Source organism: Lepus europaeus, chromosome 17 (assembly GCF_033115175.1).
Source record: "Lepus europaeus isolate LE1 chromosome 17, mLepTim1.pri, whole genome shotgun sequence".
NCBI classification, from domain to species: Eukaryota; Metazoa; Chordata; class Mammalia; order Lagomorpha; family Leporidae; genus Lepus; species Lepus europaeus.
This window is the reverse complement of record NC_084843.1, coordinates 68685769-68755471: the sequence shown is the minus strand read 5'-3', so window position 1 is coordinate 68755471 and position 69703 is coordinate 68685769. Positions and strand designations below refer to the sequence as shown.

At 52.9% G+C, this 69703-nt stretch overlaps 1 protein-coding gene across 1 annotated transcript; it reads right to left on the bottom strand.

Moving 5' to 3' along the window:
- Window positions 1–9086: 9086 nt before the first annotated feature.
- TSPAN14 (tetraspanin 14) lies at window positions 9087–67145 on the bottom strand. The gene is made up of 9 exons (XM_062214693.1): window positions 67064–67145; window positions 37433–37530; window positions 20374–20424; window positions 18730–18876; window positions 17218–17388; window positions 15392–15517; window positions 14321–14365; window positions 12385–12504; window positions 9087–10915 (listed from the first exon to the last, which is right to left on the bottom strand). The coding sequence occupies exons 2-9, from the start codon at window positions 37511–37513 to the stop codon at window positions 10844–10846; spliced, it is 813 nt and encodes a 270-aa protein (XP_062070677.1). The 5' UTR covers window positions 37514–37530; window positions 67064–67145; the 3' UTR covers window positions 9087–10843.
- Window positions 67146–69703: the final 2558 nt, after the last annotated feature.

The window sequence follows — 69703 nt, the reverse complement described above, 5'->3', positions numbered from 1 at the left end:
TCACCCACTTCCTTGTCGGATGCAGGTTCCGTTAGATACACAGGGTCCTAGCTCTCCCTCCTATGCCCCGCTCAGGGAAGGCAGTGACACAGAGAGGGGCCAGGCAGTTTCTAAGGGAAATGTTGAGTCCTTTGCACCTGCACCCAGCCAGTGCAGCAGGAAGCTCTGGGTTCTCAGGACAGCTGTGGGGCGCAGACAGGTGGCCAGCACTTGCCTGCACCCCTGCCCTGCATACATTCCCTGGAACCCCAGCCCTGCTAATCACACACCACTCTACTCCATCTGCTCACCCCTGAAACAAGACCGCTCAGCCCAAGTATAGCAGACGGACCAAAGCTCAGCCCAGGACTGAAGCTTATTAATTCAAAGGGCAGGCGAGCTCTGTGAGACCCCGCAGGACACAGGCTGAAGCTGTGGATGGCCTCCTACAAAGCCCTCCCAGCTCCCCTGGCCCCTGCTAAATACCGTGCAGTCTGCCATCTCTCTCAACTACAGAGCAGTCACATTCAATCCACAGGCCCGCTGCACCAAGCCCCAGGATCATCCTGATGAACAGTGTGAAGTTGTACCCCTGTCCCACAAGGGCCTGGGCTCTCAAGTGAACCCCACTGCCCCCAAGCCAGGTTCCCAGGCACCAGGAGAGCCCAGCAGCCGCCATCCCCATGACCTCTGGGTGGCAGAGCAGCCAGGGAAGAACAGCTTTTTTACATAGCCACAGTACGACAGCAGGAACTAGGCCAGGGGCTTTCTCTTTATATTTCATTGAATCCTCAGAACAAAATTATGAAGGAGGCAATTCTATTATCCCAAGGCTGAAGGTCAGGCTGCTTCTAATGGTGGATGAGGACTCATTGGAATCCAGGCCTTGCTGCTACAGCCAAGCCCATCGGCAAGCGCCACGTGGAGCACGCAGATCATGCCCATCTCTGACCCTGTGCAGTCTGTGCCCGCCCTGCATAAGGAAGAGCCCACCACCTGCAGGCTGCTCTGCGGAGCCGGAGACCCCCTGAGCAGAGGTTGTGAGACAAACCAGCTCATCACAGTCTGGGCCCTAAGTTGCCTGCAAAGAGAGACTTAGGAAGTCAGGGAATCCCAGTTCCACTCTTCACTTCCCTAACCATGGGACTTGGAGCCCAGACCACGAGTGAGTGGCCTCCAATATCTTACCTCCTGACCACACCACCAGACTTTCGTCAGCCTCGTGAAATTAAACATAGGCTTCTGAGTTCTGGCCAGGCCTCACCACTAGGATCTTCCTCCCTGGTCCTCATCCTCTTCCTAACCACCAACTGACTACACACAGCTCCAAGGTACTTGCTCTATCTAGCAGCTCGGGTCCCTGAAAGACTGTGTGGAGCAGAGCATTCCCTACCCCAGCCCCAGCAACCAGCAGGATAAACACACATTTTGCAAAGTCAAGGGGCTGTCTGTTGTGGTAGTGCCTCTACCCTCCCAAGGCCAGCTCTCCAACTTGGGCATGCATAAGAGTCCCCCAAGGGCTGGTCAAACAGCTTGCTGGGCCCCCTGCCGGCATCTTGGATTCCTCAGCCAGTCAGATGGGGAAGAAGACATGGGTAGATTCTGCATCTTTAACAGGTCTGGGGCTATATTTGCAGAACCAGTGTTGCGACTGCACTGGGGAAAACACAACCCAGTCCCTAACTCCCTCATGTGCCCTGGGCTGCCTTCACGCTGTGCCACATTACAGCCTGTGTCCTTGCCTTCTGGCTCTGTTCTACACGTTACAGTCAACCATCTGTATCTGTGACTTCTGTGTCTGTGGATTCAAGCAAGGATTGAAAATACTGGGGGGCGGAGGGGGACTGCATGTGGATTGAACATGTCAGGACTTTGTTTCTTGTCATCATTCCCTAAACAACACAGTTTAGCAGCTATATACATAGCACTTACATTGTATTAGGTATTCTAAATCATCTGATTTAGGTACATGGGACATGTCTACATCAGTTGCAAATGCCATGCCACTCTATACGAACCTCGAGCATCTGCGGTGTATCATGGAATCAACCCATGTGGACGCTAGAAGATGGCCACAGTGTCATCAGAGGGAGGGCAAATGGTCCTTGGAGTGGAAATCCTAGGCTATAACCTGCTCTGCCTCTTCCCAGCTGTGTGGCACCAGGCGAGTTCCTTAGACCGAGTCTGTTTCCTTTCACATAAAAGGGAGAAAATAGGGCGAGTTCTCTCCCTCGCCCCTCATCAGCCCAGAGTGTGTTCTCCAGAAGGGAAGGAAGGACAATGCACAGAACACCCGCCTGTGTCTGCGGGCCCGGGGCTGATGTGGATCCTGGTACAGCCTTGGAGCAGAAGGGAAGGTTGTAAGGGGGGAAAAAAAAGGACCACAGATGCAAAATCTTTTTTTTTTTTTTCTTGACAGGCAGAGTGGATAGTGAGAGAGAGAGACAGAGAGAAAGGTCTTCCTTTTTGCCGTTGGTTTACCCTCCAATGGCCGCTGCGGCCGGCGCATCTCGCTGATCCGAAGCCAGGAGCCAGGTGCTTCTCCTGGTCTCCCATGGGGTGCAGGGCCCAAGGACTTGCGCCATCCTCCACTGCCTTCCCGGGCCATAGCAGAGAGCTGGCCTGGAAGAGGGGCAACCGGGATAGAATCCGGCGCCCCGACCGGGACTAGAACCCGGTGTGCCGACGCCGCAAGGTGGAGGATTAGCCTGTTAAGCCACGGCGCCGGCCCAGATGCAAAATCTAAACACATACTCTTGCCAGCTGTAAGCAGTGTAGCAAGGAGGGGAGGCGTTCACGAGCCGGGGGCTGGGAGCCCCATGCCCTAGTTTCTTACAACACCTTTACAGGTTCTCTTTTATGCTAAGTCCTACTCCTGCAGCTTCCAGGAATCACCAAGACCCACAGATAAAGGAGGTCAATAGACCTCAAAAGCAGTCATCCCTAGAAAGAGATTTTCATGCTCATATTGTAAAGAGAGTCCCAAGACCACTCAGAAGAAAAAAACAATGATTGTGAACTCAGCCTGGATGGTTGCTCCAGCGCGTGAGCTGTTAAAGATCTCTTCCTGGTTAGGTGAGACCCAGAGCCAGTGATGCCTGCATTCCTGGACTTGGCCACCGGGTGGATGGTGGAGCCGTCTGCTAAAATGGGAAAGAGGAGCAGCAGGCTGAGGTGTGCCTGGGATTGGGGGAAATGGTGACAAGTCCAGTCATTCAGGATGTGGCAACTGAGGTGTTGGCAAGATGGATGGAGACAGGTGTCCAGCAGGTTTGTGGCCACTCGGGTGGCAGGCATGGCCCGAGCCATCCATTCACTGAGATGGAAGCCTGTGCCGCCAGCATTTTTCTGGCAGCTGCTAGCCCTTACCTGGCCAGGTGTCACTTTCACCCAGACATTGGCTCCTTTGGATTCCCTGGCTGGGTTGTATTTTTAAAGATCTCTGCCAGGTGGACAAGAAGTGGAAGGAAATTTGGCACAAGCAGAAAAGATTCTGGATGTCACAAGTGGAAAACATTGCCTGCCCTTCCAGTTATCTGCATCTGATTCTAGGCTTCTGTTACTTTGGAGTTATTTTACAGCTAAGCTGTGGGATGAATGCAAAATAACTCCTGTCCATAGATGTGCATATAACATACCCAAAGGAGGTGCAACTGGCCCCTCAATCCTGGTGGGGAAAAACTCTGACGCAACAATCCTTTATTCTATGCAGATTCATGGCACCTTGTGACTTCTCCTGGCTACTAATCTTCTCAATTAATGAGTTAAATAAGATCTCTGACATGTACCCAGGTAATATTTACATGCATCATGGCTGTTTTTTAAAAATTGTTATCTTTAACAAAAAGCATGGGAAGTTCCTCTGCTCGAAGATGGGAAAACTTGTCATGGCTACACAACCCCAAACCTACCCCTAGACCCACCCCTACCATCTCAAACAGGAAGGGTCCAGCCAGGGTTTGTCCTTGCTGAAGGACATTCCAATTTTTCTTTTTTCAAATGCTGGGACACATCTGTGCTGCACAAACACACACACACACACACACACAAAAACCCCACGATGCTCCCTCCTGCTCATAGCTGAGTGACAGCATGGGCCCCCAAGGTCATCTACACAGCCTCCAACCCTCTGTCTTTTGCAAGAGAACAGAGTGGCTGGGCACAGAAGGTAACCAGGATGTGTGTCTACGTGTGTGTAGTTTGAGCAGTCTGCATATGGCTACCAGGAGTGGGATCAGATGGGAGTCCATCAAGTGTCTGGTAGTGTTCAGAGAACATGAGCTGAGCTCCCGGAGTTGACGCTCACATCAGGCCCTGCTAGCCCTGCTAGCCCAGCTTCCAGGCCCTGCCCTTTTTCCCCCTCCAAGCTCCTCTAACCCCCTTCCTCCTGGGCCATGAGCCCCCGACTCCCTTGGCAGATGGGAGGCCACTCTGCTGCTTCTGGACAAACTAGGCAGCGTCTCCAGGTCCACACTCAGGCATGAAACAACCCCTCTTTTCACCTGCCCTCTTCTGTTGGCAGAGAGCAAACAGACCTTGAACTCCAAATGCCAGCTGAGGCTCCTGCCCACAACTCAAAGCTTGTTCCTAAAAGGACACGCCAGCATGGTTCAAAACGAGTCTACATGTAACCTAGCGGCTCAGCCCGTGGGGAATGGACAGCCACAGATAAAAATCTCCTCAACCATTAAAACTATATTAGCAAGAATGGGGGGGGGGTGGAGTAATACACTAAGTAATATGAACTTATGTTAATACTTTGCCCACCTCATCTCATTTAATCCTCAAATCACCAAGAGGCTGGTACCCCTTCTCCCATTTGACAAAAAAAAGGGGGGGGGGGCCTCAGGATAGTCTTACCCACACCAGCAATGGGCACACCTAGCTCCATGGCCCACTCATTAAAAAGTGAACACCCATCATTTTTTTTTTTTTAAGATTTATTTATTTAAAAAGCAGAGCTAGAGAAGAGAGGGGAGATGGGTCCTTCATCGGCTGGTTCATTCCCCCAAACAGCCGCAGAAGCCAGGAGCCTGGAGCTTCTTCTTGGTTTCCCACATGGGTTTAGGGGCCCAAGCACTTGGCCCATCTTCCGCTGCTTTCGCAGGTGCATTAGCAGGGAACTGGATTGGAAGTAGAGCAGCCAGGTCTCAAACCAGTGCTCATATGTGATGCTGGCTCTGCAGATGGCAGCTTAACCCACCGCACCACAGCGCCAGCCTGTGAGCTCCCTTCTTATAAACCCTCAGCATTAGTAATTCTAAATAAGGGGACACTGTGGATTTAAATAAAAGCCCCTATATGAGCAGAACACTGCCCACAACCACACTTCCACCTACAGATGTGTGCTCACCCTCCACCCTATAGCATGTGACTTACATGCAGTGAGCAAGCTGGGAGAGGGGGTGTCCTGGAGCACCCCCCCCATGGCCACACCACCGTGTGTCCCCACTGTGGCAGCGTCATCTCTCTCGTGGCCTCAGATGATGCGACACAGTGGACGCCAGCGCAGAGACAAAAGGAAACCAGATCCAGCTGAAGTCACTGAGCCACTTACTTGGACCAAACCAACACTGAAACTCACCCCGCCTCTGGATTTTCCAGTTTCAGGAGCCAAGGCCCTCCCCTCATTGTTGAGGCCAGTTTGACTGGGTTTTCTGTGATGGTAAGCCACACCCATGACTATAACAGCAAGGTCCCACCATGGCAATGCACAGAACCCCATGTAAATCGATCCTTTTGTGTGAAGATTTGAATATGCAGAGACCTTCCCTGCAAGGGTACTTCCCACTGTCCTATGTTTAGATTGCCTTAATTTAGATATATTTTTAAAAACCATCTAGCTTAAAAGTTGTTTGAGATGATAAAAATATAGTCTAAGATGATCATTTATTTCTCGTTTGTCATGACACCATGCTTTTGAAGCCCCTGCTGGAATACAAGATGCAGAACACAGGAAGAAAGCTACCGGGAACCAATTATCATCTTGGGGGGCTGGTGCTATGGCCAGGTGGGTTAAACCGCCACCTGCAACATGGCGGGCATCCCACATGGGAACTGGTTCAAGACCCAGATGCTCCACTTCTTATCCAGCTTCCTGGGAAAGCAACGGAAGATGACCCACGTACATGGGAGACCCAGATGAAATTCCCAGCTTTGGCACGGCCCAACCCAGGCAGTGGAGTGGTCATCTGGGGAGTGAGCCAGTAGATGGAAAAACTCTCATTCTCTCTCTGTAACTCTTTCAAATAAATTAAATCAAAAAGAGAAAAAGGAAGAAATAGTTATCTTGAACCTCTATAAGAACACTCTCCTGCTTCTCCAAGCTGGGGTCCCTGCTGCAGGTAGAACAGGCCCACCCCTAGAGTACCCTTCACTCTGTTTCTTCCTCCCCAAGTTGCATGGCAGCCCCAGTTCTAGACATTTTCCTGAGCACCCTGCAGACCCCAAAAGCATGCAGAGAAGGAACACACCTTCGATGCAGCCAGTGAGGATGGAGGCAGGTCTTGCTCTTTATAAAGTGCTCAAAAGGCCTTCAAGGGGAGTGGTTGTCTGGGTCTTTGGAGAGAGCATGGCAGGGGGACAGGAACCATATAGCAGAAGCCCAGGCTGTCCTGGGCCTGCCGGGCATGGCAGCACAGCGAGCACCATGACCCAGTACCCATGGAGGATGGGTTCCCACAGTCCCAGGGGCAGACCATCTGAAAACCGAGGACCTGGGCGACACATCCCATCTTATGAGTGACCCTAGACCCATGAAGTCATACAGCAGCCCCCTCCCCTAGTACAGGCAAAGACTCCCCACCAGCAGGGGACAGGGATGACACACCAGGCACCTGGGGAGGGTCCCTCCCCTGACAGCAGGATGCCTCAGGTGTGAGACCTCAGTGCTCTGTCCCTCCCCCTTTCTCGCATCTCTGTAACCCATGAGCCTCTGAGGCTGCTGGTCTAGAAGCCATCAGCATGGAAGGGGCAGCATTGTGGAGTAGCGGGCTAAGCTGCCACATGGAACACCAGCTTCTGACAGCCAGTTCGAATCCTGGCTGCTCCAATTCTGACCTAGAGCTCCCTGCTAATATGCCAGGGAAGGCAGTGGAGCGACCCAGATGCAGTTCCTGCAGTTCCTGGCTTTGGCCTGGCCCAGACCTTGCTGTTACTGGCATTTGAGGGGTAAACCAGCAGGTAGAAGATTTCTGTCAATCTTTCACACACATAAATCCTAACAAAAGCCTTGGAGGCTCTCCCTCCTCTGCAGTGAAGCCATCCAGTGTGGCAGGCAGCCCGTCACCGTCCCAGTGGCCTCTGCTACGTTTCGCCTTGAGGGAAGGCTGTGTCCAATCCCACTGCTTACCAGCAAGCTCTGCAGCTCTGGCCCTCCCCAGCAACCTTGCCGTAGGAGACAAAGCCAGGACCAGTCTGCTGTGTGCAGCTCTGGCCCAGCAATTAGGCAAGTCGGCTGCCCCAGACCATGGCCTCTGCTCCTTGCAGGCAACAGTAAGCTTCCTCACAGGTCCCTAAAACCAGACTGGGCACCCAAATCCAGGTACAGAACAGAGGCAGGGGCAGGGGACACCAGCGCCCTCCCATTTTCTCAAAATGCCTGTTGGTGGCCACTGAGCCCAGTGAGACAGGATGTCCTTCAGGCAATGGCCATGCTCAGGCGCGCCTTCTGGGCTGGTTTTGCTCAGCAGCTGACATTTAGGGTCCATTTAGATTCAGAATGTGGCTTCCACGGAGCAAAGCTTCCAGTGTGTGGACCCAGACCTTCCAAATCCCAGACAGCAACTTACCTTCCTCACAGCCTCAGGTTTTGGGTATGGGAATGGCTGGCGACTGAACGACTTTATTAACGCTTTGCTCTGAGCACTTCCTGTGTTCCCAGAAAGTGCTGCATCCGTGAAGCTGTACAGTTCACGTGGGGTGACGTGGGCCAGGCAGGTTTCCTGCCCAGACCACAGCCCCACCCGTCACACTCGTGGCTGGGGCCTGAGGACACGCGGGAGAGGGTCCGAGTCCGAGACGGGCTGAGTGTGGCCCCCGAAGCAGAGTGTTTTAAGGATGGGGTGACCCAGAGTGACAGGCACTACCGGGCCCGAGAGAGGCTGTGGGTCTGACAGCTGGGAGGTGGCTGGTGGACAGAACAGGAGGCAGGCAATGGGGCCACAGCAGTTTTTCAGGAAGAAAAAGGGAAGAGGCAATGGGGAGAGCAACACAGGGAAGTCCCGAGAGGAGGGGACAGGAAGGACAGAGGACAGGAGAGATCCTGAGACCTGAGAGTGGGCATGGACAGGGCTCTAAGGGAGGATAAGCAGAGGCCGCCTGCTGGCCTTGGTCCTGATTCCCACAGGACAGGGGCAGTGGGGACTCGGGCAGGCCAGCACTGGGCATCTGCGCTTCTGAGCAGGGGGTGCTCCGATCTGCTGGGGACTCCCACATGTGCCGCTCTCATCCTCGGTTCTCATCCTTGGTTTCTTCTCTCCTCTCGTTCAACAACTCAAGAGTCAGATGACATGGCCAAACAATGGCCATAAAGCTTTGTGAACTCACTGAAGAACAAACCCGACCCTGAAACCATCGTGGCCAGCTTTCATCCTGGGCTGGGCGGTATGACCCGGAAGAGGCTCCAGGTCCAGCTGCCGGTTCACGGGAATAGCTTGGGCAGCAGGGGCCGCCCGGAAGCTCCTGGGACCAGTGCACAGCCACCACCTCCTGCTCCAGGGCAGGTTGGGTCAGAGGCACGGGTGAGGCAGGCACTGCCACTGGTAGCCAGGCTGGCAAGTCCAGGACACTACTTGCATAGCCACAGTGCCCAGACACCAACACTTCACCTCCTCGCTGTTTTGCTGCTACCAACAGGATTGCCCAGGGCCAGATGGAGATAATCTAACATGATGTTGACACCAGGCCTGTGGAATCAAAGCACTGCCAACAGTGAGGACAGCTGGGGGAGCGAAGCCACAGCCAACCTGTTCTAGTTGGCAGCCTGCACAGGCAGGACAATCCAATGTGGTGCCATACAGACGCTTAGAAAGGAAAAAAAAAAAAAAAATCACAGGATGAAATTTATATCCAATTGTGTCGGCGGCAGCCACCCTTCCCCTTCCCCACCTAACCTCCCATAAGGTGTGGTCACGCCCGATCCTCTGGTTTCCCTGGCGGTGGAATTTACCACTGAGATGCTCAACGCCATTTTGGGAGTGACCCCAGACAAAAAAAAAACGACCCCAACAGCAGCCTTAATACAAAGATATATTCCATAAAAGAGTTTGGCAGTCAAAGAGAAGCATCACGCTTCCTAAAAACACAAGCATTCTTCTGCCCCTAGTCTACAGAGAATTGTAAAAAAAAAAAAAAAAAAAAAAATAGAATTATACCACCAGCATCCTCTGCAGACACCCCAGCGTACACCGCACAGAACGTTCGCTTCGGCAAGGACTGAAGGTAGCACACGATCCCTGAACAAGGAGGACAGAACTGGCACAAGCTACAGAGAAGCGGCAGCAAGTAGCCCGCAGGTGCACACGCGCCCTGGCTACCCCCGGGGGGAGGGGGGGGGTGTTATTTGCTGTGTAAGACAAACTTCATTCTAAGAGCAAGCCCCAGAAGAGCCCTGACAGAGTGGCAGACACAGTGACCACCAATACACCAGCGTGCAGAGTCACCACCCAAAGGAGACACAAAACGCCCAGAGCTCCCAAGCAGCCGCAGCCTGGGGGCCGGGGCTCGGCCCGGGACTGGCCATGGGACAGCCCGTCTCCCTCCGGGACGAGGGGAACAGCAGGCCGGCTGGCTAGCCTTTGACGGGTGCATGGCCATTTAGGAGCCCGGGTCAAAAAGTCTCAGGCTGGCTCCCTCTCGGGCCTGGGCTCCCTGGCCTGTCAATGGCAGGGAGAGGGTCAGGTTTCAAGTTCTGGGTGACAGTTTCAGTAGCACCAAGACCAGAAGAGAGTGAGGCTCAGCTGGGGAGTGGCAGTTCACTATGTGGTGCACAGAAGATGGGGACGTGTGTGTGGGCAGGAGGGACGGGGGTGGGGAGGCTGCCTCAGCTCTTGACACACTCAAGGGAACTGAAAGGGACACCGTGTAAGGCTGCTGAGAGGAGAAGACCGGAGAAAAGGGAGAAGAAATGAAGAAATGGTGTGAAAACATCCTTACCCCTATAAATAACCTATTTACACATCTTAAGAAAAGGAGAGCCGGCTCTCTGCAGAGGCCAGGCCCGCTGCCCCGATCCCAGCGCCACTAGGGCTTAATGCAGTTGAGGCCAGAGGCAGGTCCCAGCCCTGGGAGAGCAGCTGCAAGGCCTGGAGGGGCAGCCAACGAGGCACTCCCAGGACCTCAGGGCCAGCACAGGCTCTGGCTCACTGCGCATGGACATGGTTGAGAATTCTGCAAACAACCCCCGACATGTGCACACTCAGATCTCCCCCTCCCCAGTTACGGGCAGGCCCCTATGCTCTTCGACTTGCTGGGGAGAGAAGCCTTGGCCTCAACCTGCTGGTGCCCACCCCACGTCCCTCCTGGCCAGTGCCAGTGACCCAAAGCCTGTGGTGAGGTGGCAGGGGTAGTGCAGATGGGCTTGGTTCCTTCACAGCCAGGAGGGTCCCGCCTGTCCCTCAGAGTCACCACTCCCATGTAAAGACACAGTCTCTGTCCCTGGGTAGACCCTGGAGGGGACGCAGTCACAGGTCCCAGCAGGTGAAAAGGGTCTTCAGCACCAGGGAGCAGAAACGGGGAGGTCACGTGGCACTGATGCAGAAGACAGGGCTGGGTGTTGGCTTCTCCCCTCCGGACCGCAGGGGGCCACCAGGGACAGGCCCTGGCCTCCATCGCATGGCTCAGTTCTGCTCATCGCCTCCGCTCCTCAGAAGTGATGGCCCGCCTTCACCGCCTCGATGTCTGAGATCAGGGTCCTCGCCAGGAAGATGCCGAATATCTGAAAGCAAAGCCAACAGGGTCGGTGGCCACCAGCATCAGGGTCAAGGGCAAGGGCAGCGGGATCCCCCCCTCCAGTGCACTGTGCCCCTCGCTGCCCTGCTGAGGCTGAGGATACACAGTGATGCTGGGGCCAAGGCAGGGCACGGGAGGCCACAGATGTAAACTGAGCCTGGGGTCTGCTTCCCTGCATCCTTAGAGACTCGATGTGGCAAAACAGACGCCCTGCCCTGCCTCTACCACGGGCTGGGACATGCTCGGACCCTGGGTTAAACCAAATATAACCCAGTTACCCCGCTGGTTCCCAAAACAATACATCTTGAATGCTTTCCGTGAACCTGGATTCCATAATACTAATGCTGGCCCTGACGCTGGCCGTCCTGACGTCGGAAGCTACACACTGCATGTGACCAACAGGGGAATCGTGCAGGACACTGGTGTTTTTCTGGCTTGGACAGACGTGAACTTGGTGACCTTTGGAAATGTGCTTTTTCCCTGTCGGTTCTCGTGGTGTTGCTGACGAGCCAGCCTCTCCCAGCCTGCTTCCCTCGCCCTCGCTTCTTTTCTCCCTCACAGGCTTCCAGCCCTCAGTCTTCCTCTGCCAGCACTCCACACGCGTCCACTACATGAGGAGGAAGGTGTGGGCGGGTGGCTGCAGTCCTGGGCCCACCTGAGTCACCCTCCCTAAGGCCAGGTCAGAGCCATACGCTTCCGGAACAGGGTGCTTTCCACAGAAAAACAGATGCTCAGAGCCCGCCGGCCTCTCCCCACAGGCCTCGGGGAGTGCTGGGAAAACTCCCGGCTCACTGACATCACGAGTTCTTCACTTTGTCCACCAGTTCTCCTGGCAGACGTGCGCCAGCCCAGCCACCCTGGCCTCGCCATCCCACTCAGCCATGACTTCCTCCCATGGGTGTCGCCCAGCTCAAACAGACGGCATCTTTGGGGAAAGGAGGCCACACAGGGCAGAGGGCCATGTGGCTGGAAAGATAGGCGCGAGGGACGGGCAAAGAGTGCCAGGCAACCCCACACACTGAGCCTCAGGTCTTTGTCCAGTCCACCTCCCACTCCTGGTCTCAGGGCCTCCTGAAACCCCACCATTGCCGCCTCTGGCAGGGAGGACGCCATGGCAGGTGATGGCCCAGACAGAGTACGCCACAGCCCTCACCTGCAGACAGGAACCGCAGCCCTCTGCAGCCTGCCAAGGGGCTGCCAATGGGACCTACACGGGCCCGGCCTCCCCCCACCACCCCGTCCAGGGGGCCGTTCCAGGTGACGGACCATGGGGAGATAGGAATCACGGCCTATCCGGGCCCAGGCCCAACACACTCTTTCCCCAGCACACATATTCTCACCAATGACATCCAACCGGCTGCCTTTCTCCGGCCAGTCAAGCATTCTATGTCAAAGGCCCAACTCCCTCAAATGAAGCAAGGTCACCCGCCCGCCCTCCATGTTCCAGGAACACACCTGTAACAGGGAGATGGCGATGAATACGCCGGCCACAATGTAAATATTCCGCGGGAGCCAGCCCTCCAGCGCCTGGATGCAGCCTTTCGTGAAGATGGACTCGTCCCACTTGCTCTTCAGCTGCAGGGAGACAGCAGAGTGGCCTGTGCTGCGGCACACGCTGCGCCCCCACCCTGGTCCCCTGGAGAGCTCCAGCAGGGGCAGCACAGTGCAGAGGATGGAGGGGCCTGGGGCAGGTGCAGGGGTGGGGCGGGCAGACAGCTGTCCAGGAATGCACATCTCTCTGGTCACCTGACTGAGCAGAGGCTCCCTGCTTGGACCTGGAACCCCTTTCTGTTCAGGCCTCCATAGAGTCAGAGGTCAGCTCGCTCAGTACAGCCCCAGTCTACACTGGGGAGGAGGGACTGGAGAGCTTGCAGGAGAAAGATGTGCCTTTAAAGGAGCAGACGGGGAGGGGGCTCGGAGTCTTCTGAGTCAGAGCCAGCAGGAGAAAGGAGGGAGTGCGGCCTCTCAGGGAAGCCCGGCCCCAGGAGACACGGCCAGCGGGCACGGTCATCAGCCAGGCAGCTCCAAGGCCGGGGATCTCATTGCACCAACCCCCAACCCCCCAGCACCCTCAGCCACCCAGGTACCGCAGCCATCCCGGCCCCCTCAGCTATCGGCCTCCTCCAGGGCAACGCTGATGGAACATTAACTCATTTTAGTGGTGTTAGAAACTGGACTGTGTCTCCTATAGGTTTATGTGTTGGACTCCTGATCCCCAATGCCTCAAAATGGGACTGTGTCTGGAGACGGTCTTTAGAGACCTGACTAAACCAAAAGGAGGTTGCTAGGACAGGCCCTAAGTCAACAAGACTAGCACTCTTCTCTGAGCAGGCCATGAGGACACACACACGTACACAGGTATGTGTCAGAACGGGAGAAGACGGCTGTCTGCAGGCCAAGGAGAGAGGCCCGGAACAGAGCCTCCCTCCCAGCTCTCAGAAGCAGCCAGCCCTGCCCACGCCTTAATCTGACTTGTAGCCTCCAGAGCCGCGAGAAAACAGGGGAGCTGACATTGGCACAGATCCTTGCCTAAGTCTGGGGGCTTAATTTCTCTCTCACAGTTCTGGAGGCCAGGGGGTCGGGGATCAAAGTGCTGGCAGATTTGGTGCCTGCTGCTGACCTGCGTCCCTGCTCCCAGCTGGCATCTTCCTTCCATCCGGGCCCTCACACAGGGGAAGGGGCCAAGCAGCTCCCAAGTCCCCCGCAAGAGGGTGCTGTTCTCACGACCGATCCCCTCTCAGGTTTCGACACGAACTTGGAGGGGACCCAGTGGGTACACAGCCCTAGTGTCCGTGGCTAACATGGAGTCCCGAAATCCCTCCCTTTCAGAATGGCAGTCACTCATACCCTCAAAGGCCAACAGAGCCAGCCCTGGAGTGGATGCGAGGGAGGCTGTGTCCTGCCTGTCTTCACGTCCGAGCACGTGTTCCCTGCAGCTGAGCCCCACCCCAGGCCCATCTCTCTCCAGTTACCACCACCTCCATGTGAAGGCTGGAGCAAGCCACACACCCCTGCAGCTTCACCCTAAACCCCGTTATAGCTCACAGACCACCTTCTGACGCTGAGGGAGACTTAAAAACGCAGTCTTTATTCTCTAAAACTTCCACCCCAGATGCTTCACGCAGTGACTGCAGCTCACAGGGCTTGAAGCCCCCCACCCCCACACTGGTCCTGGGGGCCTTGCAGCCAGCTCAGGAAGCAGGTGTGCCTGGCGCCCTGGCCCTGCCCAGCTCGCCCCCAGCTCAGACTACACCTTGGTGCTTCATCTCCCCACTAGCCCACCAGCCCAGTTAGAACTTGCCCTAAACCTGAAAGTTAGACCATAGGGAATGGAACCGAAAGGACTGTTAACCTTGTGAATCCTTCAAGTTGTAGGGATTGGGGCTCTCACCTGAATCCTGACGTCATATCCACACTGCGTGTTCACAACTTTTTGCTGTAAGGAAAGCATAAAACATGAGTCACCTTGGTCCCCTCAGTAGGCAGCTCTAGGAATGTCACAATCAACAGCAGCTCTCGTCCCGCAGCCACACTGCCGGCCGACCTCCCAGGCTAGGACAGGAAGAGCTAGATGGGAAATATCTCACACACGGTCTCAGGGGCAACCTCTAGAGCACACTGGACAACACGTAAACAAATGAGCAGGGCTGAATTGCAAAACTTAGTAGTCATGGAAATTTGAATGTCACTTAACTTTCACTGTCACAAAATATAATACTTGTTTGGATCTGTTCTCAATCTCTTCCAAATAGCTGAAGGCATTCATGGCTCGTGGGTCACAGAGACACGGCAAACCACGTTTGCCCCCCAGGCCATGCATGGTCCACCAGCCCCAGCACTGGGAGGTGACAGCTACGCTTGCCGAAAGCAGTGCGGACTGAGCCAGTGTGTGTCCCAGTCACCAGCTGCGCCATGTGAGCAAGGCTAGCCGCTAGGGGGTGGCGGCCCTGCCCGCTCCCGGCCTGCCCAGTCGCAGGACATAACACGTGCATAACTGTAACGAGAGCTTGCTCAGGCAGAACTCGGGGCCCCTTCACAATTTCTGGAACCCAGGAACCTGGGCTTGAACTGGGAATGAAAGCAGGTGAAGAACAGGCAGTAACTCCCCACTGCTGAGGCTGTGTCCCCCCGAGAGCGAGGTGCACTCCCCCGGCCCCAGGGGCCGCTGAGCAGAGGGTACTTCCTCCAGAGCAAGGGTGTGGAGAGGGCACGGCGGGGCTCACTACATTCACCACATCTTGTGCAGCGGCCCTAGGGACAGCCCCCAAAGGAGGGACAATACAGTCTTCCCTGCCTTGCCCAGCACATTAGGGCACACGTGGGTCAAGCAGGACCTGTCCTGGGGCTCACAATCCCAGGGACAGGGCGTGGAGAGAGTCTACACAGAGGAGGGAGGCAGCCCTGCAGCCCAGGGCTGTGGGCAGGAGGGACAGCACTTGCTACACGTGGCACAGGGACTCACCGCTGGGTCTGGCACGCAGCAAGAGAAGGGCACCCCGCACTTCTCCCGGCTATAGCTGGCGCCGCTGCAGTTGAAGTAGACGTTGAGGTCCCAGTCTTCAGGGCCGTATGCCCCGCAGCACTGGTTCTATGGTCACAAAAGTGGGGAACTGTCAGGGACTCCAAGCCAGGCTGGGACACCCAGCCCTGAGTCTCAGGCTTGGTGATCCAGAGGTAAGAGTACCTGCTTCTAACACACAGAGAAATCGAGGCCCTCCAGCCACCTCACTTCCCATACAGCCAGAGGCTCTGTGCAAGGCCACCCAGGTAGCCCTTTAAGAAGGCACTGGCAGCCCAGGCCGGCTCCTCCATGCTGCACACAAGCCGACTCACAGCGCCCTGGCTCACCCAGGGCACCGCATGCTAGGTTCTGGTCCCTCTCGGCCTGCTAGGGGCTTCGGCCCGTTTTTCTCTTTCCTTTTCACATCAGGGTAAACCCCACCTTCATCCCCAAACTGTTCCAGTTGCTTCAATGCCGACCTAACGTTTCACCCCAAGGAAGACCCTAGTGTACCGAACCTCTGTGCACATTTTTATTTTGAAAAGGAAATGAAGGCAATGGAGAAAACAACAGCATCTTTAAGGCAATTCAGGGAGGAAGCGCCCTCACGGATACGGGCAAGCCTGAGACTATGAGACAAGGAGAAAGCTGTGGCACTGGACAGGAAAGGCACACAGAGGGGCAGCAGAAGGGGCTGCTGAGGCCAGCGTTGTGGCATGGTGGGTTAAGCCACCGCTGTCTGTGATGCTGGCATCCCATATGGGTGCCAGTTCAAGTCCCGATTGCTCCACTTCCAACCCTGCTCCCTCCTAATGTGTTTGGAAAAGCAGAGGGGGATGGCCCAAGTGCTTGGGTCCCTGCCACCCATTTGGGAGACATAGAGTTCCAGGCTCCTGGCTTTGGTCTGGCACAGCCGTGGCTGTTGTGGCCACTTGGGGAGTGAATCAGTGAATGGATGATCTCTCTCTCTCTTTTAGCAACTTTGCCTTTCAACTAAATAAATCTATCTTTAAAAAAAACGCCTGGGATTTGGTGACCTTCACATACTAGCAGAGGTCAGTATGGTAGGACCTTTAGTCACGTGGGTGGGTGTTGGAAATAACAGTAAGCAATATTATTGTAACAGTAAGCGTTATTTAGAGTGTTTCCAATTTATTTTCTTCTCCTAACCCAAGCATTCCATATGAAAGCCCTTGAGGAAGCTGGGCGCTCTGGCTGAGCACAGATCAAACAGGGGCCTTGCCCAGGCCAAGCTGGCCAGGGAGTGGGCTCCTCCCAGGCGCAGCAGCACACAAGGCAGCTAGGGGCCAGGCACAGTAAAGGCCACAGCCTGGGACTGCTAGGACAAGCCCCCAGGGACTGACTCCAGGGAGCTGACGTGGACTTCCACCCCAGGATGCTTCCTCCAGGCAGCTCTGCCCTTCTCAAACAGGAAGAGGAAAAGGTTCTGGGGAGAAAGAAGACAGGAATAGCCTCAGACAGTGAGTCACGAGCCTCGCAGCAAGCGCCCGCGGTCCCAGGGAGGTCTGTGGCTGCTGTTGTGGCTAAAGGGAAAGACTGGAGATCTGGGCCCCAACAGGGGCGGGAGGGCTGAGCCCCCGGGGATGGTGGCCACGGGTGCAATGGACCACCAGGTAACCAACCACGAGCCGGCAAGCAAGGCTGACCGAGCAGAGGTGGAGGCGGCGAGGTCGCCAGCCGCCAGCCTTGGCATGGGAGCAGCAGGGACAGAACGAAGGCAGGAGAGTGGCGGCTCTACCAGGGCGCCCACCCACAGCGGCGCTTACTGCTTTCTGGAGGGAGTCGATGAGGTTCTGCAGGTCTATGTCGTCCCGGTAGGACCTGATGTTGCTCTCGAAGAATTCCCGGAAGCGGTCTCTCACCCAGTCCTGGAACAGGAAGGCCAGCACAGCCACGGCCAGCTCCAGGAAGAAGATGAGCACGATGGCACCGCAGAACTGCATGGGGATGCAGATGGGGGCAGAGTCACCACGGCACCACCTGGCCACCCGCATCCCCATCTGACCTGGAACCACTGCCTGCGGCAAAGGACAGGGACTCTGCACCCCAGGGACAGGCCCTGGGAGCCCCACGGCCTGAGCCGAGACAACCTCACACTGACTGCACAGTGGGGCTGTATGGTACTCACTCCACCACTTCGGTAATGGTTAAATGCGTGAAAAGGCACAAGAAGGGCCCAAGCCAATGTGCCCATCATTTCTCCGCAGCTGCCCTTGTTCCCCGACAGGAAGTAGATCTTGTGGTGAGAGTGAGTTCTACTCCCGGAGGCTGTCAGCTCCTTTCAAACAGAGCCAGGGCCCAGGCACCAAATGGCCACTCCCCACACACACAAGGCCCTCACTCCACCACAGGGTTTGCCTAAGGTCACACTACTCATGCTCCCTGCAATCCAGGAGCTGACACTGTGACCGGTCAACACCCTCTCTGCGTGTTGCGTGTAGGACAGCCAGCCGCACAAGGACCTCTGCCGAAGCACGGCTGCCCTGGCCACAAACAGCAGCAGCATTCTGCAAGGCTCCACAGCCCCCTCCCACCGCGGCTGGCTCGGGCCTCACAGTCCTTATCACTGTCCATACAAGACCAGCTTGGACACAACCCTTCAAAGACAGAGGGGAACTACATACACACACACACACACAAAACCCTCCAGAATGCAATCTCTGTGCACACAGAAGCAAGAAGCCAAACATATTTGAAGAAAAAAAAAAAAAGGAAAAAAAATCCATGTGCTTTGATTTTTAAATTAAGTCTAGGGGGGAAAAAAACCTGATCTAACAAATTCAACAAATAATATGTCGCAAAAAATGAGAATATCTTTTTTCTATCAGGTACTATTTAAATTTCTAGCTGGATGCATTTAAAAATGAATTTGTATCTAAATATACGGCCAAACTCTTAGCAACCTCACAGTTGTGCCAGGAAATTAAGGATTCTGTGTTGCACACCCAACAGAGTCGCACTCCCTGGAGGAGGGAAATGATTTCTTAATGTTACCGGCACCATCCTTTGATCTCAGCCAGGAAGGGCAAAGGTAAGGAGCAAACAAACAATTCCTATAGAACTTCTGAGTGAAGATAAAAGGCCAAGGAGAGGAGTGGAGCTGGCCTGCCCATCGCCAGCTCCTCCCAAATCGGGCAGAAACCCAGAGGGGCCGCTCCTCCTGGGGTGGTTTTTTTCCTAGAGCCTCACCCTTCTACAGGACAACAGAGAAGGGCAAGAGTGCTAGCAGATAACCTGGGAGCCTGCCCGTGTCCCGGGCCCACCCCCCAGGCACTCACAAACTTGAGCAGGCAGATGTTCTCCCGCAGGGCCCCCACGCAGCCGGCGAACCCCAGCGTGAACATCACCACGCCCACCATCAGGACCAGCACCACCGGGTCGATTCCATGTAGCCGGGTCACCTTGGTGAGGTCGGACAGCACACCCTGAGAGAGGCAGAGAAGGCAGAGCAGTCAGGGTGGCCCTGTGGTCTGGGCTGTGACCCCAACAGAGGACAGGGCCCTCTCTTCCACGGCTCAATCCTCTCAACTTACAAGCCAGGCCCTGTCTGCCCCTGGAGGCCCCTCTGCCCAGCAGCCCCCAGGTTTCTTCTGAGGCCTGCAGAGTGCCTAAGCCAGGCCCGGGGCCACAGGGCACACCGGACCAAGCTGGTCTCCTGGGTGGCTGAGCAGGTTAGCCCCTAGCTGCGCACCTCACTGCTGTGATGAAAAAGCCTCAATCTGACTGTTCCTGTGGAAAAGGCACCAAGGGTAGAGACGCACCTGCCCCTGGAACTCTGTCATGAGGAAGGTGTCCTGGGCTGCACCAGCCCAGATGGCAGCCGCTGACCCTGTGTGCTGTCAGATATCTGGAACATGGCTAGGGATCCTAAACTGAATTTCAACCCGTTTCCTTTTCTCTAATTTAGATGTAAACAAACAGTCACATGTGACTAGTGGCAGGAGTCACAGGAGGAAGGACAAAAGTGCAGCTGGACCAGGTGCCCAGCCCAGCTCAGCCCAGTACAGCTCAGGCTGGGCAGCAGGGTAGCCAGGATCCCAGCTTTGCCTATCTGGCTGCTGCAGTCCTGCAGGCGGCCACACGGTGGCGTTGCGGGTTATGGATTGCACCCCTTTGAGGGTCACTGGGGCAAAGGGACATTTAGGGGTTTACAGGCCACTGAAGGTGCACAAACAGGAAGGCGGGCCTTACCCATCTCCCAAAGCCTGCAGACCCAAGTGCTCCTGAAGCAAAGGCAGACAGTTGGCCCCGGGCCTGAAGCTCCTGAGGAAGCTTCCCTTCCCACTGTGGTTCCTCGACCTGCTCTTCCTGGCTCCTTCTGCAGCTGCCACTGCCCCGCTCTTCCTCCCGCATCCCTGGTTCCTGCCCACAGTCAGGGAGGGCCCTTTCCAGCCAGACTAGTCCCTCCCTGCAGTGCCAACAGCCCCATACTGGGGACAGTGAGGGCCTGGTCTCCCTCCTCGCCCCCTCTCCGGTTGTGTAAAGACATGCCCCGCACAGGGGCTCCTTTGGGCCCACACACACACTTCACAAATTCACATGTGTGCCTGTGTCCAGGAGCCTGCTCACTCACTCCACTGCCCCAGCAGGGTAGGAAGTCAGCCCCAGGCCTGCCTAGCATCACTGCAGAAAAGCCCTGGGGTGACACATGGTGACATGGGACTGCCAGGACAGAGCGATGGCTCTCCACACTCGGGGAGCCTAAAAGTCCCCGACCCCAGCAGGTCCAGTCTTGGGTACCAGCAGCCGGCCCTGCCACCAGAGAGCAGAGCCGGCCTCAGTGCTGGTTCTGTGACGATTAATGGCTACCCAGCCTTACACAGCAGAAGGCACAAGGAATGTGCCCCCTGGAGGGGGACAATGCCAGTGAGTGCTCCTTGGGGCAGGCCGCCTGCCACAAACAGCCATGGGGACACACCTACCTTTTCGCTCCATGCCCACAGCCCGACTCCGAGGAAGACGACTCCAGCCAACTAAGTAGGGAGAGAGAAGGGGTAGTCAGAACTGGGCACCACACCAGCGCCTCCTACAGTCGAGTCCGTACTGCTGGTCAGGGATGTGCTTGGCTCCTGCCCCAGGCGGCTCCTCGACCCCTGCAGACCACAGAGGCTCCACCCCCAAAAAGGGACACGGAGCTCTGCAGGTGACCTGTACTCACCTTCCCCGAATGTCCACTTGAACCCATTCAACAGAGGCCCACGCCCCGGGGAGCAAAGGTGAAGATGTCAGCCGACCCTGTCCAGCAGGGATGACCGGGTCACAGCCACCCGGCCATGCCTGTTTCTGCAGCCCCCAGCTCACCACAGTGCTCTGTCCAGTGCATAAGACACTGCCCTTGTGAGGGCTGCCCCGGAGAACGCGCTGCACGGGGCTGGGCACAGCAGAGCCCAGCACCATCTCTGCCCATCCTTCCCCCACCTTAGGCCTCCACATGCTGACAGGCAGCTGCGCAGGCCACTTGCTGGCCAGGGCTCTCTCCTCCTCCTCGTCCTCCTCCTCCCAGTGGCATCTGGGTTCAGCATAGGGCACAGGTGTGCTCAGGAAATGCTGGGTCATCATTGGCTATCAAATTAAAATAGGCCTGCACTAGCAATGCGCTCACCCAAAGAGATGGGGCCCATGCCCAGACTACCTACCTGCAGGAACCCACTGGGGCTAGGTGAAAGGGGTCATCCCAATCTATCACACAGCTTCCCAACCTGAGGTGAGGGCAGGGGGCGGGGGGCGAATCCATATAAAACAGTGTGGGACAGGCATTGTGACTGCAGCAGGTCACAGACTAAGCTCTGCTTGGGTCACCTGCATCGCATATCACAGTACCTGGAGTCCCGGTTCTCCCACTTCCAATCCAGCTGCCTGCTAACGTGCCTGGGAAGGCAGAAGATGACAGCCCAAGTACTTGAGTTCTTGCCACCCATGTAAGAGACCTGGATGGAGTTCTGAGCTCCTGTCTTCGGCCTGGCCCAGGCCTGGTTGTTGTAGGCATTGGGGAATGAATCAGCAATTGAAAGATCCCTCTCTCTGGGCCAGCACTGTGGCACAGCGAGTAAAGTCGCCACCTTCAGTGTCAGCATCCCATATGGGCACCAGTTTGTGTCCCAGCTGCTCAACTTCCTATCCAGCTCTCTGCTCTAGTCTGGAAAAGCAGCACAAGATGGCCCAAGTCCTTGGGCCCCTGCACCCGCGTGGGAGACCTGGAAGAAGCTCCTGGCTCCTGGCTTCGGATCGGCCCTGCTCTGGCCATTGCAGCCATTTGGGGAGATCTATTTATTTATTTGAAAAGCAGAGTTACAAAGAGGCGGAGGGAGGGAGGGAGTAAGGGAAGGAAGGAGATCTTCATCTGCTGGTTCACTCCCAAAATGGCTGCAATGGCTGGAGCTGCACCGATCTGAAGCCAGGAGCTTCTTCTGGGTCTCCCACACGGGTGCAGGGCCCAAGCACTTGGGCCATCTTCTATTGCTTTCCCAGGCCATAGCAGGGAGCTAGATCGGAAGTAGAGCAGCCGGGACTCAAACCAGCACCCATATGGGATGCTGGCACTTCAGGCAGCTTCTTTACCTGCAACGGCACAGCATCAGCCCAATAAATAAATCTTTAAAAATGAAACACACATGGTCTGCAACAGAGCTGCCTCCCGCTTTCCTGTTTACTACTTCATGCCAGGCTGGCACCTCGCTGCCATTCATCAGCGTCTCAGCACTAACAGCAGGGCTAGGTTTCTCCGTGACGCTCAGCCTTCCACCGCGCATTCTCATGCTTTACGCGGTCTATTTATTCAATACCAGCCCCAGGTGGCTCGAGTGGGAAGGAAAGGCCCCTTAGAGAAAACGCTAGGGAGTTGCAATCTCTTTAGGCTGCAGATTCAGAAAACGTGCAGTGCCTCATGTTTTGCACAGAACTTCAGGGGCCCACAGTCTTCCACTGGCGGGTCCCATGATGGTCTATGAACCCCTAGTAAGGAAACACTGTCTGGACCCAACTGCTCTATTTCACAAAGAAGAACACTGGGGCCAGCAAGGGCCTAGACCACAATGCTAGGCCATGGGAAGGAGGCTGCGCAACACTGAGTGCACTGACTGTGAGGTCTGTCCAGAGCAGTGCACGCGGCGCTGAGCCAGGCAGGCAGAGTTTCCTGGGCTTTCCGCCACACCACGCAGACCTGCCGCTCTTCCTCCCACTGAATTAATGAGTTGATAAGGTCTCTGTTCTCCCTGATGGGGTCAGGGCCAGGTCCTCTCGCTCCCCAGATGTCTGGTACAGGTGAGCACGCATGCAGATGACTGGTTACGGCCCCTGCAGGTTGTGGGTGCCATCCCCACCACTCGAAGTCCCCAGTGATTCACTTCCTATTGCCAAAGCTGGAGTTCAAGTTTTTTTGCTCATCTTACGTGAGCTCATCTGAGGAGAGGTCACAGTTGGTCATTCCCCCATCCGACAACCTCTTCACCGACACACCCAGCTCCAGGATCGCTGCACGCACATTCATGACTGCCTTCCTCCCTCCCTGCCACTTCTCCGTCAGACCTGGCAAGCGCAGTTCCAGGCCTGTGCCCCGCCCGTGAGCCCTGCAGATGATTTCATGACCCACCTGGCTTTAACTACCACCTCTACACGGCCCACTTGCAAACCCAGGTCTTCAGCAATCACACCCTGCACTGTCGACTGGACTGGTCCACTGGAGATAGCTAACGATATTTCAATCTAACACACCCCCAGTCCAGTGCAGCAGTTAACGTGCTGCTTGGGGCATCTGTATCCGTATCTGAGTCCCTGGGTTGAAGCCCCAGCTCTGCATCTGAGTCCAGCTCCCGGCTAATAATGCACACCCTGGGAAGCAGCAGGTGAAGGCCCACACAACTGGGTTCCCGCCTCTCATGCGTGAGACCTGGTGTGAGATCCCTGCTTCTTAGTGCTTGGGGAGTGAACTGATAGATAGGAAGTCTCTCACTCTCTCTGCCTCTTAAGTAAAATAAATAATGTTTTTAAATAATAAATAAATTTTTTTAAATACCCCTAGATGGAGCCTTGGTCTCCCGACCCCTCCCCCTTCTCCTGGATTAGAAGCACCCTCCGTCCACTCATTTGCTTATGAAAAATCTAGACCTCAAGTCTCTCTTTCCCCCTTAGCTCACATTCAAACCCACCAAGCTCCTCAGTTGGTTCTACCTTTAAGATACATGGTGTGGTGGGGCCAGCACTGTGGCATTGCAGGTAGGGCTGCCGCCTGCAGTGCCGGCATTCCATATGGGCACCAGTTTGAGACCCAGTTGCTCCATTTCCGATCCAGCTCTCTACTATGGCCTGGGAAAGTAGTACAAGATGGCCCAACTCCTCAGGTCCCTACACCACATGGGAGACCCAGAGGAAGCTCCTGGTTCCTGGCTTCAGATCAGCGCAGCTCCAGCTATTGCAACCAACTGGGGAGTGAACCAGAGGATGGAAGACCTCTCTCTCTCTCTCTCTCTCTCTCTCTCTCTCTCTCTCTGCCTCTGCCTCTGCCTCTCCTTCTCTCTGTGTGTAACTCTGACTTTCAAGTAAATAAATAAATCTTAAAAAAAACAAAAACAAAAACAAAAAAGATATATAGTGTGGGGCCGGCACTGTGGTGTGGCGAGTAAAGCCACTGCTTACAGTGTGGTATCCCCTATGGGCACCAGTTCAAGTTCGAGATGCTCCACTTCCCATCCAGCTCTCTGCTATGGCCTGGGAAAGCAGTGGAAGATGGCCCAAGTCCTTGGGCCCCAGAACCCACGTGAGAGACAGGGAAGAAGCTCCTGGTTCTTGACTTTAGATCAGATCAGCTCCGACCATTGCAGGCACACTTCTTAGTCCAACTCACTCCAAAGGTGTTCAAGGCAAATGTAGGCCATGCAGAAGCCAGGCTGGCTTACGACCAAGGTCAAGCCCTACACAGGCATCACCACCCCCATCCTGTTCCCAACAGACATTCCAGACCCCACTCACCTCCCGCAACCAACCACGGCCCGGAGGGCTCGCCTCCTCCCCACTGCACCTCGCAGCTCGGCCCCTCTCACCCACACTACAACCAGCCCCAGCCGCACCTGCATGTTTGTTTCTGTGAATCTGCACGGAGGTGCTGCTCTAACTTTCCCCTGGGTCACGACACAGACACATCGGGAAGAGGCGACTGATTTCATAAAAGAGGTTTGCTCTCCTAAAGGATTCAGAGCGCAAGTTCCCAGGAAGGACCCTCGGCTCAGCCCAACAGAAGCAGCGTTTGCCTGCCTCGGGAGCAGGGCACGGTGCAGGGGCAGGGCGGGGCAGGGCAGGCAAGAACAAGGGCTTGCCTTCTTTTCTGTTCTGTCTGAAAGGAAGAACTAAAGTTAACTTGCACCAGAAAGACAGGAACTTGGGGTCACATGTCAGATCATGGGTTTAATGAACAATGGCCCACAGCAGGAACTTGGGGGACCAATGGCAGTTTTAGAGACCAAGAGACTTGAGGAAGGACCAGGCAGGGAAAGCTACCTGTCTGGTGTTTATGAAGCAGACACAGGAACTAGCAAGGGCACCCTCCAGCCTCGAAGCTCCAGAGTAGCTGGTCTTTGGGGCTGGGCCACACCATTCTCCCTGACTGCTGACCGAGAGGAAGGTGGCCTCCTGCCTTACACTGACCTTTCTCTTCTATCTGCCCCAGTGGTTAAGATGCTGATTAGGATGCCCATGCCCCATATCGATGTGCCTGGGTTCGATACCCCACTCCTGGCTGCAGCTTCCTGCTACTGTAGCACCTGGGAGGCAGCAGGTGATGACCAAGTAGCTGGGTTCCTGCCTCCCACATGGGAGAGCTGAGCTGACTTACTGGCTCCCTGGCCACTGCAAGCATTTGGGGAGCCAACTAGAGGATGGCAGTGTTTGTTCGTTCATTCATTTCCTCTCTCTGTCTCTCTCTCTCTCTGTCTGTCCCTCTCTCTCTCTCATTCAAATAAATAAATAAATTTCACAAGGGAGGGAGTCCCCTCTAGCCAAGGCCAAAGAGAGGCCAGGCTTTCATTCCCTGGAGCTATCAGGCACGGGTACTGCTGTGGTCTTCTGGGCAAGCAGCCCCATCTTTCCCTGGTGCTGCATGCTGCATTAACGTTTCATACACCACAAGAGATCCTTCCAAACTGGTCCTGAGTTTTCAGACGGGAAAGCTTGGTCACTCACCCCCATTCACCCAGCCAGCTGCTGGCAGACTTGAGAACTAAACCTGTGTCTCTGGCCCACCTACCCATGGGGCAGCCCCCTGGTTGGCCAGGAAGACCCAGCAGCAGCCTGAGCCCTCCACACAGGCGCCTGCGGGGCTGGAGTCTCAGAGGAGTAGTTCCCCGGGCATCTATGCCAAGCTGGCTTGGTTGGGGAGCAGGGCCTCTCTGGGGGTCACATGCTCGTCCTACCTTAGGCAAAGGCCTCTATAACGGAAGGCAAGGGATCCTCCTGGGGCACTTGGAGCTCATGCAGCCCTCAGCCCTGTCCTGTCCTGGAAGCCACAAGGAACTGAGTCACCATGTGAGTAAGCCTGTGACACTGTACCCAGGCAGGAACATCGAGTCAGCAGCTGATGAAGAGTTGCAACTCTAAGCAGGCCAAAAGCAGCTTTCACCAGGATGTAATCTCTTCAACGCTTGCAAGACTTCCTTTATGCAAGTGTGAACGCTCTGAGGCAGCTCTTGCAGACCCCACAGGCCTTTCCTCAGTAAGTTCAAAGTGAACCACCAGCAAGCAGCAAGGCACACTGCGGGCCTCCCACTCTTGCACAAGCCCCTTGCTGACTCCGGCTCACATTCAGAGCCCCCTCCCCCGGACCTCCTCTGGAATCCTTGGAGACAACCAGCAGGAAACCTCAGAGCAAGTCCCTGTCAGATGAGGCAGCCAGAGCACAGCGCACAGACCAGCCAGCTCTGGGTCCAGTCTCCCTTCGGCAGCTTCCTAGCAATGGACCAGGCGCAAGTGCGGGCCCTTCTCTGGGCCTGTGGTCTCCTCTACAGAACAGCACCAACTCTTCCTTGGTTACAGGGATGCTGTAGACTCCTCCATGGCACACTTACTCCCAGGCATAGCGCTATCCCAAGGACGGCCTGCCCTCCTGCGCATGGTGCAGAAGAGGCTCAGAGGGGCCTTCGAGGTGATGCCGCTAGGCTCCCGCGAGGCTCTGCTGTACTGTCCCCTCCTCCTGGCCCTGTGCTCTGCACCCTGCCCCCAGTGTGTCCCACGGTAAAGGCTTTCTCCTGTTTCCCTGGGTTTCTGGAGACAGCAGTGACACGGGATGTAGAGAAGTGGGGCCTCCTGCCGGCTTCTCCAGGGAGGCAGGTAAGGACGACAGGAAGAAAAGAGCAGAGAGTAGAGGAAGCTAGAATCAGGTCAGCTCTGCTGACTCCCCCCACGGCCCTGAGCAAGCCATCTCTCTCGCGGGTCAGTTTGCTCATCTGCAAAATGAGCAGCTAGAAACCAGTGGACTCCCAGAGCCTCTGCAAGTCCACCAGCAGCAGGCACGCATGTAGAAACCACGGCCCCAGCCCTCTCCAGATCACAAAGTCCCAAGGCTAAGCCCGCTGAGACCAGAGCACACCAGACTCGTGGCCACCTGAAACGCCAACCACTCTACTTGAGGACACAGAAGCCAGATGACACAGACCCTGAACAAGAGCAGGCCCTGAGGTGCAAGTGAGCTAAGGGTGGAAAGATACCCCTGAGTTAAGAGGCCTTGCCCCTCAACACTGGGACCACTGAGTCCTAAATGAAGCAGGCGGCACCCCTTTCAGAGTCCCACACTAAAAAGCTTGAACCAAGACAGTTCTGGGGCCAGAAGGGATGCTGGAGTCAGCTTCCTCATCACAGGAGCAAACAGGGCCCGGGGCAGGGGGTGCCTTGCATGAGGTCACACAGCTATCACACACCAGCTATTCCTCCTGCCGGAAGCGTATACTAAGAAAAAGAAGCACACCCGGAAGAGGAGGGGACCAGAGAGGAGGGGCGAGGATCCCAGGGGCAGCTTCCACAGCTGCCTGTGTGGCTCCTGATAACAGAGAACCAAGCCCAGGCCAGCCCCGCCCGGGGAATCTGTGTCAAAGAAGGAAGACACAGGGGGTAGAGCCAGCCCAGGGAGGCGACAGGCAGCACCAATGGACACCCAGCCTCACCCCACCTCATCGCTGCCCTCACTGGCACCGCAAGGGTGGACATCCAAAGCAGCCATGGGCATTTCTGCAAACGGCCAGATAGTAAATGTTTTCCGCTTCTTGTGCTGGATGATCTCAGTTGCAACTACTTAACTCTCCTGCTACAGTGGGAAAGCAGCCCAGGAGTAAATGAATGGGTGTGGCTGTGTTCCAACACAATTGTACATGCATCCAGGCGGGAGGCCAGCTTTGGGAGCAGACCATAGTCTGCCAAGCCCTGCTCTAAACTATCACACTAAGACCATCTGGACCTAAACAGGAGACAGGATTTCCTGCATTTGGCTCAGCCACACGGACCCTGGGATATCCCCATGTCTGGGTCACCAACACTGGTATGTTTTTACATTACTTTAACAGGCCTTACCAGCTGAAACCTGTAGGTCACTCAAATAATACATCCCCACAGCAGTATATCACACAACAACAGAATGATCTACAACTATATAAAACAGCAAAAATGATCTCACACATGACATCAAACCAAAAAACACTTCATCCTGTTAGGAAAGAATATTTACTGAAAAACTGTATCTTGGGGTTGGCATCATGGTGCAGCGATGAAGCTCCCACCTGTGACTCCAGCATCCCACATGGGTACTGGTACAAGACTCTGCTGTTCCACTTTTGACCCATCTCCCTGCTAATGTACCTGAGAAAGCAGTAGAAGGTGGCCCAAGTGCTTGAACCCCTGCCATCCACACGGGAGACGCGGACCACGTGGGAGACTCCAGCTCCCAGCTTCAGATCTGCCCAGATTCAGCCATTGCAGCCATCCGGGGAATGAAACAGCAGATGGAAAATATCTCTCTCTCTGTGTCTTTCTGACTCTCTCTCAAGCCTGCCTTTCAAATAAATAGGTAAATGTTAAAAAAATAAACAAGAAAGAAAGAAAACTGTATCTTGCATTCAATCAAAAGTAACTGGATGAGTGAGGAAGGGCATTTGGCACAGCAGTTAAGATGTGGCTTGGGATGCTGGCATCCCATATCAGAGTGGGTTAGAGTGCCGGGCTCTTGGCTTCAACCTGCCAGCCCTGGCCCAGCTGGGGAGTCTGCCAGTAGACAGAAGATAACCTCTGTGTGTGTGTGTGTACATCTTTCTTTCAAATGAATCTTTTTTAGAACTTTAAAGTCACAAGATAGGCAAGAAGGGAAAAAAGTGACCTATAATAAAGGAAGAAAAATAATAAACATAAATAGAATAATAGAGAAAGATTGTGGAAGCATGCTCAGGATTTAAAGGGAAACAGAACATGATGACAGGAGAAACAGAAGATTCAGAAAACACCCAAATAGAACTACTAGAAATAGAAAATTTAATGTCAGAAATGAAGAATTCACTAAAGAACCAATCAGATACTATAAAGAAAAAATCAACTTGAAAACAAAGCAACAGAAACTATCCCAAATACAGGACAGAAGAGGGAACAACAAAACCGAACAGAGCCTCAGTGACCTGCAGGAAATCAAGTCTCAGAAAAAACGGAGGAGGTAAATATTGGAAAAAATGATGGTCCAGGGGCCATGCTGTGTCCTAGAGGGTAAAGTCGCCGCCTGCCGTGCCGGCATCCCATATGGGCACCGGTTCATGTCCCAGCTGCTCCACTTCCGATCCAGATCTCTGCTATGGCCTGGGAAAGCAGTAGAAGATGGCCCAAGTCCTTGGACCCCTGCACCCACATGGGAGACCCAGGAGAAGCTCCTGGCTCCTGGGTACCAAATGGCCCACCTCCAGTTGTTGCAGCCATCTTGGGAGTGAACCAGCGGATAGAAGACTCTCACCTCTCTCTCTCTGCCTCTCTGTAACTCTGCCTTCCCAATAAATAAATAAATCTTTTAAAAAAAAAATAAAGATGGGCCAAATATTCCCAAACTTGATGAAAAGTGTAAATCCACAATCCCAAAGGCACAATGAACCACAATATGCTTTTTCCTACGTGAAAACACAAAGAAAACCACACTTGCACATAATAAAATTGTTGAAATCCAATAAAGAAAAACAGAAATCTTAAAGTCAGCTGGAAGATGGGGGTGGGGAGAGACAGGACTTTGTGTATATATGCATACATAAAATATTTTAACCAAATAAAGTGGAAGCATCAAAATGTGTCTGAAACAGAAGAAAGATCTAAAAATCAGTAATATAATCTTCCACTATAAGATGCTATTGGGGCCAGCGCTGTGGCATATTAAGTTAATCCTCCACCTGCAGCACCAGCATCCCATAAGGATGCCGGTTCTAGTCCCGGCTGCTCCTCTTCCGATCTAGCTTTCTGCTATGGCCTGGGAAAGCAGTAGAAGATGGCCCAAGCCCTCGGGCCCCTACACCCACACAGGAGACCTGGAAGAAGCTCCTGGCTCCAGGCTTTGGACTAGTTGAGCCCCAGCCATTTCGACCATCTGGGGTGTGAGCCAGCATATGGAAGACCTTTCTCCCTGTCTCTCCCTCTCAATGTCTGTAATTCTACCTTTCAAATAAACAAACAAAATCTAAAAAAAAATAATAATAACTATTAAAAGGAGTGTGTGTTATGGCACAGTAAGTTAAGCTGCAGTTCAAGCTGCCTTCATCCCATATCAGAGTGCCTGGGATTGAGTCTGGCCTCCTCTTCTGAGCCAGCTGGCCACTAATGCACACTCTGGGAAGCAGCAGGTAGATGGCTCAAGTACGTGGGTCCCAGGCAACCACGTGGGAAGACACAGATGGAGTTCCTGGCTCCTGGCCCAGCCCCAGCTGTTGTAGGCATCTGGGGAGTGAACCAGTGCTCTCTGTCTCTCCTTCTCTCTTCTGTCACTCTGCCTCTCAAATTTTTTTAAAGAGTAGAAATAAAGAAATAATAAAAATAAGGGCAACAATCAATGAAATAGACTGGAGACAGGAAATAGTGACAGTTATACTACAATGTGAACAGAATACCAATGAACTGCAGCATACTTTTTTCTTATATATATTTTACAATCTATATAAACAAACATAAAAAAGAAAAATCAATGGAATTAAAAACAGAAAAACTTCACCTAATCAAAAGAAATCAGACATGAGGGCTGAATCTACTTTATAGCAGCAGGAGGCAGACGGGAAGGGGTGGGGAGGGAACAGGGAAAGCTTCTGGAGCGCTGGGAATGTCGGACATCTTCATCAGTTGACACTGCTCCATACAAGATGCTGATGGCAGCTATGTGCCTACACAGCTGTCAGACAGTACACTTAAAACGGGAAAATGTTGTTCTATTTAAATTATACCTCATTAGAGGTGATGTCTCGAAAAGAATTTCTGAAAGAAAATAAAAAAGAGAACAACAGGATGGGACCAACACACCACACTCCCAGAGAACAGACAAAACCCTGCAGTAGACTAATCCATGCTACTTAACCAGCAAAGGATGCAGCTCACACCAGGCTACTTGGACTCGAAACTACCTTACAAGTATTTATAAATCACAAGAACCCCATCTGGTGGTCCCAGCCATGACCACACCTCATGCCTTAAATTTTAGTGAAGAGTCTGATTAAGTAGTCCTTGCTCTCTGCCTTGGCAAGCATAAATGTGATCACACACACACACACACACACACAGCCCTGCACCAAAAGTTAAGGCACTCTGTTTTCTACGAATTGGGTCAGCCCTTCTGGAGAAGTAATTTTGACTATGTAACTATGTCAGGCAGGTCAAAACAATCTACATACCTTCTAACCCATTTAATCTTACTCCTGGGAATCTATCCCAACAAATAATTTCCCTCCCTTCCCAAAGGGAAGAATTTTACTATACAAAACCAATTACTACATCCATATCTAGGATGGTAAAAAAAAAAAAAAGAAACAACCTAAATGTCCAGTATGGGAGTTTCTAAAACATGTAATCAGACAGCATGTAGCAACCCGAAATGTCCCACAGGAGGAGACGCTGTTGAAGGAAGATGGACCTCCAGACTGCGTGGCTGTAGCCCCCAGGCTGGGGAGTGCAGCAAGACTGCAAGGCCTTGTTTAGGCTTCTAGAATTTCCAAGCAATTATAATAGTTTGTTAAATATTACTTGGAGAGAAATGGTACATCTTCTTGGCAGTACAACACAAAAATACACTGTACACCTTAACATTATTAAAACATTAGACTTTTCCCTTTCAAATGCATTAATTATTACAAGATGAAAGCAGAGAAACCATTTGCATTCAGACCAGGGATGAGGCCATGGGATCTGGTGTCACAGGGCCAGAGTTTCAGCTAAACAAAGCCAATTCTCTGCCAGTCAGATTAAGTCCAGGTACAACAGCCCAAGCTGGGAGGTGGAGAATCCTTTACAGAAAAAAGGCCGAAGACAAGACGATTCTACCCACAAAGATGCCTGCCAACGTGCAGGAAGAGAGCTGATGCTTCCACCTGGCCTCACCTACCCTTTTTTTTTTTTTTTTTTTTTGACAGGCAGAGTGGACAGTGAGAGAGAGAGAGACAGAGAGAAAGGTCTTCCTTTGCCGTTGGTTCACCCTCCAATGGCCGCCACGGTAGCGCTCTGTGGCCGGCGCACTGCGCTGATCCGATGGCAGGAGCCAGGTGCTTTTCCTGGTCTCCCATGGGGTGCAGGGCCCAAGGACTTGGGCCATCCTCCACTGCACTCCCTGGCCACAGCAGAGAGCTGGCCTGGAAGAGGGGCAACCGGGACGGGATCGGTGCCCCGACCGGGACTAGAACCCAGTGTGCTGGCGCCGCAAGGCGGAAGATTAGCCTAGTGAGCTGCGGCGCCGGCCTCACCTACCCTTTTGTGGGTAGGGTGCACATATGCCCAGGTCCACCTAGAACAGCCCAGAGATAAAACTGTTGGTCTGGCGTAATTCTCCATCATCTCTTCTTCATGTGCACTACTATCTGTTCACCACAGGAGGCATCTGCTACTTCGAAGGAAGAGACCACAAGCCATGCTGGTGACAGAGGGCACAAGTGCCACAGCTCTCCTCTCACTCAGAAACGAGCTCAGGGGGCCGCTCGGACCTGTCGAAGTCACTGAGGAAGCCAATGGCAGAACGCAGCTTTAAAATACAGACCAGCAGGGGCCCCTCCCTTCCGGTAAGACAGGTTTATTATCTGGACTTCAGTGAAGCTCAGTTTTTCACTTTTACGCCATCTCTGACACAGATCCAGGCAAGGGCCTTATCAGAACCTTTCGTCCTGAAGTCAAGGCCTGTGATAGAAAGCAGCCCAGGAGCTGTAGCCCTCATCTGAAACAACCCTCGAAGGATTCACTCAGCAAAACTCAGTCTTTGTGGAACCAGGTGGGGCGTGAATGAACAAAGACACAGGGCTGCACACCGCTCCTCCAGCGGATGCCTCTCCCAGCCTTCCTGCCTCTCAAGTCAAAGTGAGATTTTTATTTTTAAAGCAGTCTTATTTATCTGAGAGACAGAGAGCTCTTCCATCTGCTAGTTCACTCCCCAGATGCCTGCAACAGACAGGGACTGGGCCAGACCAAAGCCAGGAACCTGGAACTCAATCTGGGTTTCCCACAGGGATAGCAGGGATCCAAGTACTTAAGCCATCACCTGCTGCCACCCAGGGTATGCACCAGCAGAAAGCTGGATTGGAAGCACAACAGGAACTTGAACCCAGGCACTCTGACATGGGATGTGGGGGGTCCCAAGCAGTCTCAACTGCTGCACCACAATGCCTGCACTGAGATTCTAACTGTAATCTACAAAGAATTTAAAACTTACTTTAACCATTTTCACTGTGCAGTACAGAGGTACTAAGCACTTTGTGTGGTACAACCATCAGCACCGCCACCATCTATCTCTAGAACTGTTTTCAGCTCGTAAAACTGAAACTCTCTGTACCCATTAAAAAGTACCCACATACACACACAATTTCCCCAGCCCTAGCCCTTTGCAACCACCAGCTACTCTCTGCCTTTTGATATGGAAACACAGTATTTGTCTTTTACCATCTGGCTTATCTCACTCAGCATATTGTCCTCAAGGTTCAGCCATGCTGTAACCTGTGTTAGAATTCCCTTTCTTTCTAAGCCTGAAGGATACTCTATTGCATGTATACACCACATTGTTCATCCATTCCACTGTCAGTGGGCACTTGGGCTGTTTCTACCTTTTGAATCTTGAGAATAATGTTGCTGTGAACATGGGTGTACATGTATCCTGCTTTTAGTTCTCTGGGGGTGGATATTCAAAAGTGGAATTACTGGATTATACAACAATTCTATTTTTAACTTTTTGAGGAACCACCTTTTTTTTTTTTTTTTTTAAGATTCATTCATTTATTTATTTGAAAGGCAGAGAGATAGAGCAAGAAAGAGCTCTTTCATCTACTGGTTCACTCCCTAGATGGCCCCAACAGCCAGATCTGGGGCCAGGAACCCCATCCAGTTCTCCCACGTGGGTTGCATGGGCCAAATACTTGGGCCATCATCTGTTGCTTTCCCAAGCACATTAGCAGGAGGCTGGATTGGAAGTAAATCAGCTATGACTTGAACCAGGACTCCAAAATGGGATGTCAGCATCCCAAAAAGCGGCTTAACCTATTGCACCACAATGCCAGCCCCAACATCCCGTTTTCTATAGCAGTTGCACCAGTTTGTTTTTTAATATTTACTTATTTATTTGAAAGGCAGAGAGAGATCTTCTATCTGCTGGTTCACTCCCCAAACAGCTACAATAGCTGAGGCTGGGCCAGACTAAACCCAGGAGCCAGGAACTCTATCAGGTCTACCACAATGGCGGTAGGGGCCACAACATTCAAACTATCTCCACTGCTTTCCCAGGTGCATCAGCAGGGAGCTGAATTAGAAGTGGAGTCCGCACTCAAATTGGTGCTCATATGAGATGCCGGCGTTATGCCATTTTAACATTCTTGGCAACATTACACAGGTTTCCAATGTCTCCATATCCTTGTCAATATTTGTTTTCTGATTTATTTAATAATTGCTATCCTAATGCGTGTGAAGTGGTACCTCACTGTGGTTTTGATTTGCATTTCCTAAGTCAAAGTAAGGTTTTGCTAGAAACAGGTGGGGGTACCACCAAAAAATGATTTAAAGAAAGTAAAAATCAATAGTGCTCTCAAATGCTATTGGTAGGAAGCACTGTCTTCTGTGACATTCCTATGATAAGAATCCCATGAAGTCCAGGTCTATTCTTAATCTGTAAACCAGATTCTACCCCAAGCAGGTGTTAACCAGCCCTGGGAAATCTCAGTCCTGAAGTGAAAAGGAACACAGCTTTTAAAAAGCGGTGAGAGCACTAAAGGTATTTATTCATAAAGAATGCACTGTGAAAACAATTCTAATTGGGAGCAAACTGCTAAAAACCTTAAGTTTGTCTCAGCACCTAAATGCTCACAGAAATGACAGGTTGCCTTCTGCACACTCAAACTCACCTGCTAAGCCATGTCCACCATCAACACTCGCAACATCCTAATCCACTGCTCACCACTAATTCATCGAAACAAAACATTCTTTGTGTGAAGTCACCTATCTAGGTTTTGCTTCAAAATAATCCAAAGGGTAGGGTGATACTAATGAAATAAGATCAGGCTATCAGTGGATCATTTTTGAAGCTAAATGGTGGGAATATGGGTGTTTATTATGTTATTCTATTTCTATATTTTTTGTATTAGCGCCATTTAAAAACAAAAACTTCTCTGAGCAGAAGACAACAGGGAGCTGAGATCAACTATTTCACATGGAAAACACCAGGGCTTATCAAGCCACTCAATTCAGATGAGTCTAAAGCAGCACCCCAACTTTCAGGCCTCCCCCACGATGCTGACTCCTGTGTAGATGAAGACAACAAATCTCCCACAGGCACCCAGCAGGGGGATCCGGGCAGCCTTTCCCTCAGCAAGGTGCCTGGCTTCCTATCTGCATTTCTAGCCAAGCTCTCTCATGCGTCATTTTCCTGACTGTTCCTGTTTGTTCCTTCTTGTTCTGCCCAGCACTAACTGAAAAATGATTAGCTCCTGATTACACACATTGCCAGTTCTGTAAAGCCCCTGTCAACAGTGCAGCAACCTTTAACCCCCATGCAGACTTGCTACAATTCTGTAATCAAGAACTCCACAATTCGGGGGCTGGCATTGTGGTGTAGCAGATAAAGCTGCTGCCTGCAATCCCAACAACATCCCACTTGAGTGTCAGTTCTGGCTGCTCCACTTTGGATCCAGCTGCCTGCTAATGACCTGGGAAAAAGCAGAAAAGGATAGCTCAAGTGCTTAGGCCCCCGCCACCCATGTGAGAGACCTGGATGAAGTTCTTGGCTCCTGGCTTCAGCCTGGCTGAGCCCTGGATGTTGCAGCTATTTGGAGAGTGAACCAGCAGATGGAAGATCTCTAACACTGGCTTTCAAATAAATACATAAGTGAATACTTTTTTAAAAATCCACAATTCAATTTGGTACTGCAAATGCGGTATTGCAGAGTTGAACTGAGCCCTCAACAGGAGAAAATCTGTTCTGAAAAGCCTTGGAAGACATGGAGGTCACCACGGCCATCAGGCACAGCCGCAGTAGGAGTTTTGCTCTACTGCAAAAATCAGCATGAGCGTCAGAGGTGGAGACAGGCAGAGTGGGGCAGCTGGAAGAATAAGACTCTGAGTCTGAGGCAGCCTCCACCATACACCAGGCTAGGGACAGCTCCCGGACCAGCCCCAGCTGCATTCCATCTTCACCACCGCCCAAGCACAAGGCGACTCTGGCCCTCCGGCCAGGTGCACTAGCAACTTCCACCTCATCCCAACCATTCCCAGTTTTCCATCCTCATCCTACATCCCCTCGCAGTGGCACAGCTGACTGCTCCTGTCCATGTGAAAGGCTTTTACACCACAAAACCTCCTGGCCTTCCTCTGACGTCAGGCTACTCACTCTCTACAGCCTTTTGACGCCTACATTTGTCTTCTCTCCGTGGTCAACAGGTTTGCCCTAATGCTCTCAACTGATCCACCCCTGAGTGTGACCAAGATGTCCATCTCCAGATGGTTGGACAAAAGAAACCATCAGGTCCATGAGGCTGGCTAAATAACGACTCAAACTTGCCCTTCTGTCCCTGATAGCCATCTCGGCCCCGACTCTGCAGTCAGCCCCCAGTGAGACCAAACCATCCAACTGAGTTCCAACCACTTACTGAGACCTCACGGCCCTGCACAACCTGGCTCCTGAACCTCTATCCTGGGCCCCTTCTCCCCCGTATTCACTTAGCTCTAGTCATGTGCTCTTCCTTTTGTCCTCTGCACAGACCAAGCTCATTCTTGCTCAGGGCATTGGCAACTGCTCTTCTTTCCGCCTGGAGCTTTCTTCCCCAGACCCCTACTTAGCTGCCTCTTCACTAGGACGCAGGTCTAGGCCCCCAGATCCCCTCTTCTGAATGCCCTTCTCTGACGAGTCTCAGCCAGGGGCTTCTCCTGCCTTGCTCTTGCAGCTCGGTAGGCTCACAACACTTGTGATGGAACATTAGGACAACTGCCCTTCTCCCTGTTACCTCCTAGAAACCACAACAGGCCTGGCTGGCCCACAGTGGCGCGCACACAAAGTGCCTTATTGCAGGCAGTTCCAATGGGGCGTTCCTGGTGCAGGCTGGGGAGACAGGTATCTGGGCTGGAGCCTCAAGCCGTCCTGAGCCCCTAGTGCTGGGTCTGGCACCCTTAATCCAGTGTTCAGTCACCTCACACTCTCCATGGCTGGTACTGTGAGGGAAGGACTCATCTACCCTGCCCAGCACCTAATCGCAGAGCCTCGTGGGGCCTGGCAAAGCTCAGGGATGTGAACCGTTGTGATCTACAGACTGAAGGACTGTAGGCACTCACCCAGAAGACGATGTTGTAGCTGAAAAGGAGGTACTTATACCAGCAGCTGACCTCAGCATTAGAGTATCGATAATAGTGCATCTTCCGAGAGGCAGGATCTGCAGAGACAGGAACAGACGAGACGTCAAGCTCAGTTTGAAAACATCTCCCCAGCACCTGCTTCTCAAGAAAAGAGCAAAGGTGGGGCTCAGACCCAGATTCTGAAGTCTCCAAATCCATTCCTCATGTCCTTTGCGAGTGCAAACACAGGCCTAGTACCAAGGCCAGTGGTATATTAGGCAGAAATTAGGTTATGTCAGCTTTCCAAAAGCAGCAAAAGGATAAGGGGGATTTTCAAAAGAAAGCAGAATGATGATTTCTCAAGTGACTTTTAAGTCCCAGGAATTCTGCTTGGAACCTTCCAGACACTCATCTCATCACCTCTAGGTCGGGCACTGGTTTTTCCACTTCATGGCTGCAGAATCAGGGGTTCAGAAAGGTCCTGCAACTTGCCCAAGGATAACAGCAATGGCTAAGCCCAGGAGGGGTGAGCCCACCATCCACAGCCTTCCCACCCACCCCAAGAAACAGGGGTTTGATCCCAGAAAGCAGCGTCTGGGAAGAGGCCTGGACATGATCCACTGTGCCAGCACAGTGTGACTCCACATCCATCCACCCAACATAGACTTCTGACACCACCTCCCTAGCTCAGCCCCTCAGAAGGGCAGAGGGATCCTGTGAGCCTACAGCGGCCAGCCTTCATCTCCCCCCATCCCGGGTCGCCTCCCCTCTTCTCTTCCTCCCACCATGACCACAGCTCTGGCCTCCTGGAGCTATGACGAAGCATAAACCACACAACCTCTACCTATGCAAGCACCCCGAGACCTGCTGCTGGTTTTATCTGTGTCCATCCCCAAGATCCCTGGGAGACTCCTACAAAAAGGAAGGTGCCCTCAAAGGGGGATATTAAGGGCTTGGCCTAGCTGGAGAGCTACTTTCCTTTTTGAATCTCAGTGGTAATCCAGGTAGAACCCTAACACCACCCCCTACCCTCGCCACTGCCCCTGCTCACCTCTTACTTCCTAGAGTGAAAGGGCCCAGGGCAAGAACAAACAAGGCCCACCTGGCAACCACCAGCTAAGACCCAGCTTCTGCCGCTGTTTGGATGTTCTGAGAAAGTGCTGCCAAAGAAGGAACACGAGAGCTGCATTCCTGTGACTGCCCGGCCATCCCTCCCAAGGTGTGCAATTGACAGGCACAGCCTGGACTTTCACTTGCCCTCTCACCTTATGGGAGAGTGGTCAGCATCCTATTGGAAGAGCCTGGCCTTCCAACCTCAAAAACCCGCTGTGAATGAGGAGGGCACCCAGCAGCCCCCGTCCGCACCGCCACACAGCAGCACTTGCACAAGAATGAAGGCGGGCACAACCAGCCCGGGTGCCAGACCCGGCACAACGACATACACCTGTGAGGCCTGGACACAGAACACAGGAACGCCCAGGCACAGGTGCCGCCCTTCAGTAGCACAGCCTGACCTTGCCCAAGCCCCTGCCCTCTCAGGGCCTCAGCACCCTCAATGAAAATGGGGCTCTCAGGGACCAGTCTCTGATGTCACTGGCCTAAGGGGCCCAGCTGGTTGCCTAAGAATCATTTTCTAGGTAGACACTCCCACCCACCCAGTGCCAAAGTTCTGCTTAACAGGTCTGGGTTGAGGCTCCAAATCTACACTTTTGAGAAGTTCCCAGGTGCACCAGGTATCTCCTGAGCACTGAGCGCTGTGGTCACCTTGGGGACCCTGTCAGTGGGTCACATTAGCTGTGGTGCAGCACAGACAGGCAGGGGTGCACAGGACTCCTGGTAAGCAACTAACTAGACTAACATCCACCTGCTTGTACTTCACAGCCTACAGGGCCCCAAAGCCCTGGTTTGGGGCTTTTATTGGAAGGGGGAAGAGATCAGGCTACTGATGGCTGGATTCACGAACATAAGGGCAAGAAACTTCGCCTAAAACTCAAGTGCTATGAAGGAATCAGCAGTGCTAGGCTCGGAAGTATGGCTCTGCAGCTTCACACCTCGAGGGAGGAAGGACTCAAGCCTCCTGAGCCACTGAAGGAATTGGGACTCACGTTTACAAGAGAATCCAAGAGGCCAGCAAAAGTAGTGGTGCTGAAACCAGAACTCAGATCTGACCCCAAAGGATTCCAAAGTGACCGTGACTGTGTCCTTGGCCTCTCACCTATAAGGGCACTTTAAGAACTTGGGGGGAACTGGAATTAAAAGGTAAGTTTAGGGGAGGATGTTGAGCACAGCAGCTTAAGCCCACGCTTGGGATGCCCCTGTGCCCCATTAAAGTAATGCCTGGTTCTACTGCCAGCTTCTCGGCTTCAATCCAGTCTCCTGCTAATGTGAACCCTGAGAGACAGTGAATGGTGCTTCAAGTGCTAGGGTCCCTGCCAACCATGTGGGGGATGTGGACTGAATTCCCAGCTCCTGGCTTTGGCCTGGCCTAGTCCCAGCTGTCGCAGGCATTTGGAAAATGAACCAGCAAGTAGAAGATCTCTGTCTATGTCCTCTCTTTCAAGTAAAAATAAGTGTTTTTTTTTTTTAAATTGACTGAATTTACTCTTTTAAAATAAAATATAATGCAAACTTTAAAAAATAAAAGCAGATGAGTGAACATTTTATAAATACTAATTACCACTCCAGCAGAGAATCTCCAGGAACTGCCTGTGTCCACAAGAAATAATTATCAGAGAAACTTAATGCTAAGACCTCATTCATATTGTCTGAATTCCAAGAATTTATTAATACAAAATAAGGTATTTACATGGCAAACAAGACATATACGTTTTTTGAAATATCAACTTCTCAATAGAGGGTAAAGGTAGAATTACTTAGTGATGAGAGAGCTGGCTAGCAATCTAAGAATTAAATAACAAGCAAAAATCAACGAAGGAGCGGGTGTTGTGGCCCTGCAGGTTAAACTCTCGATTGGGACACCCACATCCCATCTAGCCTGTCACAGCTGGAGTTCCAGCTACTCCATACTTCCAATCCAGCTTCCAGTTAATTTGCCTGAGAAAGCAGCAGAAGATGGCCCAAGTACTTGGGCCCCTGCTACCCATGTGGGAGACCAGAAAAAAGCTCCTAGCTTCAGCCTTGCCCAGACCAGCTGTTGTGGGCATTTGGGGAATGAGCCATGGAAAATCTCTCTCTGTGTCTTTCTCTCTGACATTCTGCCTTTCAAATAAACAAACAAATCGTTGTAAAAATCTCAGTCTAGATATTTAAAGAGCACACACACATACTTCTACAGAACAGACCCCCAAGTTCATTCCCTTCACTTTGAAGCAAGAGGAAAAAACAATTCCAAAGCACAAGATTACCAACACACAACAGTTAAAAAGTCTAAAAATCCCTATATGATGAAAAGTTATTTTAAAATGGCAAAGGAAACACAAACGGTAAGTTACTAGCACCTGCAGCCATTGTAAAGAATAAATATTCACAACACATAATGGCTCAAACTTAATACAACAGAAGACTCCTGTTTTAGGCAAACAGAGGATACGGTTGTGATTCAGAAATAGAAGGATAACATAATTAACAGATGGAAAAACATTCAATGCCACTGGGAATGGCACTCACAAGACAATCCCGAGCTACTACACTTTTCAATTTACCAGAATAACCACCACTTGCTGGCAAGCACATTTCTCCTACCTCGCTGGCGAGATACCGGCTACCACCCTTGGGAAAACAATAGTTACAGAAATTCACTGTCAAAAAAAAAAAAAAGGCGTCATACTCTTAATCCAATAAACTGATGACTAAATTTGCCCCAAGAAAATAAACCAACAGAAGAAAAAGAAGAAGCACTAAGTATGAAACACTGAGCACCACGATTTGCAGTTACGGAACAATTTGTAAGTGTGTGGTTAAAGTATAACGTGGGAAGTAAGAGCATAGAAATGGCTGCATAAGGTGGTGGACTTAGAACTCCATTTCCAGAAAGGTTTCCACTGACATACTTAACCATCACTGCTTCTGGTTCTAGATGTAAATTACGGCCTCTGTGGGTTGCAGCTGTGATGAGCTCTGTAGTCACGGTGAACAAGCTCCTCTGCTTCAATATTATATTAACCTGGAACATTCCTGCCCCTTCAGCCCTTTTTTAATTAAAAAAAAAAAAAAGGAAGCATGCACTCAAGTATAAAATATTTGAATGACTCAGAAATGTGAAAAGAGAATGATAATGAGAAACCTCTAACCAATGGCTTTCCAGTTGTTTGACCAAGGCCCACAGTAAAAAACACACTTAACAAAAAAATCAATCCAGTACATACATTAGCATGCACAACTGAGTTTCGTGAAATGATACTTCCACCTATCAACTGCTATGCCTTCTAGATTTCCTTTTTCCAAGAAGAAAAGTTACTCTTGCACATAACCTAAGAACCAAATATTGTAAAAACTGTGTTGAGAAAACCAGCAGACGCCAGCCAGGCCTTCACTGTCCCCTTCCAGAGAATTCTTTCTGACATCTTGCTGGCGTTGACTTTTTTTTTCTATCTTTCTTGAAAAGCAGAGCGAGAGAGACCTTCCACTCACTCGTTCACTCCCCAAATCCCCACAACCACCAGGGCAGGGCCAGGCTGAAGTCAGGAGCCTGGAATTCCCTCTGCGTCTCCCACATGGGCGGCTGGTGCCCAAGAATTGACACCATCATCTGCTGCTTCCCAGGATGAATGAGCAGGAGGAAGCTGAATCAGAATCCAAGTAGCCAGGACTCGAGTCAGCACTCTGATATGGGGTGCAGGCAGCCCAAGGGGAGACAACCCACTGTGCTCATCCTTCCAGCTGGTTTTTTGGATGTTCACACTCAACTATCGCAGAAATTTCTGTATGCGTTTGTGTTACTAGTCCCAGGTTTTTCAGTTGTAGGAATTATCTATCCACTTCCTATCCTGAAAGACAAGGGTTAAACTCTTTACTTCCCACATGCCATCTCATCTCTCCCTTCAAACCACGTCCTCACACAAGTCCTTTCCCATCCTTCACTCTCCATAGCTAATTGTAGTGTTAGCTAGAGTAATTCTCAGAGTTGACATTATCATGACCACGTGAGCCATCAGACTGAACCAAGTGAATCATGGCTTCTCAGTGCAACGTTTTATTTTCTTTGGAGTTGGTAATTATGATTTTGGGGTGGGTGTTTGGCACGGTGGTCTGCTTGGGACACAGGCATGCTATATGGAATAACTCTGCTTTGGATCTAGGGTCCTGCTAATGGGTACCCTAAGAGATAGCAGATGATGGCTCAAGTACTTGGGTCCCTGCCCCCCTAGTAGAAGACCTGAATTGAGCTCTGGGTTCCTATTTTTGGTCTGGTCCAGCCCAGCCCTGGTTGATACAGGCATTTGGGGAATGAACCACCAGAAGCTACCATTCAAATAATAAAAAAAAAAGAAAAAAAAAGAAAAGAAAATGAATTTATAAATTTAGAGAATTACATAAAACTTTTAAAGAATGTTTGTGTTTTTCAGGGTCAAGTGTTTGGTGCGGCAGTTAAAACACCACTTGGGATGCCTACCTCCCTTTCTGGAGTCTGCACTTGAGGCTCAGCTCCACTCCACTTCCAGCTTCTTGCTAATGCACACCTGGGAGGCTGCAAGTGATGGCTGGAGTACTTGGGTCCTCACCACCCATGGAGGAGACATGGATTGAGTTTCAGGCTCCAAACTTAGGCCTGGACCCACCCTAGCTGCTGTGGGCATTTGGGTACCAAACCAGCACAGGGAAGATTTCCTCCTCCCCCTTTCTCTTTCAAATAAATAATTTTTTCAAATAATCATTTTTATTTTTCCACTTGACTCTTTTCTATGAATTTGGCAATATTCAACCCCACATTCAATATGGTTGTCTAAGTCCTCTCTTGGTAAATGTTGTAACATCAAATATTTTATTTCTGTTTCCTCTTCCAAAAGAAAACTCCCCTGGAGCCTTCTGGGCCACTTCCACCTGGCCTGGTGCACAGAACTCCCTTTATCTCTCCAGGAAGACAGCCAGGAGGGCCACACTTTCACTTTTCTTCGTGGAGAACTCCTTCAGTGAAAAAGGCAAGTTTTCCAGGCCTACTATGACTGAAAACATCTTTACTCTACCTTCACCTTTTTAAAAAATGAATTTTCATTCATTTTATTTAACGCAAAGGCAGCTGGTTCAGTCCGAAGCCAGGAGCCAGGAACTCAATCCAGGTCTCTCGGCATGGGTGGCAGGGACTCAAGTTCTTGAACCATCATGTGCTACCTCCCAGGGTGTGCATTAGTGGAAAACTGGGGCTGGCACAGAGATGGCGCTCTGATGTGGGATGCAGGCATCCCAGACAGCCTCCTAGGCACTAAGCCCAACACCCACCCCTGCCTTCGCTTGCATGAGTTGAGTTCGGCTGTGTGTGGAGTTCTAAGATGGGAATCAGTTTCACTGAGAATGATGAAGGCATCACCTGACCACCCCTGAACTCTGGTTTACTGAGAAGCCCCACATCAGTCCAATTTCTGATCTTTATATTGGACCCGTCGATTCTCTCCATAAACATGCAGGACCACTGCTCTCTCCAGCACAGATTTCAGGGTGCTGGTCTGGGTCGACCTTCATCCCCTTGGCTCAACATTCAGTACCTCCTTCCAGTACAGAAGTTAACAAAGTTAACAACCTATGCTAGGAACATTTTCCTCCATAATAATGTTGCCACTTGTTTTTGTTTTTGTTTTTGTTTTTTTTGGGGGGGGGCAAGTAGAGTTAGACAGTGAGAGAGAGACAGACAGAGAGAAAGGTCTTCCCTCCATTGGTTCACCCCCCAAATGGCTGCTACGGCCGGCGCGCCACACCGATCCGAAGCCAGGAGCCAGGTGCTTCCTCCTGGTCTCCCATGCGGGTGCAGGGCCCAAGCACTTGGGCCATCCTCCACTGCCTTCCCAGGCCACAGCAGAGAGCTGGCCTGGAAGAGGAGCAACTGGGACAGAATCCGGCACCCCAACCGGGACTAGAACCTGGAGTGCTGGCGCCGCAGGCGGAGGATTAGCCTAGTGAGCTGCGGCAGCAGCCACTTGCTTTGTTTTGTTCTTCCTTTCTGCAACTCCTTTTAACCGACATGAGAACCCAAACTGATTCTTTAATATCCTTACCTTTTCTGTTCTATCATCATCTCTTCACCTTTTTGCTCTATTTCTGAAGTCTTCCTCTCAATTTTATCTTCCAATAATTCTACTTATACTTTTGGTCTGTCCTTACCTGTTAAGTAACTTTTTCTTCTCTAAATATTTCATTCTGGTACAGGCACTGTGGCACAGCAGTTTAAGGAGCTGCTTGGGACACCTGCATGCTATATTGAAGTGTTGGTTCAAGTCCCAACTCCTCTGCTTGCAATCCAGCTTCCTGCTAATGTACCTGGGAAGGCAGCAATGATGGCCCAAGGATGTGGGTCCCTGCCATCCACATGGGAGACCTGGATGGAGGTCCAGGCTCCTCCTTGCCTGACCTAGGTCTGACTGTTGCAGGAATTTGGTGAATCAATCTCTCTCCCTCTTTCTCTGCCTTTCAAATGAGTATGTCTTCAAAACAAAATGTTTTGAAGTGTTTTTAAGGTTTATTTATTTATTTTGAAGGAGTTAGAGAGAGAGAGAGAGAGAGAGAGAGAGCTCAATCTTCCATTCGCTGGTTCACTCCCCAGATGGCTGCAATGGCCAACACTGGGCCAGGCAGAAGCCAGGAGTTATGAGCTTCATCTGGGTCTCCCATGTGGGTGACAGGGGCCCAAACACATGAACCATCTTTGGCTTCATAGAAACAATATCTTACAATATCTTACTTCAAAGACACAATATCTCTCTCATCTCTCTGAGGAAACGTAAGTTTTTCAAAATGTCCTTTTCTCCAAATAGACTGTTTCTTTCAAGTACTTTTCAAAATGTGTTTTGCCTTATTTCACATTAGGTAATTTCTTCCCAGGATGCATTAGTAATCCACATGATTAAGAGTGAATGACTAAGGTACTGGGAGCTCAAGGCCTCGGGCAGGTGAGTCTCTGTCTAAGGTGCTGTCTGGGCCATCTGCTGGGAAATACCTGCTGTTGGCATCGTTTGTTCGCTTCCTCTTACACTGGTTAGGTTTCCCCACGAGGAGAGACCTGCTTGTCAGTATTCTGGATGCCCAATGGGATTAGAAGACTAGGGAATGGGGTGGTCTCGCTATTAACTCCTAACCAAGTCTCCCAAGCCCTTGGTTTTTCCCTCTGCAGAATGTATCTGCAGTGTCCAGCTAAAGTGGGACAGGCGGTCACCTGACACCATGGGAGAAGGAAAAGAGAATGGAAATACAACCCCATCAACTGCTTTCTAACTATTCCTGTACTCAGCCACCTCTGATGTCCACTTCTCAGCCCCACTCACTCACCCATCTCCATCCTTGCGGACTGATTCATTTCTTCTTAAGTTTCTCTCAACCTATATGAGGTTTTAGGAATAAGGAAAACTGTCTGCTTAATCTACCAGTTTTTACCCAGAAAAACTCTAGAAAGATTTCTACAAAGTTTATTGCCAACTTGTTTTGTAGTAAAGTAAAAGGAAGTATTTCTCATCACAGAAAAAAAGACAGAAGAGACTTTACAGGAGAAATTAAGGTTACTAACCAACTGTTCTTAATACAGGGAAATTAATTATCTGAGTGGGTCCAATGGGCAGTCATCCCTCAGTATCCCAAGGACACCACACCCTGAAGATGTTCAAGTGTCTCCTATAAAATGGCACAATATCCATATGTAACCTATGCACGTCCTCCAGTATATTTCAAACCATCTCTAGATTACTTACAAACCTAATGCTATGTAAACAGTTGTTATGGTGTATTATTTGGGGAATAATTACAAAAATAAAAATCTGGACATGTTCAGTGCAGCAGACACAATTTTGTCCCCAAAGATTCTGGACCTGAGGCTGGTTGAATGCACAGATGCAGAACTCACGATCCACGGGCTACCTGGAGCCTCTAACAGCTGAGCTTGCTTGCAGTTGAGGGCAGAAGAGGCGATCAGAGAGATTCTAAGCAGGAGAAGGATTTGAAGCTCTACTGCTGCATCTGAGATAAAGGGGCCACCTGTAAGGACCACGGAGAGGCTCCAGGGCAGCCCTGGTGACATAAGTCAGCAAGGAAACAGTTCCTCCAGCAGCAAGGAACTGCTACCAGCTGAACTTGGAAATGGCCTTTCCCCAGAGCCTCCAGGAAGGGACACAGCCTGCCAAACACCTTGATTTGAGCCTTGAGAGATCAGAAGCAGCAGATTCAGTTGAGCTGTGCTATACTTGGACTTCTGACCTGAAGAAACTGTGATAATAAACACACAGTGGTTTAAAAGGGAGAGAAGGGCAAAAGGCAAAAAAGTTTAAAGGATGTGAACTCAGAATAGAGACTAGACCTTAAAATTAAAACATGCAGGCTTACAGAAAGCCCATTAACTCCCCCATTTCCAGATAAGCTGTGTCAGAACATCGCAGCCACCAACTGGCCCTCCCTTAAGAAGCAACTGCCGTGAGCCTCTGAGCCATTATTAAACTATGGCCAGTGTTTGGCGGTCCACACTCACGGGAGTAGGGCCCTGCTCCTTAGCAGGAACCTTCAGAGGGTGGGAGACAGCACCTGCACACTCTCCTGCCTGGTCTCCCATTCTGACTTGCCTTCTTTGGACAATGTCTATTTTAAAATGGGGCACTGACTCCCTGGGTCAGATAATACCTGGCCTTTCAGAGGATGGCACAAGGACTGGTAACTGAGCTTGTTCAAAGAACAGAATGTCAGTTCCCCTCAATCTGCATTTTTTAAAAGATTTATTTATTTGAAAGGCACAATCACAGAGAAGCAGAGGCACAGAGAGAGAAACAGATTTTCTATCTGCAGGTTCACTCCCTAAATGGCCACAACGGCTGGAGCTGAGCTGATCCGAAGCCAGGAGCCAGGAGCTTCTTCCAGGTCTCCCACATGGGTGCAGGGGCCCAAGCACTTAGGCCATCTTCTGCTGCTTTCCCAGGCCATAGCAGAGAGCTGGATCAGAAGTGGAACAGCCGGGACTAGAACCAGTGCCCATATGGGATGATGGCACTGCAGGCAGTGGCTTTACCCACTATGCCACAGCGCTGGCCCCAATCTGCATTTTAATCCTAAAGTAAGGAGCTGGCGCCAACACCTGTAGCACCCCCACATCCCATATGGGTGCTGGTAAAGTCCAGGCTGCTCCCCAGCTCTCTGCTAATCAGGGAAAGCAGCAGAGGATGGCTCAAGTCCTTGGGCCCCTGTACCCACATGGGAGACCTGGAAGAAGCTCCTGGCTCCTGGCTTCAGATCAGCCTAGCTCTGGCCATTGCGGCCAACTGGGGAGTGAACCAGCAGATAGACAGAAGATCTCTGCCTCTCCCTCCCTCTGTAACTGTGCCTTTCAAATAAATAAAACAGGTCTTTAAAAAAAATTCTAAAGATTAAAATTTGAGCAGCTCTGAGATAACATACTCATTTCTGACACAGACATACAAATGAGGGAGGAAGGCAGCGGGGAGGAGGGGCAGGCATGGAGGACCAAAGGAAAAGGAAGCCAGGATGGTGGGAAAAGGGGAATGAGTGGTGGGAGGTTCAGGCCCAGACTGGGCTGCCTGATCTTGCTCTGCCCAAGTGCTGGCCTGTGGAACACACCACCCCTTCACAGATATGCACTGCTAGTGCCTCCAGATCTGTATCTTCCAACTCAGACCTGATCCCCAAACACCAGGCACTAATACCAGGCTGCGGACCACACAGCCCACCTGGAATCCCCAGCTCCCTCAACCACAGTGAGGCTGCCAATGGGGCTCCCAGGGAACCCTCAACCCCTTGAGCAGCTAAGCCATCCACTGAGGAGCTATGGCTGACCTCCCCACCTCTCCCTCCTAAGGACCATGGGTTAGCCCTTCATTAGCTAGCTCGGGAGCAGGTCTCTTACCTGGCTCCTCACCTCCAATTCTGCCCTCTTCTTGCCCCTTCTTCTGGAAGACCAAATTGACCCCACTGACAACACCATACACCCACATTCTGAGCTACAATGACCCCCATTATCCTTCCCACCCTTGTTCACCTGGTCCGGATTTGAGGGCACCCAGAACTGCCCAACACAGGAAAGGGCAGCCACATTCTCCAGGGAGCTACAGCCCCTGCTCTACCTCCAGCAGGTCTAAGGCCCTGGGCAGTCCTACTGTCCCAAAGGGGGTCCTCAGAACTTCTTGGGTGCTGTTGAACATTTGCAAAGCAAAACAACAGGTAACCCAAGGGGAGGAGCCTTGGTGGGGGGAAGTGACTATAGTAGGGGAGTAGGCTCCAGTAGGAAAGAAGACTTGCTAGGCAGGCTGCCTCACTGCCCACAGGAATCTCAGAGGGACAGTGCTGTACCCTACCCCAAGACACCACCACCATGAGAGCAGAAGGAGCTCGGCTCTCTCTTGCTTACCCCCCAGGGTCAGAAATATGTCTGACTCCTCTCCTACCCATTCCCTCAGTTATTCAGAACCCCATACTGGGGTCCAGCGGACACGGAGGCAGCAGCCAGCCTTTACTACAGAAGGACAAGGCTGCACAGGCGGGGAGGTGGGCAACTCCTTAACACAGGGTGCCAAGGCATCAGCCGTGGGATGGCCTCCACGTGGAGGTTCAGGGGAAGACAAACCCTAGCTCCGAGCTCTATCACGTTCTCCAACAAGCCTGGGGTTCTCAGAGCACAGCTTCCTGAAAAAAACACTGAACCTGGCAAGCCAATTTCCACTGCCAAAAACCCACAGTCCAAAACCTGCTGAGTTTCAGCAGTGCAGAGGGGCCTCCTTGCTAACACGTGCAAGGAGACTTTTGTCTAGCCTCAGTGCTGTCATCAGGAAGGAAGCTGAGAGCGTGGATGTGGGTCAGAGGAGGGAGGCAGCTGGGGAGATCAGCAGGGCACACACTGAGCCTGGAATGGAGCGCATCTGATGCACTCATTTCCACACTTACTAGTTCTATTATTTTTTATGCCACAGGAGCTTTTGTTCTAATCACCCTGCTCCAGAAACTTTGCATGGAGTGGACAGAGCAGGTTACTTCTCTCTCCAGAGGCTCCACGAGTGCACACTTGGAAATCGATACACCGTTCCCCGACCCACACCCCATGGGAACTCCCCTTGGACTAGTGCAGTAGGACAACGAAAGCCCTGGAAAGACACGGGTCAGCAGGAGCCCTTCATGGAAGCCCGTCTGAAAGGGTCAAGCTGGAACAGCCTGTGTATCCAAGTAAACAGTAACAGTAATGATCTTAAGTCACTGAAACAGTAAGAATCCACAAGTCCATTCTCTCTCTGATACACACACATACACACATGCACACACGCACATGCACAGATAAATAAAAACAAATGGGAGACAAGGCTAGTTCTTTAGGGCAGAACGCTAGACAATAAAGGTAGGACTTAAGAAATTAAATCACCACCACTCAGGAATCATGTCAGAAACTGCTTCCTCATTGGATCCTGAAACCAGCTGATGAAAAGTCTGATGGGAAACAACGTATTAGCTCAGCAGTGAGAACGCCACCAGGTACACCTTACACAAGTGATCACTGCTGATATGGACAGCAAACAGCACCTCTGTGGCATAACCTGAATCTATTGCGAGGAAGCAGCGAACACACTCAAAGCAGGGGAGAGTCTACAGAATAAGTGGCCTCATCAAAACAGTTTGTCACACTTGTCCTTTAAAAACAACAAGAGGGGCTGCTGGTGTGGTGTAGCAGGTTAAGCCACTGTCTCCAACACCAGCATCCTTCTTCCTGCTCATATGCCTGGGAGAGCTGCGGAGGATGGTCCAACTATTTGGGCTCCTGCACCATGTGCGAGACCTGGATGAAGCTCCTGACTTTGGCCCGGCCCATCCGCAGCTGTTGAGGCCGCCTGTGAATGAACCAGTTGATAGAAGATCTCTCTGTAACTCTGCCTTTCAAATAAATAAACAAATCTAAAATACTAATACTAAGCAAACAAAGCATTTAGGTGACAAACAAACCTGGGGCAGACCCAGCAGAGATTTTCAGGATGAGTCATCAGGTAGGACATGGAACAACACCTGGCTGCCCATGTGAAACACCGCCCGGTCACCGCAGCTGCAGCACCCCCACCAGCTGCTTCTCAAATGGCTGAGCCAAGGGGGCCTGGCTGAGGAGAAGCTGCCCACTCCCACGGCAGGAGGCAAGGCCAACCTTGTCAGGCTGCCACATACTCGGACAATCCTAGTGACTTGCTTCTTAAAACCTAGGCCAAGGCGAAATGTCCATACACGCATGCCCTTGCAGTAAAAGCACAACAGCCGCCTCCTCAGCCGGCTGCACACAAATGAGCAGGATCTGAGCCAGGTTCCGTGGCATCTCCAACATGGACAGCAACACGAGGCCAACGAGCTGTGCTGCCAGAGTTCAGGAGGACGGGACTGGGCCCTGTGTCCACTCGAAAAGTCTCAAGTGAGAACCTCAAAGCCAAGGGCTCCCCAGGCTAGCAAGCCTGGAGACAACCTGGCCAGCAAGCCAGCTGTGCACAGGCTGGCTCAGCTAGTCCCTTGGGGTGAAGAGGCTTTTGCTATGGGAGACAAACACCTCAGGGCTTGTTTCTACATACGCAGGGTACCCTGAAGAAGGCTGGGCAGATAACTCCAGCTCCGAAGTGGGAACCACCCTGACCATTACGAGTGCTCTCAGAGATGCACAGACCAGATCTTCAGGAGAAATCAACTTTGCTCCAGTAACTGGGCCTCTGCTGGCTGCCGTGGGAGTGCTGGGCAAGCTGCAAGGACTTGACTTACATGCCGCAGGCAAGTCTAAAATGCTCTCTTTGTTGCTGTTCAACCCCCTCCTCCTTCCCACAAACTACATAGGAGACTTCAGAATTATACAGATCTACGCCTTCCCTCCGTTTTTCCATGCCTGAAAGGCTTGAAGATTATGGCTCTTGGGTGTTTAAAAATCTCTGTATCCAAAAGTGCAGCGTCTGCTCTCATATACTGTGTTTTAGACAAATAACCCAATCACTCTGAGGATGGCATTCTAAAGAATTCCCAAAGCCTTCCCCCCATAGGGTGGGACACTTTCCAGCCCAGGGCAGAGTCAGGCTCCAAGCCTCCCTGAAGCAACACAAACAGCCTGGAGAAAAAGGATTGAGAGCTAAAACAAAACAAATAACAAAAAAAACCTTCCCAAAGAAGTTGCAAGAGTGAGGCTTACTGGGGAGAAATAAATAAAACTAAGTGCACACTGAGAATGTCAACAAAGAAAAGGAGTGAGGGGGGACAGATTTTTAAAACTGCAAGTCAGGGGCTGGTGCTGTGGCACAGCAGGTAGAGCCGCCGCCTACAGTGCCCGCATCCCATGCAGGCACCAATTCTAGTCCTGGCTGCTCCACTTCCAATGCAGCTCTCTGCTATGGCCTGGGAAAGAGTAGAAGATGACCAAAGTCCTTGGGCCCCTGCATCCACGTAGGAGACCCAGAAGAAGCTCCTGGCTTCAGATAAGGGTAGCTCCAGCCATTGCAGCGAATTGGGGAAATGAACCAGAGGATGGAAGACCTCTCTCTCTGCCTCTCCTTCTCTCATTGTGTAATTCTGACTTTCAAATAAATAAATCTTTTTAAAAAAAATTGCCAATCAATGGTTGGAAACTGCTGGAGAAGGCTGAGGAATCTAAGTTAGCAGATCAGCCCCTCCACGGAGCCAGCCCAGGAGGGCAAGGGAGCTGGGGTGGTGGGGGCACACTGACCAAATCCGGAAAGCCAACTAAACCTTTTCCCACTGAAGAACTACTACAAAGTATAAGCTTATAGTCCCTCTTCTTCTGGACTACTTATATGGACTTCAACATATGCCAAAACATCTTCCTATAAAATTCTTTCAGCTTCTACAAAAATCAAACACTTACAACCTGATTCTGATCCTGTCCTCCAGCTGGAATGGAGGGGGCGGGGCCGTGGCACCAGATGGCGGAGGGAGGCTCCAATTACCTCCTGGGCTCCCGTGGCCGGCAGACGACCTCGCCCTCGCCCTCCCCCGTTAGGCTCCAGGCCAAATGGGACTTTCTCAGCCGGGCTCCACCTCCAAGGGATACCTGCTGAGAGGGAAGGAGCTGTGGAAGAAACTAGAGCTGCCAGACCCAAGTCAAGTCCACGACTGTAAGGAAGACAAAGGGTAAGTCTACAAAACCACAAAACAGACGGAAGGTGAGAGAATAACAGGGCAGGCGTCTGAGCTGCCTGTGAATCACCGTGGAATCTAGTTAAGCTGCACACTGTGATTCAGCACCGCCCCTCACACACACACACACACACACCATTCTGCACCTCCACAAGCTCCCGGGCCATGCTGATGCTGCCCACGGACACACCTGTGGGTGGCGCTCCCAACGGCGAGGACAGAAGACGCGTGGAAAAACAAGCCACAACTCCGGTGCACACAAGGAAAACCACCACTCAGGAAGGCGCTTCCTTACGCTGCACGATTCACAGGCACAGCCTTTCAGAAGGAGCACTTGGATTCTGGAGTTTGTTTGGTATTTGAGCGCATCTTATTGGGTATTTACAGGTTTTTTTATGAGCGAGGTCTGCCTCCCAGGCCCTTGGACTTAATCCAACAGTGAAGGCCGCCTGTGACTCCCCACCCCCCAGGCAGTGACACAGGCTGGAGGACAATGGGCGGAAAGCCACAGGGACAGCACTGGGTCACACTAGGGGGGCCCAGGGGAGGGAGGCAGATAAGCAACCAGAAGCTGACCTTGAACAGGGACAAAACCGAACCCACCCACCCCCAAAAAGGAAATGGGATATTTAGGTACAAAGAGTGTATCTCCTAGTTTTTGTTTTTACCTTGAACAGCCCAACTTTACTTTGGCAGGAGGTAAAATTAAAAGTTTTGCTTCCCTTTCCCCAGGCTCCAACTTCACAAGACCCGGGCTTCGCTAACAAAGCTAACATTGATGGCATTTCCCAGTGAAGAGTCAAGTCCAGGTCCGAGGCGAGACACGTATCAGTGAGCTCCTGGCGTACACCTGAACCTGGGAGCTGGAAGCGTGTGTGCGTGTGTGTGTGTGTGTGTGTGTGTGATCATCACCACCCCCAAGAGGCTGAGGAAGCAACATCCGGGAACAGAGGGCACTTGTCAGTGTCAGCTGCTGACACGTTCTCCCCAAAAGGTCCCAACAAGCAAGCAAGGCTCCAGGTAGCAACAGCCCGTTCTGCAGTTGAATCCTCAGACCGGCCAGGTTCCAGCTGAAGCATTTCCGTAGTTCATCTGCTCAGCCTGCCCTTCCATTTTCCAGTCCAAGACCTCCGCCCAAGGAAATGACGTGCCTAGGTCACCCAGTGAGCTGGCAGCACAGCTGGGATTCAAACCCCACCCTCCACCACCCTGTGCCTCCAGCATGACCTCTCCCGATCTTGTTTTTGGGTTCAATCACCCCAAAAGCAGCAGCTGCTGTCTCCATGCATTTTAGAGTGAACTCCAGCGCTTTTTGCTTTGGGTCTTGCAGATGATGCAGCATGTGCTGAAATGAGGCCACCTCAAGGTGCAACCCTATCTGGGGCTGAGACTCGTTTCCTAATTTGTGCAGCTTGGCTGATAAGAGAGCCAGATGAGACAGCCAGACGGATCTGAAAAAGCTGGGTTTTGAAAGGGTAAAATAAAATGTTTTATCTGCGACAACTCTGTATGTCAAAGGCAGGTGACTGCTACAGATTCTGGCTGCGGTTAGAAAGAAGGAGAATGCATGGGCTGGGGCGGCCACACTTCCAGGAAGAGCTATCAGACCGTGCCCCGCCAGCCACCCCACACACAGCTGAAATCAACCCCAGACATTCAGATGTGAAGGGAGAGGAGGCGGCTCCCTCAGGTGGAGAGAAATCCTTCCAACCGTAAAGACCAAAATAAAAAGAAACTGTGTGCTCCCCCAAGCCTGCCGCTGATGGCTAAAGGCACTTCCTGCACGGATTAAGGGGCCCAGGAGGTAAAGGCTGATCACACTGGGTGCCCGAGAGTGGCTTTTTCTGCTAAGGACCAGCCTAGCTGTCTCTTACACACACATACCCTCAACGAGCCCTCTCCCTGTTCCCACCGCAGGAGCCACTACCATTCTGATCTACCCAAAGGGGAATAGCTCAGCCTGGAGGAGAGAGGGGCATCCGACCAGAAGAACTGGGGGTACGGAGAGGCTGCATCCGTGACAAGGGTTTCTAACACTGCCACGCTCCCGCTGCCTGCCTGCAATTCAAGAGCCCGGAGATGGCAGAACAAAGGAAAATGGCTGTGGCTCGGGCAGCGGGGTGGTGGCAGGCCGGGCTGCCAGCAAGCAGGCTTTTCTGCAGATGAGCACTCAAGTAAGGAATGGGCACACAGGGCTGCGCACTGAGGCACAAAGGAAAGTGGGGGGCCTGACTGCAAACGAGGCACACGCCTGGCCCCCACCCAAGGGCACAGCTGGCCGGCAGGGCTGGGGGGCGGGGGACGGGCTCGGGTAGAACACACTCCCCAAGGCGGCAGGCAGGTGGCTGAGGAGCCGGCCTGGGCTCTCGGGCGCCTTCCCAGCTGCTCAGAGCTCTTACCCAGGTGGTTCCAGTCACAGTAGGGGACCCGAGGGGGAGCTTGACAGAGGTACACAGGAAGGGCAAGGCACCTCCGGACCTGGGCTGTGGGGTGGCAGGCACAGGGATGGGGCAGGGCCCAGAATCCGAGAACTCAAGAGTAGCCTCGGAGTAGTGCAGGGTGGTGTGCCAACGGGCCTCAATCAGGCAAAATGGGCTCCTGCTGCCAGCAACAATAGCAGCCCGGCCACTCCCTCTCCGCCTCCTCTCCCCCACCCCCTCAGATCCACAATGGGAGGCAGCAGGAAACCAGCGCAGAGCCCTTGAATAGCTCCACTGTGTGGCCCCATGCCCCGCCTCCTAAGCCCCACAGGTCAGCCCTCGCTGCCACCCGGCCACAATAGAAACCTCTGTGCTAACAGGGGCCCAGGCCCCAGACAACAGAGCCGTGGGCATGGGAAGCTGTGGACTTCTCCCCGGGAGCTACATGTAACGGCAATGGAGAGAAGTTCTCTCTGCAAAGGTGGTGGGGGAGGGGCTAGCGCAGGGCACAGGCCACAAGCCCAGCCCAGCAGGCCAGGGCCTACCTAGTGGGCCTCTGCCACAGGGCGCTCAACTCTCCCTGCTCCCTGCCCAGAGGCCTGCAGGAGAAGGTTGTGGTCATCTCAGGGACACAGCCAGAGAGCTCAGAGGACAGAGGCAGTTGCTCCAACCCACGCTCTCTCAAAATCCTCCCTCCCAGCCGGCGCTGCGGCTCAATAGGCTAATCCTCCACCTTGCGGCGCCGGCACACCGGGTTCTAGTCCCGGTCGGGGCGCCAGATTCTGTCCCGGTTGCCCCTCTTCCAGGCCAGCTCTCTGCTGTGGCCCGGGAGTGCAGTGGAAGATGGCCCAAGTCCTTGGGCCCTGCACCCCATGGGAGACCAGGATAAGCACCTGGCTCATGCCTTCGGATCAGCTCGGTGAGCCGGCCGCAGCACGCCGGCCGCGGCAGCCATTGGAGGGTGAACCAAAAGCAAAGGAAGACCATTCTCTCTGTCTCTCTCTCTCACTGCCCACTCTGTCAAAAAAAAAAAAAAAAAAATCCTCCCTCCCTCCCTCCCTGGTGCCAGGGAGAAAAAATTCACCCATCCTTACCCACTGCTCCTGCTCTGAAGAGCTCAAAACAGAAGACCCACCCATTCTTTACATCAGATGCCTTCTCCATAGGCTTTTACCATCACAGGATGGCATGCAGGTCCACAGCACCTGAAAGGTGGGCTGCAGAGCAGGGAGGGCAGGGGACTCCCGAGCAGCACAGGGTCCAGTGAGGCCAAGGGCCTGATACTCACAACAGTCCCAGCAACTGGGGGAGAAATCTGCTCTCGCAAAAGCGGACGGCCAGCTCCAGCATGTCTTTCGCCCACTGCGCCCGTATGTACCCCTCACAAACCCACTCTCACAGCCCCCACTCTGGCCACCTCATCACACTGCTACATCACTCTTTGGGGTACGCAGGCCTCATGGTGCTCATGGAGGCAAGGAGGGCCTGAGCTGAACCTGCACCAGGCCTCCCAACTCTGTCCTGGCTGATTGCAGAAAGACAAAATCCCTCCAAAAGAAAACCTCAGAAACTTCCATCCTGTTCTGGGAACCAAAACAGCGTGTTCCCTTCCCGGCAAAGCACCCAAGACCTCAACTCCATGTCCAGCCGCCTCATGCCTGGAACATGTACAAGGTACTCCTGCAACCTGGCTCGAAGAAAAAAATCCTGAAGCAACCTTCACGTCCATCAGCCCCGGGCTGGCGAAGTGAGACGCGGTTCCCCGTAGAGCAATGTCACGCTGCTGTTCAAAAGAACGGACCAAACAGTGTGTGCTGAGACAGAGCAAACCTGGGACAGGCTTGGGGTGGGGGGGGGGGGGAGCACAGGAAGTGCAGGAGAGCATGGCTGGCAGGCCGCCGTGGGAAATGGCAAGTGAGGAAGGCAGCCTCGCTTGACTAGGCACCGACCATCTGGTGACGAGGCCTCAGGGGAGCAGAGCTGCCGGGGTGAGGGCAGAAGCGCGCATGTTCCCTGTTTCTTTGTGTTTTTCATCATGCACATATTTTATTAAAATGAAAAGGTTAAACCCAAATCAATATTTAAAATGCTTGGCTGGCGTTTATGGCTGGAGGCACAAAAAATTGAGGGCAGGTGGCTGGATACTTCCCCTGAAGGAGGAGCAGTGGGAAGTTGCGGGGGAGCACAGGCAGGGGGCAGGCAGCAGGCAGTGCCAGCTTTGGGAACCCAGGCAGACCAACTCAGGGAGCTCCCTGCTTACAGCACCACCCCAGTCCCAAAATAGAACGTTCTCCTCAGAAGAACAAGAGCAGATTCTGATACAGGCAACAGGAAACCTCAAGTTACTCCACACCAAGGCCGGCCTGCCTATGTGGAAGACCCCAAGATCAGGCCGTGTGCATATCTGGGAGGCTTCTCAGAGCCTTCCCCAGTCATCACCAGGCTCAAGGTCCCCCTTATTATGAGCTCATCCCAATCTTAGCCTCTAAAGAAAGCTATTTCAACAGATTTCTAGGCCTGGCCCAACTCCAAGAACAGGCTAAAAACAGTTTCTCCAAAATCCCAGCTCAAAACTCCAACCCCTTATCCACTCAACTCCATACACCTTTCAGGAAATGAGAGCTGCAAAATGGAGTTGTGAGGTGCATTTGGATATTTATTCCTTGCTAAAGGGATACATATATGTTGTTTAAAAGCCTCCTTTTACTGGTGTGTCAATAAATACTCTGCGCTCAGAAAGCGCTGATGTATTTCCTCCACGTCATACTGCCCCAAAGGAATAATACAAAACCATCCCGAGTGTCTCCTGCTGCTAAGGGATAGGACACACGTCCATTAGGGCCAGGCAGGGCCTGAGAACTGGCCAGCAGGGAGTGGCTCATGGACAGAAAGAACTCTCTGGGTAGCAGAGCTACCCCACCCCACCACCACCTCATCCCAGGACCACCAGAGCAGGTACAAAGACCTAGCAGGCTCAAGCTCAAAGGCACCCAGGCCAGAGCCACTACTGTTGTAAAGCAGCAGGTCAGGCCACTGGTTTTAAGTCCTGGCTGCTCACTTTCCAATCCTGCTTACTGATAATGTGCCTGGGAAAGCCCAAGTGTTTGGGCCCCTGCCACCCACGTGGGAGACCTGGATGGAGTTCTGGGCTCCTGGTTTGGCCTGGCCCTAGCCATTTTAGCCATTTGGGGAGTGAACCAGGGGATGAAAGATCTCACACTGCCTCCGTCTTTCTCTCCCTTCCTTCCTCTCTTTCTGTTACTCTGCATTTCAACCAAATTTCTCAAAATCTGAAAGAAGGCCAGGGTTATGTCTTGACTCCCCTACACCATCAAATGCTTTCTGGGGACTGCTGCATGTTCAATAGGTAGCTCCAAGATGAAGAGGTGTAAAGGAGATCACAAGGAGAACTGCACCAGGACTGGGAGCCCTCAGACCTAAGTTCCTGCTGTCAGTGGGCTCAGCAGGTGGTGGTGCCTGGAGCCCCTCAGACCCAGAACAGCCCCTTGCCAGGGCTGCCCCGCCCCCACCCCACCCCAGGGGCCACTGATCCTAAGAGCCAGGATCAGGAGTAACAGCAGACCCTGTGACACCCCAGCTTGGCATCTGCTCCCACCCGGTCACCAGTCTTCCCACACACCTCTACTTGGGCACGTGCCACTCCAAGCTCCTCACTTACCCTGTTTTCCTCAGCAGCCCAGGGCCCTTGGGAAAACCCTACTACTACCTCCAGCTCTTTTTCTGGCATGCCCTTCAGAACTTATCCATGTTTACACCGTGACTTGTATCTCACTGGAAGCAGATAAAGAGACAACGACGACCCGGCAGGCAGGATTTCTATCACCACTAGCTCTTCCCCTGCACGGGTGGAAGTAGGGCATGGAACCTTTGAGAAGTAGAGAAAGCTCTCACCCACCCCACAGCCACCAGGTTTTCCACACACGGGCAGGTGACCTGGTTCCTGAAAAGCTGGCTGTTTAGAAACCAGAGCAGCCCCAGGGGGACACAGCCCAAACGGGGTCACGCGCACAGGCAGGCTGGTGGGAGCCTGCCTGCAAAAGGGGCAGGCTCTGAGCAAGGAGTGGAAAACAAGGAGGAGCCTTGCTCAGGGAAGAGGAGGAACAGGCTGGCTGGGTGCTGGCATCTGAGGCCTCAGAGAGGGGAAGGAGGCTGGTGGGGCTGCCGAGGGCAGAACACCCAGAAGCTCTCGCGTGAAGGCCCTAGCGCGGGCCATCGCAGCAGGGGGAGAGCGCCCACCGCACCTGCCTGGGCCCATCTCAGATGAATGAGACAGTCTTAGGGCGGTGGGGGAAGGGAGACAGAGAGAAAAGGGGGCTCAGGGAGAACCACAAAGTTGTTAGACTGGTTTGGCCAGGAAGGAGAGAGCTGGAAACACAAGGCACAAGGTTTCAGAGACTGAAGGAGAGAGTCAGTTGCCCAGAGGGAAGTGGCCGTGGTCCAGCAGCCAGCAGGCCTGGCGATGGAAGGCAGGCAGGAAAGCTCTATGTAAGGGGCAGGGCTGGTGGGCTCTGTCCTGGGTGCAGAGGGCAAGTCCAGTAGGCTGACGAGGGCAGCTAAGGGGCAAGGAGCCAGGACTGGCAAAAAGAAAACCCCAAGGTTTCTGGAAACTTGAGGGTGATGTTAGGAGGGACACCCACCAGAGAGAGATCCTGCTCCTGAGGGCCACGTGTGAATGGTCATGAGTTTAGGTCAGTACAAGAACCACAGGCATGACGGAACAGGGGACAATGCCTGCCATGGGTATGCCAATGATTCTGCCCTTGACCAAATTAGTCAAGTCCTCTGAGCCCTCTGCGCAACTAGGCCTAAACTTGGGCTTCTGTCTCTACCCTTGGAGAATCCAGTTTAAGCCAGAGTCCCCTATTTGAGTATCTAACCACATTCCATGTCCTCCAGCAACTCCCAGGAAAGGTCTTATTAAGTCAGTTCAGGAAAAAGTTTCCTATACTCCTAGAAATGTTCCAGGAGCACTATACTCTGCAACTTGCCTGTAAGTCCCCAACTCTCTTTGCTAGATTTGGAATTGAGCACAATCTCTCTACACCCTACCTTGATACCTCATTGCAGGAGCTGAAGAGGCACAGCAGGTAAAGCCTCCATCTGCAACGCTGGCATCCCATAGGGGTACTGGTTCGTGTCCTGGCTGCTCCACTTCCAATCCAGCTCCCTGCTAATGACCTGGGAAAAGCAGCAGAGGATGGCCCAAGTGTTTGGGCCCCTGCCATCCATGTGGGAGACCCAGATGAAACTCTGGGCTCCTGGCTTCAATCTGGCCCAGTGCTGACCATTGTGGCCATCTAGAGAATGAACCAGAGGATGAAAGCTCGCGCGCTCTCTCTCTCTCTCTCTCTCTCTGTAACTCTTTCAAATAAATAAACCTAAAAAAAAAAAAAAAAAAAAAAAAAGCAATAGTTCTTAACAAAGTCTACCTTACCTTGTTAACAAATATCCCAGGATAATTTTTTCTTTACACACAGAGTTCCACAAGTCCTCCTGGACTCATCACGCCCACTTCTCACCCAGTGCAACCAGTTGGTCTGGGGCTAGGCTCCCACCGAGCCCCAAGAACAGATCCTGACAGCCTGGCCCAGAGGCTGGAACAAGGCAGCTAATTCCCCAGGCTGACATCAGGAGCAGAGGCAGGTCTCTCTGTGGCAATGGTCACTCAGTGGGCAGCTATCGCCTCTCTGTGCAGCAGCTGGTGACAGCAGCTAGGAGGCACGGGAGGGGCAGAGCCCTGGACACAGCGGAGTGTCACCCCAGATTGGAGACAACACCCTTCAGAGCCCCACCCTGGCCTGAGCCCCCATGGTGGGTTTCTGAGGCCCATCACCCCTCACAGAAGGCCCACATCATTAGCCGGGGAGGCTGTTTTCCCCATCTCTACCTGCCACTTTCCAGTATGCTAAGGCTTCCTAAGGTGCCCCAGCAGGCTGCTGAGGCTTTCGGCACAAGACCCCATCCCAGGGCTGTGTCCTTGGCTATCCTGCTGCCCTCCGCCTCCCAGGATCTCTACTCAGACCTCACGGTGTAGATGAGATGCTTCAGACTCGCATTCCCTTCCAGCTGCCAAGGGCCTCCTGGGAGTTACGGCTATGGACTCCTCAAAGCCTCAGTATTTTTTTAAATGCTCTCTGGGCCCTACGATATCCATGAGCTTGCACACAGACTCAGGGAAAACCCAAAGAGGAGGTTCATCAGCCTCTTGTCGTAGGCCCTCCTCAACCTTACCCATGCAGGAGGCCTGACCTCAGCTCTGCCACCTACCAGGGGACACAGAGTCTGAGCAGCACCAGCTCACAGAAACCACTTTACCATCAACTACCATGGTTCTCAACCACCAGGGCAGGCCAGCAGAGCCCATGGAGGAGGAGCCAGTCCCTCCAGCCATCTAACTGGTAGATAGGGCTCTGAGCTTTCTCCCTGGCTGCTCAGAAGGGTGGCAGAACAGACCACAAAAAAAAAAAAAAAAAAGTCTCAACCCAGCTGCACAGCCCCACTGAGGCTGATTACCAGGCTGCTGCCTCCCAGAAGAAAACCTCAGCCCCGCCCAGCCCACCCAGCTCCACCCCAGCTCCACCCACCTGCTGGAGGAAGTGGGGTTCCCAGAATCAGCTGCTGGGGAGCACTTTGCTGAGAGCAGCAAGGGAGATAGATGGCAGCTGTCCCACCCCAGAGCATCAGGCCTAATTCAGAGGCTCCAGATCCTGCCTCTCAACCATGAAGTGTGTACGCAGGCTTCACAGAAACCCGGTGAGACAAGAAGGGCAGACTTGATTCTTCTCACTTTACAGATGAGATTACAGATGAGAAAATGAGGAAACATTTTTTTCAGAAAGATAAAAAAAAAAAAAAAATCAAAGACTTGTCTAGGCCATTCAGCCAGGAAGCAGACACAATCCAAAAGCTGGCCTCCTGCTGCCCGGCTCTGCGAGCTGGACAGTGTCAATCACCTGCATGTTAAATCAGCTGAGGCGCTGAACACTGCCCGCTGGCCGGGTCCCGGGCTGGACCAACACAGACACTTGATGTCTCTGGACCAAAAATACACACACAGTCACCTTCCACTGTGATGCAAGACCAAATGGCTGGCACTCACCTGGGCCAAAGACTCTGGAAACACCAGTCTCCCTAGGGACTCTAATGACCAGCCAGGAGTGGGCCCACCATCACCTCTTCTCCATTTCACACTTCAGAAAACACAGCTCCTGACAAAGCAGGAAATATGCTAAGGACAGTTAGCCCTGATGCAGAAGACCCTGCGGTCTCGCCGCCTACTCCGCCCCACTGGCCTTGCTGGTAGTTGCCAGAGACTAAAAGCAGACATCAGAAACAAGATCCATCGTGTGGAGTGCCAGTGCTGTGGCATAGCAGGTAAAGCCGCTACCTGCAGTGCCGGAATGCCATATGGGTGTCGGTTCGAGACTCGGCTGCTCCACTTCCGATCCAGCTCACTGCTATGGCCTGGGAAAGCAGTAGAAAATGGCCCAAGTCCTTAGGCCCCTGCACCTGCATGGGAAGACCCAGAGGTAGCTCCTGGCTTCAGATCAGCGCAGCTTCAGCCATTGTGGCCAATTGGGGAGTGAACCAACGGATGAAGACTGACTCTTTCTCTCTTTCTCTCTCTCTCTCTTTCTCTCTCTCTCTCTCTCTCTTCCTCTCTTCTACGTAACTCTGACTTTCAAATAAATAAATATTAAAAAAAAAAAAAAGAAAAAGACCCACGGCGTGGCTGCCTCTCTAATACCCTGCCACAGAGGTTTGAGAGGAGAAATGCAATTAACAGGAGGCTTCAGCTCCCAGCCCCACACGTACCCTGCCTCTCTTCTTCTCATTACCCCTCCTTTCCACACCTGAGGCCTATAAGGTCGGTCCCAGAGTCCCACAAACAGCAGAGAACACAGCCTGCTAGGGCTACTTGGCACAGCTCCTGCTTCTAGAGAAGTGGCTGCCCCCACCACCTACCTACACCCACGTATGTGTCCAAGGCCAGCACGCAGGGAAGAGAGATGGAGGCATGGCCTGTTTCCCTTCCTGTGTGCACGGCCATCCCCTTTTAAAGGGCTACCAGACTCAGTTGGCAATAAGACAAGGATCATCATTCCTGATCACAGCCCCCAGCATTGGTCTAAGACCTGAACATCTCTGACCCAGAACTCAGCACTAGTCCTCAGGCCCGTGAATGAATGAATGACCATAAACACACGGAACTCAAGTAGTGCCCAGGGTCAGAGGACCCAGGACAAAGACGCTAGAACTTGGGAAGAGGTCACAGAAAAACGCATGAATGTAGGCAGGTAGTAGACCAAAGTCTCCAAGCCTCCAGTCCTCCGGCTTTGTAGGTAAGGATGACTATGTGACTTGCTTTGGCCAGGTAGAACTTTTAAGAGCTGGGGTCAACTCATCATGCTGTCTTGTCCTTCTGTCCAAGTGGCCAGGAATGTTCTAACCAATTAGTATGGGTTCACAGTGAGGAAAGCACAAAGCGGAGGTGCAACAGTTATCTGGTGTAAACATGAACATTTTACTAGGACTTGGGATTGTTGTTACCACAGCAAACCCTGATTTATCCAGATAGCAGGAGGGACTCCTCCATCTCCCATGCTCGGCAGGGCTGGCCTTTCCCTTCCCTGGCCTCAGGGAAACAGAAGCTCCATTTCCAGTCAGTTAATCAGCAGGGGTTTGGAGACGTCTGCTACACATCCAGACTGTGCTAGAAAAAATGAGATGCTGGGGCTAGCTTGTGACACATGGGTTAAGCTATCACTTGCAACAAAGGCATCCCATATTGCCAGTTTGAGTCCTGCCTACTATGCTTCTGATCTTGGGAAAGCAGAAGATGGCCCACGTGACACCCAAGTGGTAAACCCAGAGGGAGTTCTGGACTCTTGTGCCTGCCCTGTCTGTAGCAGGCATTTGGAAGGTGAATCAGAGGAAAACGAGGATCTTTCTCTCCTCTCTTTCCCTCTCTGTTGCTCCTCCTTTCAAACAGTAAGGCCTTTTTTTTTTTTTTTTTTTTTTAACCTCTGGAAGGAAAGCACTGTCTAAATTAGAAATGAGAAAACCTGGCTTCTGAGACCTCAAGCAAGTTAGTCTGCAACCTCTCTGGGCCAAAGTGTCTTTACCTGGAAAATGGGGTAGGCAAACTAATTAATACAAGGAAAGCTTCTAGCACAGTGCTTGGTGTTACACCTCAGTAGATTAAGTACTATGTTTCAATAAATTCACTATTACCATCACTATTTTTTTTTTTTTTTTTTTTTTTTGGACAGGCAGAGTGGACAGTGAGAGAGAGAGAGAGAGAGACAGAGAAAGGTCTTCCTTGTGCCGTTGGTTCACCCTCCAATGGCCACCGCGGCCGGCACGCTGCGACCAGCGCACCTCGCTGATCTGAAGGCAGGAGCCAGGTGCTTCTCCTGGTCTCTCATGGGGTGCAGGGCCCAAGGACTTGGGCCATCCTCCTCTGCACTCCCGGGCCACAGTAGAGAGCTGGCCTGGAAGAGGGACAACCAGAACAGAATCTGGCGCCCCGACCGGGACTAGAACCCGGTGTGTTGGCACCGCAAGGAGGAGGATTAGCCTATTGAGCCACGGTACCGGCCTATTACCATCACTATTAAACCTTCCATATAACTGCCATACACTTGTCCATAAGATTTACTACATTTTTTGAAGATTTATTTGTTTATTTGAAAGGCAAGCAACTGACAAGGAAAGACAGAGAAACGTGTTTCATTTGCTGGTTCATGGCCGTAACAGACAGGGCTGGGCCAGGCTGAAGCCAGGAGCCAGGAACTCCATCCTCCTCTCCCACATGGCTGGGAGGGGATGAGCTATCTGGGCCATCATCCGCTGCCTTCCCAGGCACATTAGCAGGAAGCTAGATGGGAAGTTAGAAGCCAGGACGTAAACTGGCACTCTGATACGGGACGCCAGGCATCACAAGCAGCAGCTACACCTACTGCACCACAATGCCAACCCTTTACGTTTTAATCCCATAAAGCTTTCCCAGCACTGGCATAATGGCACTGTGTAGGCACTCCCAAAATAAGATCAAATCCCTTGGGAGAACAAAGTGAGGCCTCAGGAAATGGTTCTAGAACCCAGGGCTCTCCTGCTCCCTGGCCTGCTTGGAACATCACTTCAACCACCACAACCTGTAGGGCAGGACTCGCCCCTCCCATACAAGGGAAGAGCTTCTCCCTCCCATTCCCAAACACTGGAAGGAAAGAGCCCTCATCTGTCCTAAGAGACTAGGACAGAGGGCTGTTTGTAAAAAAAAAAAAAAAGGGGGGGGGTGGTCTTCTGTGGGACAGCCAAGCCTTCTGTAGCCCCCTGCCCTTCTTGGAGGCAGTCACAGAAGCCCCAGAGGGCTGGGGTTCCTGAGCGAGTGAATGGTGTTGCTACAGCAAGCCCAGATCAATAAACACTTCTGAGCACCTACTGCACGTGCACACCGGGTTCTAAGACCGTGCGAAGTTTACAGCCAGGCAGGCAATACTGAGCCCCGGAACAGTGCTGGCTAGAGTGCCTGGCACCCCACGGACTCTCAATCACGCTTTGTTTTGTAGAGGAACTGCGCCCCTGGGAAGCAAGCAAGCGCGGGTGTTCTGGGCTGAGGGACAGACCTATGAAGAAAGCTTCCGCAGAAGTGGTGTGCAACAAGGGATGACACAGTGGGAGGGGAGGAGAAAACCCATCCCCCAGCCTGTCACTCCAGACATCAGAAATCCCGGGGACAGCTGATCCAGGGACTACAGGGCATATGGTGGCCACGATGGCAGACTCTGGGCTTCATTTTGAGGGAGCCTGGACCAGAAGAAACCCTAGAAGGAAGAGTACTTCCACCTACCACTGGGCTGGCTGAATGTGCAGGGGTGCCCCCGAGGGCCTCCGCCCCAGGTTTCCCTTCACAAACAGGGAAGGGCAGCCCATGCATGAGCAGGCACCAACTTCTGCGAGGGGGAAGGGGAAAAGCTACGTTTGAGGACTGGCGGGGAGCTGACCCACTCCTACTAGCCCAGGGCAACCTGCGCCGCAGAAGGGAGGACGACCCCTCCCTAGAGAACAGAACATCAGGGAGCGCGCACCTGTAGAGCCCCAGTCCGGGACTCACCGCCCAAGACTTGACTCAGCCACGCTCAGCGGTCAGCGCCTGCCCAGCCCCGGGGCTGACGGCTTCCCCTACTCCCGAAGCGCGGACCACTTTTTTGCGGGAGGCCAACTTCAAGCCCTGGAAACACGTGTCCCGACCGTCCCAGGGTCGAAGTCCCACGCCTAATACACACGCAAACACACACTCACTCACTCCTCCGGGACCTGGGATCGGGGCGCAGCGCCGGCACCGGACAAGCCACCTCCAGACACACCAGCCCAACTCGACCGAAGCTCCGGCCAGCCCCGGGGTCCGGCTTTGCCGCCAGGCACAAGCCCCACCACCCGCGCCCGGACGGCGGCTCACCACGCACCCAAGCCCGCGCGGGGCAGGGCGGCGCTCGGCGGCTCGGAGCGCACTCGCGGCCGGGGCTGCTCCCTGGCTCGTGCTCGCCGCCGCCCCTGCCCGGGCTCCGCGGGGCCAAGGGCTCGTGACCGAGCCGGAAGGAGCGCCGGCCCCGGGCTCGCCGCTGGGGACCAGGGGGCACAGCCCGGAGCGGCGGCGGCCCAGCCCCTGCCGCCCTCCCGGGCGCTCCCGCCCCGCCCGGCGCCCGAGTTCGGCTCCGCGGGGTCCGGGCCGCGGCCTCCCGCTCGGCGCGAGCGATCGGAGCAGACAAAGCCGCGACGCCCTCAGGCCGCCCCCCCGGGCGGGCAAGGGAGGGAGGCTGAGGGACGGGAACGGGCGCCCGGGCAGAACCCTCGTGCCCAGGGGGACGCTCGAGGGGCGGCCTCAAACAATGGGGGGCAGGCCCCGCGGCTCCCGCGGGGACCCCCGCGCTCTACTCACCCGGCGCGGCGGCTGCACGGCGCGGCCCGGCTCGGCCGAGGAAGTTGGAGCAAGTTCGGCAGCGCGGGCGGGAGGGCGCGACTCGGGCCGGCCGAGCGGCGGGGCGGGGGGAGGGGCGGGGCCGGGGGCGCGCGGCTGGCGGCGGCCGAGGGAGGGGCGCCGCGTCCCTGCGCCGCCCGGTGCGGGCCCGCCCTCGGCCCCGCCCCCGTGCGGCTGGCGCCGCCCCTCTCCGGCCCCGCCCCCGCCCTGCCGCCCGCGCGTCACCCCCTGAGGTGAGGTTCTGTGGCCCGCGGGTCCCTCGGCCCGGCTGTGGGCGCCCCAGGCCCCGCGCCTACCCTCGGTGGGTCCGCGGCGCGGCGGAGCCCGGGCTCGGGCGTGCCCCGGTGGCCTCGGCGAGCTCGCGGGGCCGCTGCTCGGGCTCGCCCCTGACCCGGCCGAGCCTGGGGGACGCACCGACTGCGGGGAGGCCACGTGTGGCGGGCCACGCAGAGGGACCGGGTCGGGTTGGGCGAAGGGGTAGGAAAATGGCCGTGCGGTAGGCAGGAGACATTCCTGCCAGCCCTGGAGAAGGGGAGGTACATGAAGATTTTCGTTCCTTTGCTAAACCGAGCAGTGGAAGGGCTGGCGCTTTCTAGCCTTGGTACTAAAAATACCAGGCTTTCTTTGGATCGCCTGCTGAGATTTGTCCCTCATCTTTATGCTGAGGAGATGGCTGGGCGGTTTCTTGGAGGCCGGTGGGGAAGGGACAGGCCTGGGTGGGGAGTGTCTGTGCGGCTCGCACGGGCCCCAGCTAGTCTCAGCCTGCTCCTCTGTAGGACGAAGCACAGGCATTCTGCTGTTTCTTTTCTTTTTTTTTTTTTTTTTTTTTTTTTTTTTTTTTTTTTTTGACAGGCAGAGTGGACAGTGAGAGAGAGACAGAGAGAAAGGTCTTCCTTTGCCGATGGTTCACCCTCCAATGGCCGCTGTGGCCGGCGCATCTCGCTGATCCGAAGCCAGGAGCCAGGTGCTTCTCCTGGTCTCCCATGCGGGTGCAGGGCCCAAGGTCTTGGGCCATCCTCCACTGCCTTCCCGGTCCATAGCAGAGAGCTGGCCTGGAAGAGGGGCAACCAGGATAGAATCCGGCGCCCCAACCGGGACTAGAACCCTGTGTGCCAGTGCCGCAAGGCAGAGGATTAGCCTGTTAAGCCACAGCGCCGGCTTCATTCTACTGTTTCTGAACTCACCGGGTTGGGGGCTGGCAGGGGGCCAGGTGATCCGATCTGCTGGGCAACATGAAACAGCCATCTATGTTTTTAAAAGATTTATTTATTTGAAAGGCAGTTACACAGAGAGAAAAGAAGGCAGAGAGAGAAGTCTTCCATCCACTGGTTCACTCTCCAAATGGCTGCCCCGGCTGGAGCTGGGCCGATCCGAAGCCAGGAGCTTCTTCTGGGTCTCCCATGTGGGTGCAAGGGCCCAAGGACTTGGGCCATCTTCTACTGCTTTCCCAAGCCATAGAAGAGAGCTGGATCAGAAGTGGAAGAGCCTGGACTCGAACCAGTGTCCTCTTGGGATGCTGGCACTACAGGTGGCAGATTTACCCAATATGCCACAGCGCCAGCCCCCAGGCATCTATTATAATCGGCATGTGCCCTGGCCATGGAGGGGAGTGAACCAGCGGATGGAAGATGTCTCTCCATGTCTCTCCCTCTCTGTAACTGACTTTCAAATAAATAAATCTTTAAAAAATATATAAGATAAAAATGGGCTGAGACTGCACCAAATTCTATTGCAAGCAACAAACAGGTTTAAGTCCAGCGTAAGGAGGAAGTATTGAAATGGAGACTGTGCAGGCCATTTCCCAGTTTTTGCTCGCTTTTCTAAGAGGGATGCAGCCTGTCTCTGTGACTCCTGGGCAGCTCAGGGACCTCCCAAGGAACCTGTCCGCTCTTCAGCAGACACCAAGTGCTTGACTGAGCATCTGCTTTGTTAGAACCCAGTTTCCATGCTTGCCAGAAACAAAACAGCTGAAGCCTTTTGCTCGATCCTGCTTGTTTGTAGTGGAGCATACAAGTTGTTGCAAGTTGACAAAAATGCCGGGACAAAGACAAGGGGCGGGGCTGTAGAACAACAGCTACTTTAGATGGCGCTTGCAGAGAGGAGGTCATTCTGGAGGTGATGTTGACATTGAAGGCAGAGGGAATGATGAGTTAGCCTTGGAGAAAAGTTGGCACATCCCACCTTGAGAGCAGTAGGTACCAAAGCCCCAGAAAGAGTGAGCTCTGCCTGTGTCAATGTGACAGGAAAACCGGTGAGATAAGTCCGAGTTCTTGCCCCAGCGTGGATGAATTTAGAAGACGGGACACAATGGCGAGAGTAGAAGTTTAAGAAAACAAGAAGCTCTGAACAGTACCATCAGAGGGGCTGGTAGGGAAAGAGACCAAGCTGCTGAGGTCTCCCAGCCTAGGGGTATTTGTATGTCCTTTGCACGTTATCTCCTAGGAACAAAGGTAGTGTTTATGCATTAGTTACTGTGAAGGCCAGAGGCAGTCTGAATGGAGCCCTTTCTGGCTTGTTTTATCCAGACCTAGATCTTGTCCTTGAAACCGAGATCTTGTTATCGTTGAAAAGTGTTTGTTGTTGGGGCCTGTGCGGTGGCTT

Bases quoted from the DNA above. Each gene is read 5' to 3' on its own strand.
- TSPAN14 (XM_062214693.1), bottom strand. From the start codon at position 37,513: ATGCACTATTATCGATACTCTAATGCTGAGGTCAGCTGCTGGTATAAG. The intron at 14,366-15,391 runs GTGAGTCCCTGT...CTTTCCTTACAG, and splicing joins GCTGCGTGCCAGACCCAGCG to CAAAAAGTTGTGAACACGCA. The intron at 12,505-14,320 runs GTGAGAGCCCCA...GTCTCCCTGCAG, and splicing joins GATATGACGTCAGGATTCAG to CTGAAGAGCAAGTGGGACGA.